Consider the following 72,089-nt stretch of genomic DNA (forward strand, 5'->3'; position numbering starts at 1 on the left):
AGACCCAGCTCGATAGAGCTGATTGTCCGCTTCTGCAATTGCAGCTACTCCGTATGGAGCATTCTACTATCCGCAAAATGTGGGTGCGTTCGGTAGCTCGCTGCTAAGCTTCTCGTGACAGCAATGAACACCACACAAATTGGAGCTCAATGTTCCAGTCTGTATGGTGCTCACAGCTATCCCGTGCTAGGGCAGTAATCGGCTTGTGTGTTCTTAGCAATAAAAAAATCATTTTAGGCACTTCATGCTATCCACATAATCCCTAATTGTCTTCAAAGTTGACTTAATTCTGGCATCATATCAACTCCCAAGTGTCGGTATCTATTAGCCTCAAAGACCAAACAATGGTTCCTTCTATATTCTATTCATGCTACCACCAGCCGCCCCTTGCTTTGCTTTAATTGGCTACGACAGAATATTTGTTCTACTAGCCAATTGTAGAATAGCGTTCCAAGCGCCTCGATCTTCTGCGCTCATTCTAAAATCTCAGATACCAAGTTTCGAGGTGTCTCCAACCACTGAACTTTCCATCGGGCTTTTGGTCTTCCCGGTTTGCGTGTACCACAAGGCAAACCCGGTGCCTTCAAAAGACTTCTTTGCTGGAGCTTCTTCATCCATTCTGATAACATGACCTAATCAGTCGGGTATAGCGCCTCGAGGCGCCACCATCCCTCCGCAGAACAGCAGAATGGTCCGAATTAGAGTAGCGCCATGTACCTGACTCCCCCAATCTAAAATTTATTTGAAATTTCCTTTTAAATGGAATTTTGAATTTTTAAATCTACAATTTTAGGAGATTTTCTAAAACCCATTAGGACACAATTGAATATAAAAATAAAATTTTCATAAAAATCGAAAAATCGACATTTGCTATAAAATCAAAAATTCTAAATTAAATTAACATAAAAATAAAAATTTTTGTTTAAAATTCCACAGAGTTTTTTTGTCTATGGAGTTTTACTAAACTTAATGTAGACTTGAAATAGGTTTATTTGACAGACTTCCTTTATAGAATTGAAAAAGGCCGAATAAGATGCCTCCCTCAAATAATATTGATAGAGAGCATTATTGTTTGTTTTTTTTATCGTCCTACACCTTCAAAACCTCCTTCGGCATACAGCCTTCTGTAAGTCATACTTTTGGATATGGGAAGTGATGGCCTTATATTTTTAGACATGCCTTGGTAAATTTGTAAGGAGTAGAGAAGGTCTCTGGGGTGTCTTCCGTCCCTAAAATAAGGCATTATATAAGCAGCTTTTACTCCTGAACACTCCCGCTGGGTTTATATTTATATAAACTCATAAACAAGTGACTGTGTTTTACAACCAATCCCTCTTACACTGTGTAATTGCAATGAATGTCTTACTTAATTCAATAGATCTGTTTTTCTCTTTAGGAAATCGGTTGAATTTTACCAGAGATAGAGCCATGGCTTTTATTGGGTTGCCCAAAAAGTAATTGCGGATTTTTCATACAGTCGGCGTTGAAAAATTTTTTCACAGCTTGTGACTCTGTAATTGCATTCTTTCTTCTGTCAGTTATCAGCTGTTACTTTTAGCTTGCTTATTAAAAATGCATTTACTTTCTTTAAAAAATTCGCAACTACTACTACTACTGGGCAACCCAATAATTTCCCTACGAAATAATTTTATTCACGCGACATGACTAATTAGAGACACGCTCACATCTCTATCATAGCTACTGTAAAATACACCCGTGCGCCAAGGTAAAACATTTGACGTTTACAAACAGATATAAGAAACAGTATGCGTAACTTGATCGTGATACAGGTGTTAAAATTTTCACAATTTCTTGAATAAAACTACATATTTCCAATAAAAAAATAGTGAAGAGCACAAAAGACAAAACAGTTTATTGAAATAATGTAAAATCTTATAAGTGGATTATGGATTTGGATTGAAATTGAGTTTTTATTAAAGTGGCAGAAATTTTCACTTTGCGAAAGAATGTATGTGTGTGCCTTTTAGTCACAGAGGTGATTAAAGTAGTAGCAGTTTCTGTTTTTTTTCTTAACCACAAATACCAATGTTTTTGTATTTGCAATCCAAAGTACCGCTATAAACAGAGAGCAAACTAAAAACATAAACAAATTTGCGAACCGACCACATTGGGTGGGAGTGGGACTTAAATTGGAATAAACAAAACGAAAATATATATAAATTGTGGCAAAATGTATGGTGAATGGGTTTCTCTATCGGCCCAAATAGCTGCAAATAGCTGTGGGGCTCAAAGTCACAGTGTTCTAAACAAATTTCCAGCCAGCTCAGCTCGTGAGGTGACTGCGTCAGTGGTCAAACAGTTGGCCACAAACTTAGGAATTACTCAGAATGCAGAGCCGAGTCATTTGGTCAAAGATGAAGAGGTAAGTTGAAATATTGAATCATTTTTATGTTGCGAAAATATTTATACCCTACAACACCACTGTGGTTTGATTTAGCTGTGTCCGTCTGTCTGTCTATGTATTCTTGTAATCAAGGCACAGGTCGCATGTGTAGTCCGATTTTTATAAAATTCACTTTCCTGGTCCAAGGACAAACGCTATTGATTTAAAAAAAATCGGTTCAGATTAAGTTATAGCTCCCATATAGGTCTTTCATCCCATATGCCCTTTTAAAATTTTTGTTCGACCTTTTCCAAATTTGGCATGAAGTGCCTTTTTTGACTTCCCAATTAATGCGCAAAATTTCAACAATATCATTGGCAAAATTTGCATTTGTATGGTTAGGTTAGATGAGAAGCAGACTATCTGGCCCCTCATCTGGCCAATATTTTGACAGCGTGCCTAGGACTTGTATATACTCCGAATGCCTGGCAGGAGGCAAGGGTGGTGTTTATACCCAAGCCCGGCAAGGCAAGTTATGCGACACCAAAGGCCTACAGACCCATAAGCCTTACGCCCTTTCTACTCAAAACCATGGAATGTATTGTGGAAACCATGATAAAGAGTGGGACATCCAACGAACTGCCAAATACAAACAGCATGCCTATGTCGAGGGAAGGTCGGCGGAGACTGCCCTGTACGAGGTTGTGCATAAAATAGAAGAATTCTTCGATGCGAAAACGTGCACCCTGGCGGTATGCATTGACATCGAGAGGGCTTTTAACAATGTGCGGACCGACACACTGATCCAATCCTTAGACCAGGGAGAAAGTGGCACAGGGCACGCCACAGGGGAGCATTTTATCGCCACTCCTATGGGTGACCACCATAAATGACCTATTACGAATGCTGTCTGAGAAGGGATGTTATAATAATTCTATGAGGTAGAGATCCGAACGAGCTATGCAGAAGGGCCGAAAGGGTCTTGCATATGGCATATGACTGTGCTAGACCCAGAGGTCTCAATGTTAACCCAGAAAAGACTGAAATATGCCTGTTCACGAGGAAGACGAAGGTGGGCCAATTTAATGCACCACGTTTCCTCAATAAGACGATTTTGATATCCGACAAGGTCAAATACTTATGTGTGATCATGGACAGGAAACTGAATTGGAAATGCCCATTCAGGAGCGTACTGAGAAGGCTCACAGATGTTGGACACTATGTAGACGGGCCGTAGGCTCAAAATGGGGCATGAATTCGAGGATAGTCCACTGGCTTTACAGGAGCGTGATTAGACCAATACTTATTTACGCCTCAGTAGTTTAGTGGACTACTGTGGAGAAAAAGTGCAACATAAGGACCATACAACAGGTTCAGAGAATATGTTGTCTTGGCACAGGCGGATCGATGAGGACAACGCTCACTGGGGTTCTGGAGACTATTCTAGATATCCGACCCATTGACATACATATTCTGTTTGTGGCAGCCGCTGCGGCTATGAGACTTAAGGGGTTGGGAGAATGGATTGTGGATGGGAGCAGCTCATACCATCGCGATATAATCGAGTCGACGATAGGAAACCTGGAAGGAAGGGAAGAGGTTTCCCATCGTATACCTGGGATGAACCTTGAGGTTGAGTGCGAGACACTGCTGCCATCGGCTCAGTCTTGGATTGACGGAACCCTAGTATTACCATCTGGAAGATCATGTTAAACGGATGGATCAAAGCTAGAGGACAGAGTGGGCCTGGGGGTCTACATTGAGAACCCAGGGTCTGAGATCTGATTTAGACTGCCTGACCATAATACGGTCCTGCAGGCGGAGATCCCAGCGATCACGGAATGCGTTAAGTGGTGTGGTGCTAACGCGAGGACGTCGAGTGTGAATATCTTTACGCGACAGCTAAATTGAAAAAAGGGCAATAACAACCAGGACGGTATGGTCAGTGTAGAAGGAGATTAAGAAGGAGATTAACGCCTTCTCTGAGGGTGACAAAATCCGCATAGTTTGGGTGCCGGGCCATAACGGAGTAAGGTGGAATGAAAGGACAGACGATTTGGCTGTGAAGGCCAGAGAACTGCCGTCAATAAACTTAGTTAACTGGAAACCTTCCGACGCAGTCCGAGTTAAGGGAGTGGGTGACGAATGCGCATGCAACATTGTGGAACATCGAAACGGTCGGTAGGAGAACAAAAATCCTGTGGGGGATCCAGATCGTGAGAAGGCGAGGCTATTACCGAAAGGAACCAAGAAGGAGGAGGAGAGAGTATAGCTCTTGGTATCATAACGAGACACATAGTACTACGAGCTCACCTATGTAAAATCGGTGCGGCAATTGATAGCATGTGTATGGCATGCGGGTAAGAGGATAAGACGTTGGAGCATGTCCTTTGTCATTGCCCGGCTTTCCCATCCCGGTACTTAGGTGGAGACACAATATCAGACATGAACCAACTTAGGGGATTGGTATTGAAAAAAATTAAGGATTTTGTAAGTAGCACGGAATATCTAACTTAAATTTTTCTTTTTGGAGGCTACTTTATAGTTTTTAGAGCGTAGAACAAGCCGATTACTGGCTTAGGTGTATGTCCATTGTGGCATGGGGCGGATTAATATCTGCACCCTCTTTTCAACCTAACCTAACCTAGGTTATGAGAGTGATAGTCCTTTACAGGTCCTTGAACCAACTTAGGGGATTGGTATTGAAAACAATTAAGGATTTTGTAAGTAGCACGGAATATCTAACTTAAAATTTTCTTTTTGGAGGCTACTTTATAGTTTTTAGAGCGTAGAACAAGCCGATTACTGGCTTAGGTGTATGTCCATTGTGGCATGGGGCGTATTAATATCTGCACCCTCAACCTAACCTAACCCAGGTTATGAGAGTGATAGTCCTTTACAGGCTCACTTAGACAATTTTAAGTCTAATGTGAAACCATAGACCAAGGTCTCTGGTAGGAATCGAAACCACGACCACCACTCTGGCAATCCGAGCAGGCCTCCAACTCGGCTACGGAGTGTTTAGATGAGTATGTAGCTCTCATATATATTTTTTAGCCGATATTTGCCTTTAAAAATGCGGTAGCCGGAATATAAGTCCTATTGCAAAAATCTTGCTTTTCTATTCGATATTTCAGCAAGAATACGCAATTAAAGTCTGACAAAATTTAGACATAGGTTCTATTTATTACAAGTAATAGGTAGACTCGATGGTGTCGTGTATAGTCGGCTGCGTATGACTTTAGCCTTTCCCAACTTGTTTTAAGATACTACACATAAGTATAAACCACGGTGGGATAGGAAAGAGAGCGAAGTAAATTGGGCAGTTAGCTAGTCTTATATCCCATAGCCACATTTGTTGTTGTTATTGTAACCACATTTTCATGTGGGGGTGGCAATCCTCGTCAAGCTCCTGTAGGTGAGAAAAATCATTCCGGTCCAAAGGACCGATCGCCGCGGGAACATGGTGGCCATTGGTTATTTAATGTCGCCTATAACTCGCCTTGCCATATCGAGCATCATAGGCACTCAGTATTTGTGGAGGAGCCAGTGCCACCCGACCTCGCACTGAGACTCTCCACCCGATACCGCTGATTGTCCGCGACTGTAGTTACAGCTACTCCGTGTGTTGCTTTCCACTATCCGCCACCTGTGGATGCACCCGGTAGCTCACACCTGAGCTTTTCGTGACAGCTATGAACACCACACAGATCGGACCTCAATGTTCCAGCTTGTGTGGTGCTCACAGCTATCCCGTACCGGGAGCCACATTTGTATATGAAGGTAGCGATCTTTATCAAGTTCCATAGGTGAGCAATCTTATTCCGGTCCATAGAACCGGTCGCCGCTGAAAATTATAGCCATTGGTTATTCAAGTGTTCAAAAAACTAGCTTTATCATGTATAGCATCACAGGCCCATTTAAATCAGAGTCGGTTTTGGCCAACTATCCGCACCCTGTTGACGCGGCCGGTAGCTCTCACCTGAGGTTCTACGATGCCACAGGAAGAGCCTTTTAGTTCTGGACTTATCGTAGGATTTGATACGTTCAGTCATGACAATGCTATACTGCTGTCGAAGCAGAATTTACTGGGATGTTATAGCAGCGGCTATCGCTACAAATGACATTTTCCAGATCTTGTAGTTAATCAGGAGATTCTAAACAGCATTCTTTAGGATAAGGTAGGTGAAGCGATGAACACCTACCTACTTAATGCCGTTCTTGGAGATCTTATGCCGCCTTAAGCCATACTATGGAAGAGGTTAACCTGGGGTTATGGGTTATGCAGCCGCTTCAATTACTACGATTATAATCTTTCACGGCCTGTTTCGCCACCATGTCCATAAAATTGACAGATCAATTTTAAGGAACTTCTTTTTGTCGCCGAGTCTGAAATGCGTGTCGAGGGCCAAAAACTCTTTGAGGCAAAGTATTGGGTTGCCCAAAAAGTAATTGCGGATTTTTCATATAGTCGGCGTTGACAAATTTTTTCACAGCTTGTGACTCTGTAATTGCATTCTTTCTTCTGTCAGTTATCAGCTGTTACTTTTAGCTTGCTTTAGAAAAAAGGTGTAAAAAAAGTATATTTGATTAAAGTTCATTCTAAGTTTTATTAAAAATGCATTTACTTTCTTTTAAAAAATCCGCAATTACTTTTTGGGCAACCCAATATTAACATGGCTTAATACCTCTGAAAGTTTTTAGGATGCCCTCGCCACAATTCGAATGCAGGTGGTAAGCGGTATAGGCGGACATGCTTTTATGTGCGCCACGGTGTCGTATGGCTCGTAAGTAGTGAAATAAAACTGGAAATGCTTTGCTATGCGCCACGGTGGCCTCGTATGGCTCGTAAGGAGTGAAATAAATCTGGAAGTTCGATAGTTGCAATGTCTTAAGATTAGCAATGTTCAATTCCATGGCAGCCGGTTGAAAGTACCGGATTGACCCGATGAAGTCCTTCATAGGCAAGGGTAATGAGACTTTTTGATAATAAACTTCTTGCTTATATCTTGGTTTTTCTCAGGCGATAAAGGCATGACTCTCGCTGAAAATGCTTTTAAATTTTTTTAATTTGCCTTTAGAATTCGAAACAAGACATGTTGCTCAAAACTTTATTGAAATATTTTATTTTATTCTTGCCTGTTTTTAGGTTAACTGGTGTATGGATGTGATTTGTTTTGGTCTCTCATTGCCTCTGCAGGAGCATGAGACTATCAAGGATTGTGTCAATGTGTATTGCGAATGGATGACTGCATTGCATCCTCAAGCGAAAATAAGTGTTCCCAAGCCCATATGTGAAGATGCCAACATGTATTGCCGCAAAATCATAAACCACTTTCATAATTTGTTTGTGCCACGTAATGGAGAAAGTAAGTTGGAATCTTTTAAATTCATCCTATGTAGTGATATTTTCATTCCAGCTAATATCCATGCAATAACATAAGCTCTGCAGACAAATACAAAAACAAAATTGTACATACAAATTATCCTAAAAACTAAACAAAATTTCCAATCATTTTCCTTTCAAGTCTTACCATTTATATATCACAAAGAGCTTGGTAGGTTTTGCGAAGCTAAAAACATCCCTTGTATCATATTTGCCATAGATTTCAGTGTCCCATGGATAAATAATCTTGGTTAATCTTATTTTTCAAGGCATTGACACTATAAATCGGCAGGCGGTATTATGTCATCGTGTTCTAAGGACCCTGCAACAGACCGCACAAATATCCCAAACAATTGATAGGGAGACCTGGGAGTCTTTGTTGTTATTTCTTTTGGCTATAAATGAAATTTTACTAGCACCACCTACAATCAAAGATGATGTAGGCGATCAATTGTGTGAGAGAGTCTTACAAGTGCTTTTCGAAGTTTGGCTGCTGTCATGCGTGCGTTGTTTTCCCTCACCCTCACTATGGAAGACATTGCAAGAATCATGTGCTATGTGGAGGCATCGCGTGGCTTTGGTGGATCAATGGAATCGTGTAAGCTTGGCGCTAACAGCACGTCTATTGGAGTTTACATATGGTTCAGCTTTTCCAGAATTGAAAATTTGTAAGTAATCGGATCATCAATTTGACTTGAAAACGTCTAAAATGTTTGTACCTATACCTTATTCGTTTTAGCTGACGAAGATGCCCAACTTATACCAGCCGGCATGACAAACGATTGCGTTGCCCAGACTTGGTATAGGTTTTTGCGTACCATTGGTAATCCAACTGCTTTATGTTCACCCCATATTATAAGCAAATCATCACACTTTGTGCAATGGGCTTTGATACATGACAAAGGCACTGAAACATATCAACATCCTTGCCTTCAGGCTCTTCCTTTGATTTTCCTAAAGGCCATAAAGGGTATATCAAATCAAGTAGATGCTTTCTTGGGTAAGTTGTACGTCTTTTTTTGAATATTGTAATGTATAAGTGCCCATCAAAGTGTTAACGATATTTTCAATGAGCAATGAGATTACAAGCAGTTATTCAAAAGTTCATAGTTGATAAAAATTCTTCGTTGTTCAAATATTCATTTCGTGATACAGAATTAGTTTCATAAGGCGAATTTAATATCATAATAGGTGTTATTAGTTGTATAAATATTATATTATAAATAAGTTTATTGTTGCAGAAAAAGTTAAAAAATTTGTTTATCTGTTTCCTTTTCGTTGTCTATGTGCGTTTAAGATCATGTGTTTTTAGTTGGCATTTACCACCAGGATAACTATCAATCCAATGGTTGCCCAATTTAAGTCCCTATTACACTACATGTTTTTGTCTTGGGACATGGTACTTTTTCTATCCTTAGGTAATTCATCATGTATGTCAAAATGGTAAAATTGGGCCCTCTAAAATTGGAATTATGCCCAAACGAGTTGTTATTGTAGAAGTGTTTTGTACACTGAGGCGGCAGCCCTTGGGCCCTTAAAAATTGGAATTATGCCCAAACGAGTTGTTGTTGTAGAAGTGTTTTGTACACTGAGGCGGCAGCCCTTGCCGATGAAGGAATCCATCGGGTCAATCCGGTTCGTACAACCGACTGCCATGGGATTGTTGTTGTTGTTTTTGGTGTGTTTTTACACAAGGGCGGGATGATTTTTCCCTACTCCCTTTTCCCCTATTCTGAATAACAATTTCCTGGGAGTTTTTCTCCTGCTTCTCCTTTTCCCTTATCCCAAACAAACTTCGAAAAAGGGAAATATCCCCAGGGAAAAAGTAGGTATTCTGAATCGGAATAAAAGGGAGAATGAGACGATAAAATTTGGAAAAATTTTCTCCAAACATATGGAAGGGAGTTAGGATAAAAAAATAAGGAATTCAATTGTTTTTATAAAAAATGCCTTCAATCGGAAAACAGGGCTACGTGGTAGCTACATGCACCCAGATCTTGTCTATACTCAGATCTTGAAGGATTCATGCAACTCACTATAATGGGGAAAATGGGTAGGAAAGCACATTTCTGGGCTCAAAAACTTAAATCGGCAGGTTTGTTAATTGAAATCGGGGCAAAAATACGACTTCATGAACTCAAGATTTCTTATCGGGAGATCGGTATAATGGGTGCAAATGGAATGGCAGAATGGCTAACTCTTCGGTGGAGGGTATAAAAACATATAATGCATTTTTTAATTGTAGAACATTCGGTAGATGTTGTTCGGGTTTGGTAGGATTTTTCTTAAATTATGGTAGGAAATAATTTTCTTGAGTGGCAACACTGATTGTGACAAGCTGTAGGCCATAATTGTGCACTGTTAAAATAAAAGTCAAACAAACATTACAAAAACAAAACTAAATATGTTTGTAAACTATTTGAACAACCTTTGTATTTTCTTTTTGGTTATTATTCCATTCTACGTTCATTTTCCAAAAATTAGTAGTCAAATGTTTAGTCAAAATAAAACAGCTGATTCAAAACAGCTGTTTTCGAAAATTCCAATTTCCCTCTCCCAAATTTTTCATCTCCATATTTAATCAGAATGGGAGTATTTTCTTCGAGGGAAAAATTAATTCCCTGTGTATTTATTCCCAGGCAATTTTCAGAATTGGACTGATAGGGTAGGTGTAGGGTATTGTACAGTCTGCACCGCAGGACTTTTGCCTTTCCTTACTGGTTTTGTCTTTTAAAATTGAAATTCTTTAAGCGAAAATTTCATTGAATTTATGTCTCTTGGAATTTTTTTACTAAAAAATATCATTTTGTGTGTAGAAAACATGTCAAAAATCTCAAAAATTCCTTAAATTTTTTTTTGACGTTTTGTCTTAAGAAAACTAATTTTGAGGGTCCCGGTCCTAAGCCAAATTTTGTCTCTAGAGAGTATTTTATTGAAATTTTCCGTTTACAGGATATTTATTGAAATTTTGCAGAGGCCCGGGCTCCTCTCCTTGGCTGTAGTATAAACCGATCTCCCGATTTGATTTCTTGAGCCTCTAGAGGGCGCAATTACTTTTAATTGCCATGACAATTTCGGTCCATATCGGCCGATCACTTAATAAAGCTCCCGTATACATACAGTTGAACCTCCCATATTCATACAGTTGAACCTTATCCGGTTCGCTCGGGACCGACCTTAGCACGGAAAATCGAAAACACAGTTAAAAGAGGTTCTTTTAAAATTTCATTGTTTATGTATGTATCTGGGCTATTGCTGGGCTACTATTGTTTTCAAAATTTCCAATAGAACACTGTATGCCTCTATTGCTTGAGCTAATGCAGGGTTTCTGGGTCCTTGTTTGATTTTTCGAAATTCCCAATCACTCGTATTCTTCGCTTTTGTTAGCCGTATGAATTATGGCATCAGATTATATACAATAGCACAGGATGTGACATCAACATTGCACTCTCTCTAATTTGGGAGGTCATTACTTGAACATTCAGCGCAGAGGTTAGCATGTCCGCCTATGATGCTGCACGCTTGGGTTCGAATCCTGGCGAGACCATCAAAAAATTTTTTCAGCGGTGGTTTTCCCCTCCTAATGCTGGCAACATTTGTGAGGTACTATGTCATGTAAAACTTCTCTCCAAAGAGGTGTCGCACTGCGGCACGCCGTTCGAACTCGGCTATAAAAGGGAGGTCCCTTATCATTGAGCTTAAACTTGTATCGGACTGCACTCATTGATATTTGAGAAGTTTGCCCCTGTTCCTTAGTGGAATGTTCATAGGCAAAATCCGCAATCCAGAATTTTATATCAATCATGTGTATGGTGCACGGATAATAGAGGTAAGCACGGTTAATAGAGAGAGAGCATTATTGAAGCACGGATAATAGAGGTAAACCACGGTTAATACAGATTCAAAACCAAAAGCACAGCATGCCGGTTTACAGTGGTAATCGGTTAATAGAGGCCCGGATAATCGAGGTTCAACTGTATTTGAAAATATCATTCAAGAGCTTGTCACATGCGATCCATGGTGGAGCGTGTGTAAGATTCGGCCCAACCAAACTTTAAGCACTTTTAGTTGTTTTTTTTTTTCATTATCTGCAACAATAAACTAAAAGTGACTAGCTACTAAGTAACTATTAACTTTGTCTTTTAGTATAAATCACAATTACATTTATCATAAAACAAATAAATTATTTTTCAACAACATTTTATCACTTCATATCTTTTTATACGATTTTTACCACTTATTTAAATGTACTATAAAATTAAATTCTTAAAAATAAAAAAACCGAAAAACTAGGCATTTATGTAGCACCTCAGCGCTCAGCCGAAGATGGTATAACTAATTTGATGGATATACGATTTGCCTTAAATGAAGCTACAATGAGCAATACTGGCACGGGTAATCCATCGCATCATCATCATCATAGTTTCTTTCATCATCATGGCAGTATTAGTATACACTTAAACAGTAGTAATGCAGCAAACAGCCAACAACAGACAACATCGAATAGTTTGGCAATGGCTCAACAGCCGCATCATCAGCATCAGCAACAACAACAACAACAACATACACAATCCCATTTACATAGTTTCATAAGTGGATCAGCTAGTTCAGCCCTAAATGCTCTAATGGGTCATCATCATCATCACAATCATCATCATAATACTGTTACGGCCAGCAGCAGCAGCAGCAATGTACCACCTCTGACATTGGGAACAGCCATGGCCAATGCAATGCAAGCTAATACCTCAACGCCGGCTAGCGGCAGTCAATCGGCTGGAGTTTTGGGCTCAATATCATTTGGTTTGCCCTCTGCTAGTGCCAGTGGTGGTGGTGGTCAAGATCAACAACAGCTGCATCAGTACCAGCAGAATTTACCGCATTCACCAACGCCACCATTGCAAAGGCGTTTGGCTAAAAGTTTTAGTGTAGCCCCCAATTTGACACAACAAAAGGGTGCGATATTGGCAGTACTTTAATAGTTAACTAATTTTTGGCATATTTTTTACATTTTTTTTTTTTTGGCTACTCGAGTATTGCACCCCATAATATAATTTTATTTTTGCTCAATGTTATTTTAATATCTTACCCTTAATTTTTTCCTTTCCATTACAATAGCCTAATTGAATTTTAGTGGACTAATTTTTATGGCCCTACATTTTTTGTAAATTCTGTTTTAATTTTACTTTTAAGGTTTGTTCTGTGTTTTCGGCTTTATAAGATTTTTCTGTAATTAACTTTTGTTTAACAGCTCGATTTTAAATGAAATTAATTCCTTATACTTGTACAACTTTTTTGATTTGTAGTTTCAAATATTCCCATTGTTGCCATTTTTTTTCAACTTTATGATCAATTCGAAGCGTTGCCTTATTTATCTTAAACACAATTGACGCCCCTCAAATATGAACGTTTTTTTTTTTATCAAACAATATTTTTTTTTCTGCGTTCACACTTTGTTCCTTTGTATTTTTTTATTGTTTTAGATAAACAGCCAAACAACAGGGGGAGAAGGTAATCGTAATTAGTTCAAATGGTTTTGAATGTGATTAATTTTGGTTGCATTTTGATATCATTTGAAGCGTAACAATAATTACCCACAGAAAAATTAAAATTATTGCTTTTTACATGAATATTAATTCAATTAAAGTTTTTTCCTATTGTGCTTAAACAGAGAGGCGACATTTCAAAGCGTTAAAAACTTAAATACAACGAAAATTGAAAATTTTAAGCGAAAGTCGCAGTTTAACATTAAGATCAAAAAGTAATGGTCACCAAAGTGAAGTGAAGTGACCAGCATGGTGGAATTAAATTGTGCTTGATCAAATCATGGCGAATTTTCTGTTGAAGTGTTAGTCGTATATGTGGTATTATGATTTAACTTAGTAAATTTATTTAAATTTATTTAAATTTTTCTGTAAAAGTAGTTGCTGGCAACCTTCAGTCTGTCAGCATGTTTTCCGATTACACAGTGACTTGTCATGACGGACACAATGGCTGAGACGTCTGTTCTAGCCAATGACAGCAAACGGTAGACCTCTTCAAGTCTAGATAAGGCCAAATAGTTTTGGAATGCTCATAGCCCCCTCTCTGTGACCATCTACCATTCGTTGTCTTTTGGGACTGGCCCTGAAAACTTAGCTTACAAGTCGCTAGAGGCATACCCACAGATTCCAGTATCCCTGGAATGTGTAGGGTAGTTCCTAGCTCGCCCGTGAGCAGGTGAATTTGAACTGTTCAGCCATCTCGTTGAGAGATCTGCGACAGTCGAACAGTCGAGACGTCTGTTCTAGCCAATGACAGCAAAGCGGTAGACCTCTTCAAGTCAAGATTAGGCCACATAGTTTTGAAATGCTCACAGCCACCTCCCTGTGACCACCTATCATTCGTAGTCTTTCGGGACTGGTCCTGATAACTTATCTTACATGTCGCTAGAGGCATACCCACAAATCCTAGTATCCATGGAATGTGTAGGATAGTTCCTAGTCTCGCAAGCTCCTCCTTGAACAGGTGAATTTGAACTGTTCAGCCATCTTGTTGAGAGATTTGCGACAGTCGAACATTCGAGACGTCTGTTCTAGCCAATGACAGCAAAGCGGTAGACCTCTTCAAGTCTAGATAAGGCCACATAGTTTTGGAATGCTCATAGCCCCCTCTCTGTGACCACCTATCATTCGTAGTCTTTCGGGACTGGTCCTGATAACTTAGCTTACAAGTCGCTAGAGGCATACCCACAAATCCCAGTATCCCTGGAATGTGTAGGATAGTTCCTAGTCTCACGGAGGCCTAGTTCCTAGTCTCGCAAGCTCCTCCGTGAACAGGTGAATTTGAACTGTTCAGCCATCTCGTTGAGAGATCTGCGACAGTCGAGGGCGGTTTTTGTGTTTAGAAATACGTTTTCCAGGGATTTAATGGCTTCCTGGCTGTCTGAGAAGATCAATCGTCCAATCGTCGTAATGACATTATATCATAATCATTCCAACACCTCCTTCATACACACTGCAGTGATAAGGTGCCTCTTTTTATACCCACCACCGAAGGATGGGGGTATATTCATTTTGTCATTCCCTTTGCAACACATCGATATATCCAATTCCGACCCTATAAAGTATATATTGGGTTGCCTAAAAAGTAATTGCGGATTTTTTAAAAGAAAGTAAATGCATTTTTAATAAAACTTAATAATTTGCCATTTTGTTCGATAACCTTTTGCCATCTTCCTGGCAAATTTAGTATTCCACGCTCATAGAACTTCTGGCCTTTATCTGCAAAAAACTGAACCAAGTGTGATTTTATAGCCTCATCATTGCCGAAAGTTTTACCATTTAAGGAGTTCTGCAAAGATCGAAATAAATGGTAGTCTGATGGTGCATGGTCAGGGCTATATGGTGGATGCATCAAAAGTTCCCAGCCAAGCTCACTCAGTTTTTGGCGAGTGACCAAAGATGTGTGCGGTCTAGCGTTGTCCTGGTGGAATATGACACCTTTACGATTGACCAATTCTGGTCGCTTCTCCTTGATGGCTGTATTCAATTTGTCCAATTGTTGAGAGAAAACATCCGAATTAATCGTTTGGTTCCTTGGAAGCAGCTCAAAATATACCACACCCTTCCAATCCCAACAAACAGACAGCATAACCTTCTTTTGGTGGATATCAGCCTTTGAAGTGGTTTGAGCTGGTTTACCATGCTTGGACCATGATCGTTTTCGACTAACGTTGTTGTAAACAATCCATTTTTCATCTCCAGTTATGATTCGTTTTAAAAACGGATCGAATTCATTGCGTGCGTTTAAGGTGCATATCACAAGCGTTGATTCGGTTTGTTAAATGAATTTCTTTCAATACATGTGCTACCCAAATATCAAGCTTTTTCACCAGTCCAAGACTTTTTATGTAATAATGAACGGTTGATTTTGGTATATTTAACTTCTCTCCTATCTCACGCTCAGTTACATGACGATCCAATGCGATTAATGCTTTGATTTGGTCATCATCAACTTCATTTGGCCGACCTAAACGTGGCTCATCTTTAAGTGAAAAATCTCCAGAACGGTATTGCGAAACCAATTTTGACACTGTCTTCCTTTTTTAGGCTTTATCACCATACACATCTCGTACCTTTTTGGCAACCTGCACCGCGTTTTTTCCTTTACGGAAATAATAAAGTAAAATATGACGAAAATGCTCCTTTGTGGGCTCCATATTAAAATTGACGCCAAACAAACAAATGTAAACAAAATTTCGCGCACTTTTTTTTCTAAAGCAAGCTAAAAGTAACAGCTGATAACTGACAGAAGAAAGAATGCAATTACAGAGTCACAAGCCGTTGAAAAAATTTGTCAACGCCGACTATATGAAAAATCCGCAATTACTTTTTGGGCAACCAATAGCTGGATCTTGACTTCTTGAGCCACTATAGGACTCAATTCTTATTCGATTTGTCTGAAATATTGCATGAGGTGTTTTTTTATGGCTTCCAACAACTGTGCTAAGTATGGCTGAAATCAGTCCATAGCCTGACATAGCTGCCATATAAACCGATCTGGGGCCTTGAGTTCCTGAGTCTCTAGAGGGCGCAATTATTATCCAATTTGGCAGAAATTTTGTACAACGGCTTCTTCTATGACCTGCAATATATGTGTCAAATATGATCTGAATCGGTCTATAGCCTGATACAGCTCCCATATAAACCGATCTCCCTATTTTACTTCTTGAGCACCTAAAAGACTCAATTCTTATTCGAGTTAGCTGAAATTTTACAAAATGACTTCTACTATGGTCTCCAACATTCAATTCGATGTAGGTTCGAATCGGACCATAACTTGATAAAGCTCCAATAGCATAGCAATTATTTTCTTTTATCCTTTGTTGGCCTAAAAAGAGATTCCGGGAAAAGAACTCGACATATGCGATCCATGGTAGAGGGTATATAAGATTCGGCCCGGCCGAACTTGGCACGCTTTTACTTGTTTAACATAATTCTGTTAATTGTTTTAAAGTAATTGAAGAATCACTTTGAAGCGATTGCTGTTTCTTTACTATTTTCCATTTATCAATCGTTCTCCGGTAACCGGCTTTTTTTTATTGATGTGTTTGATATGCTTTATTTGGAAACAATTAAAAAACAAGTCCCATAGTCGTCTTTCTCGACGAGGTTCTTCATAATTTCTCTTATTGGCAATCTGTTAATTCGAATGTGCTTAATAATGACTGATATTGAATAGAGAGGTAGATCAGTGTTGACTTATCAAAATGGTTAAAAGCGTACACGCACATTTGCATATGTAGAGTAAAGGTTCTCAGAGTTGGCAGAGTTGGATTTTCAATACTTGTGATTCATTTTTATTGGAATGGTGGCTTTGGCATTCAGAAGTATTCAACTGTTTACAAGTGAAACAACATGCAGGCGGAAAAATAATTAATTAACACAAAAGGGGTTTATTAAACTCAATTGTGAGTTATAATTAAATATAGAAAAAAATTATTCGAATAAATACAACCACATAGCTTTCAATGTCTTTCTTTGCGAATACCTTCTCCTATGGCTGCATATAAAATCATTTTTCTCAATGTTTCAAAGCTTAATACAATCACTATTCTTATTGTTTGCATGTTTCGTGATTTTAATTTATTGTTGGTATTCATTTTTAGGCTTAAGCAAATCCTCTCTCATTGGCTTAACTACATCAAGATCTTCAACAAGCGCAGCACCAGCACCACTAACTCCCACCTCTGGACCACCATCCAGCAGTAGTTTAAACTGTGTGTAATTGTTTGATGTGAAAGCTTAGTGAATTTTTATTTTACTTATGATTTTGGTTTTTCATTTTTAGCCATGCCATCTTTGGGCTCAGAACACAGACCACCATTGGCAGCGGCAAGGCCCAAGTGTAATAGCATTTTACATCTGTTTGGCGAATGGTTATTTGAGGCTGCCCATATAGGGGGTGATGCCTGGCTAATGAATACAAAAAGTAAGCATGAAAACCCCTAGGAAAATTAAATTTATTTATTCAAATTCTTTTCTTCCTTTAAGAACAAGCTTCAGAGGCCAGTAAAAGGCCCTCCTCGATGATTATGGAGAATCGTAAGGGTAGCATATCCTTATCGCAGCCAAATTCTTTAAATGATCCCTCGAGTTTGCCACCCACCTTGACCATTGACAAATATGAGTCTGGTCGAGCTGAAGCCATTGGCACTTTGTGCAAAATTTTTTGTGCCAAAAAGACCGGCGAGGAAATTCTACCAGTGTATTTGGCTCGATTTTATATGGCTCTGCAGCAGTGCCTGAAAATTACCGAATCCAAAGAGTGTGATGAAACCCTGGCCAGTATTTTGCTAAATTCTGCAGATCTATTTCGTTTGGACTTGGATGGCATACATGTTTTGTTGCCCTCCTTCATTGCGGCCTTGGAAATTGTTTTACCCGCCAAAGATCTGAAGATAAAAACACAAGCTATGCAATTTAATAAAACCGAACTGAGGCGTTCGGCCATACAGATATTGCTCTCGATTTTAACTTTACCTTTGCATTTTCAAACTCTGCCCATTAGAGATTTAACCAATGAAACATCGGAAAAGTAAGTTTCTCTTAAAGTTGAATTTTTCTAAACTTAACAAAAATTCGTTTTGTCTTTAGAATTGTCACATTCATACAGTTGAAGCCACGCTTAATCAATATTCTAATGAATGCCTTGCAAGTGGAAACCGATGCCCAAAACACTCACATGTTATTGGGTGGACTCTTGTTAACCGTTCAAGATGCAGTTACTTTTGAAGATAGCGAATCACTGGCTACAGAACATCATAATATACATGGTGGTTCTCCCTCCCCAGGCCATCATGGTAATTCCGAATCGAATATATTGAGTTCAGGTAAGACATACATATATTTTTAAAATGGGTGTACATAAATAAATAGAAATGATTTTTAAAATTTCCAAAAAAGGCAAATAGAATTAGAATTAACAAAAATTTATTTTTCTTTGATCAGTCATTTTTCATTTAAATTTTTTTTTATAAATGCGCTTAATAGATGGCCTCATACAAGAAGTGTTAGATAACTTAGTTCTCGTTGTATTTAATATGCAGAATCATAAGTACAGTAAGGGTCATGTGGTTTGCAACTTTATTAACTCAGAAGCAGTATAACTTCAAGCAGAGATACATTTTCTGGCATTCAATATGAGGTAGCCACCTTAGTAGGAATTTAACTCAATAGCCTTACAATTGGCTGTATCTTCCAGCCATTTAAATTTGTTAGATCAGATGGAAATACTCCCTTACTTTTTGTCCATATCGGTTTTTTAATTTATAGTTTTGGATTAACAGACGTGCGAATATAAACCTAGGTTGCAGCCTATTTACTCTGTGGCCTTATGTCTAATATGTTCGGCCTGGAAGAGAGAGAGACAAAGAAGACAACATACTATGATGCACATCAGTAGAACGAAACAAGTATTGGGTTGCCTAAAAAGTAATTGCGGATTTTTTAAAAGAAAGTAAATGCATTTTTAATAGAACTTAGAATGAACTTTAATCAAATATATAATTGCCATTTTGTTCGATAACTTTTTGCCATCTTCCTGGCAAATTTAGTATTCCACGCTCATAAAACTTCTGGCCTTTATCTGCAAAAAACCGAACAATGGGCGATTTTATAGCCTCATCATTGCCGAAAGTTTTACCATTTAAGGAGTTCTGCAAAGATCGAAATAAATGGTAGTCTGATGGTGCAAGGTCAGGGCTATATGGTGGATGCATCAAAAGTTCCCAGCCAAGCTCACTCAGTTTTTGGCGAGTGACCAAAGATGTGTGCGGTCTAGCGTTGTCCTGGTGGAACATGACACCTTTACGATCGACCAATTCTGGTCGCTTCTCCTTGATGGCTGTATTCAATTTGTCCAATTGTTGACTGTAAACATACGAATTAATCGTTTGGTTCCTTGGAAGCAGCTCAAAATATACCACACCCTTCCAATCCCACCAAACAGACAGCATAACCTTCTTTTGGTGGATATCAGCCTTTGAAGTGGTTTGAGCTGGTTCACCATGCTTGGACCATAATCGTTTTCGACTAACGTTGTTGTAAACAATCCATTTTTCATCTCCAGTTATGATTCGTTTTAAAAACGGATCGAATTCATTGCGTTTAAGGTGCATATCACAAGCGTTGATTCGGTTTGTTAAATGAATTTCTTTCAATACATGTGGTACCCATATTAAAATTGACGCCAAACAAACAAATGTAAACAAAATTTCGCGCACTTTTTTTCTAAAGCAAGCTAAAAGTAACAGCTGATAACTGACAGAAGAAAGAATGCAATTACAGACTCACAAGCCGTTGAAAAAATTTGTCAACGCCGACTATATTACTACTATATTACCTACAATTACTTTTTGGGCAACCCAATAAAAGCGTGCTAAGTTGGACCGGGCCAAATCCTACATATCCTCGACCATGGATCGCATTTATCAATTTTTCGCCCCATATATCTTTATAGGCAAACAAAGGATATTGGATAAGAATTGCTATGCTATTGTGGTTAGAGGGAAAGTTTCCCAGCGTTCTTAAGAGATATACTTCAGGAAGCTCTACGTGCAACAGCGAAGTGAGCTACCGAAAGTGGTCTGGGTAAAAATCCGTGCAAGACAGAAATAGTTTCTTTCAGCAAGAGATACAAGTTGCCTACTGTGGAACCTCGACAGGAAATTGAACTTCAAATTCAACATTTTGGAAAGGGCAAGAAAGGCAACTCTTCCTCTGTACTCCTGCAAGAGAGCCATTGGCAAAATTGGAGGTTTAGACCGCGTGCCATGCATTGGGTATATACTGCAGTGGTTAGACCTATAATGCTATATGGTGTTGTGGTATGGTGGACGGCGCTTCAATAGTCCACCTACTGCGCAATACTTAACCGGATCCAAAGGATGGCTTGTTTGTGCATCACAGCCGCACTGAGGACTAACTACACCATCTGATGCATTGGATTTAATGCTACATCTTATGCCTCTGGTCATTGTGGCTAAACAAATTCCAGCGACCACTGCCGTAAGGTTAAGGGAGCTTTCTCATTGGTCATGTGGCGGCTACGGATACTGTAAAATCTTTGATACAATATCCGATGTTCCAGGCAGTTCCAGATAAAAAGTACTGTACCACTATTCCTGATAGAGCCGCTTGGAAATACGATATCCCTGGTCAATCCGATGGCAGCCGGCTGAAGGCATCGGATTGACCCAATGGAACTCTCATCGGCAAGGGCTGCCGCCTCAGTGTACGTGTTAGTCTTTTTTTTTCTCATGGGAAAAAGCACATCACGGAGTGCCTTCTTCGCACGCTTCTGGTCCGTGCCGGGATTGAAAAGAACAGGCCCTGGTTCTGCTCGGTTTGCCAAAACCGCTTCCATCATCGGTCGGTGTCGGTGAGTTGTAACCGGTGCATGGAGTGGGTACAATTCCGATCTAGCTCTGGCTTTACATCACTGCGGGAGTATAGTCATAGCCATATAGACAACAGTGGGTCACAAACGTCGTCGCCTTTTGCGTCCGTCCTCGTCGTCGGACTATGTGACCCATACCTCTCCTGTGCGGCAATATACGCAACAGCAGCATCCCTGCCCCAATATTTCCAGGCCAGTGCCGGGAAATGTATCATTTTTGCAATTGAATTGCAACGGTCTCCATGGCAAGATCGACGAGATTGTGGATTTTATGAGTCGGAAGAACATATTGGTTGCAGTGTCGTCAAGGAGACAAAGCTGACCAACACCTGCAGTTTGCACAGTTGTCACAGATACAACGTGCTACGTAAGGATCGCTCAATTTAATGGAGATGGGGGATTGGCCTTCGGAATACACCGTTCCGTGCAGAGTGACCTCTATATGGGGTGCATGGGGATAGCAGTCTGGTCCGGTACTGCCAAGATAGAGCTTTACAATGTGTACCTACCGCCGGTTGGTAGCTGTGTCCCAATTAATGACCCCGACATAAGTGGGTCACTATCTGGCCATAATCGTCTAGTTCTAGAGGACTTTAATGCACATCACACTTCATGGCATTCTTCCCTAGGTAACGACCATCGTGGCATAGCTTTGGCAGAGCAGATTGAAAGCTCCACTTTTTGCACGGTGAATGAGGATGCCTTCACTAGGATTACGAGGAGGTACAGCAGCTTGCCAGACATTTCAATTGCATCCCCTGATCTCCTGAGTGACGTATCCTGGCAAGCCGTAATCTCTTTAGGGTCAGACCACCTCCCCATCATTCTCACCATCGACCGACCACCCAACCTCATAACCTCTGAGCGCCGAACGTTTATCAATCAGAAGAAGGCTGATTGGGCTGGCTTCAGAGAGTATACCAATCGCCGCATCAGCGAACTGCCACCCCCCTCTCAGAAGAGCCTATGCCACCCGGCCTCTCACGGAGACTCTCCGCTCGATACCGCTGATTGTCCGCGACTGCCGTTGCATATCGGACATCATCGGTTCAGCCTGTGTGGTGCTCACAGTTATCCCGTGCCAGGTTTAGCAGAATCTATGGTGGTGGGTTCAAAAGATTCCGCCCGCTCGTACTAAGCAAGTTTTTACCTGTTTTTATATATGGCTATTGCATAGATCTGTTTATCAGGTTGCACATCAGTAGATATTGCACCTCAGTCTAACTCTGCATATAGGTTCATTCGAGTAAATATATAATATCGATCTTCCGATTTGATTTCTTGAACTCTTACGTTAAGTTGTTTTTTCTAAAAATAAGCGGATACAGTTGATTGTTTTTACTGGCATGTTGTTAGATTTCTTGTGCTTTAATTACATTTATTATAGGTTTCACTCCAAGTTTTTTCTTTAAATTTAATATTAAAACTGTTAGCCTTTTTTCTTGACAAGTCTGTTTGCTTTATTTAAAGATTATCTATTTTATTTAAAAAAAATCCAATTTATTTTTAATTTTTATTTTCTTTCTTTTATATTTTTTTATGTTTCATAATCAAATGTTTATTACATCTTATGTTCATCTTGTGTATGCCAAAAACGACAACCTACAACCCTGAGAATAGCTTGTTCGGAACGATCAGCTTCCATAGCAAGTGTTGGCAATTCTAGTCTAGGTGCCCACAGTAATGTCACCATTGGCAATTCCGTTGCGGCTGGTTCAACAGCGGCCGATTCATATCATGGTTCAGGCACACTCAATGCTCGTGATAGTGCATCTCAGCATGATTATCCCAGTTTAACGTTTTTCGACGATTTGCCATTGGAAGCATTACATGAATATGAAACAGCCACGGGTTATGGTAAATAATTTTTTTTTTTGTTATTTTCATCTTTTTATGTTGTGTTGTTGTTGGTGTGGTTTTGTTATTATTCCAATAATTTGCAGTTATTTGTGAAATGTTTTTGGCAAATTTTTCGATTTTATAAAATTTTAATAACAACTTTAATTTCAAATTTAAGATAATGCCCATGCCTTGTTCGTCCATGCCACATACTTGGTATGTCATCGCTTGATTTCTTCGTGGAGAACGGACTTGAACGTTTCCTTGGCTGCCTTGGAATTGCTTTCGGGTCTGGCTCGTCTTTTTATACGTGATACCGGTAAGTGATTCTTTATTAACTTACGTTTTTTTTTTCTTTCTGATATAGTCTACATACTATGTTTGCTAAGCATTCTATATAAAAAATTTTATTTCTTGGTTTTGGGCTTATTTGGTTTATGTTGTTTAATTCCCAGCATTTTACCTTTTTGATTTTAAGTTCATTTCATTTTGGGATTTGTTTCCCCTTCCTTCTTTCGGCGAATATTTTTTGGAAATATATTTAAGTTTTTTCTTTGTAGAGATGTGTGTGTATGTGCTATATATGGTGTAAATAATTTATTTAGCAACTTTAATCCATTTTATAAGAATATAATGCATTAACAATTCTGTATACACATCTATATATGTTAAAGATTTTCATTTACAAATGATTCAATGGAATCCCATAAAAATCCATATTTACCGTGGTGCATAGGATTCTAAACAAGTAAAACGGTGTTAAGTTCGTCCGGGCCGAACTTTGGATACCCACTATCTCGGCTATATTTGTAAACCACCTTTCGTCATAATCCGGTGAAAAATGCATAACTTATGCCCCATAGCAGCTTAATCGAAATATGGTCCGATTTGGACCAAATTCGACACGGATATTGAGAGGTCTAATTAAGTTCAAGTCTTTGTTCAATTTTGTAGAAAAAAATATTGGTCTTTTTGGTAGCCATATCCAAACATAGACCATATCCAAACATAGACCAATCAAATTGGACAATAAATACGCCTTTTATGGGTCTAAAACCTAAAATCGAGAGATAGGTCTATATGGCAGCTATATCCAAATCTAAACCGATCTGGACCAAATTGAAAAGTGCTGTCGAAGAGCCTAACACTACTCCCTGTCCGAAATCTCGGCGAAATCGCACAATAAATGCGCCTTTTATGGATCGAAAACCTTAATCGAGAGGTCGATCTATATGGCAGCTATATCCAAATCTGAACCGATCTGTTCCATATTGCAGAATGATGTCGAGGGGCTTAACTTAACTCACTGTCCCAAATTTCGGCGAAATCGGACAATAAATGCGCCTTTTGTGGGCCAAAAACCTTATATCGAGAGATCCGTCTATATGGCCGCTATATCCAAATCTTAACCGATCTGGACCAAATTGAAGAGGGCTGTCGAAGACCCTAACACTACTCCCTGTCCCAAATTTCATCGAAATCGGTCAATGAATGCGCCTTTTATGGGTCTAAAACCTTAAATCGAGAGATCGGTCTATATGGCAGCTATATCCAAATCTGGATCTATCTGGGCCAAATTGCAGAAGGTTGTTGAAGAGCCCAACGCAACTTACTGTCCCAAATTTCAGCAATATCGAATAATAAATGTGGCTTTTATGGGCCTAAGATCCTAAATCGGCGGATCGGTCTATATGGGGGCAATATCAAGATATAGTCCGATATAGTCCATCGTCGAACTTAACCTGCTTATGGACAAAAAAAGAATCTCTGCAAAGTTTCAGCTTAATACCTTTATTTTTAAAGATTGGAGCGTGATTTCAACAGACAGACGGACGGACATGGCTAGATCGTCTAAGATTTTTGTGCTGATCAAGGATATATATATACTTTATAGGGTCGGAAATGAATATTTGTGTTTCAAACGGAATGACAAAATGAATATAGCCCCTTCCATCGGTGGTGGGTATGAAAATGTACATTGTAATTTCATTAAAAAGTACATAAATTCAAAATCTTAAACAAACAAATATGTTTCACAGTTGCTAAATAATAGCAACTCTGAACCTTGGAACCTTGTGATATTACACAAAGAAGAGAAATCATATTCGTTTTAACATCGAGGTAGAAATACATGATAAGGAAAATATATTTAAGCCTGACTTGTTTCTGTGAATTTGCCATAAGGTTCATGTATCATTTTTTATACCCACCTTCTTCCGTTTGTAACACCTCGAAATATTCGTCTAACATACCATAACGCACATATATTCTTGATCGTCTCGACGTTCTGAGTTTATTTAGCCATGTCCATTCGTCTGTCGAAATCATGATAGCGGTCGAACGCCTAAAGCTAGCCGCTGATCTCGCGAAGAAAACAGGGTACTACATTTTTTGATATCTGAAGGGGGGACGGACCCTCCCCCTCACCCCAATTTTCAGAAACGCCAGATCTAGGAGATGGTTGGTGAGGTTCAAGCGAAATTTTGTGTACTCTCTTATAGTAAACTAAAATTTGGTATCCAAATTTCGTATGGGGTACCAAGGGCGGCCGCCCCATCCCATAAACCTACCAAATATACATATATATAGATCAATCACGGGGACTCAAATATGGGACTCAAATGAAAGATATTTAAGATTAGAAAACGTATCTTATATCCAATTGTCGGAACAAGTGTTTGGGGGACCACCCCCAAACACCCCTACGTCGGACAAATTTACCGACCATGGCAATATTTGACTCAAATGAAAGGTATTTGCGAGTAGAATACGAATCTGATATCCAAAGGTGGGACAAAGTTTCTGGGGGTCCACCCCATTCCCAAAACACCACCCAAACAGGACTTATTTACTGACCATGACAATATGGGGGTCAACTGAAAGGTCTTTGGAAGTAAAACACGAATCTGATTTCAATATTCTGGGGCCATCCCTTCCCCATAACACCCCTCAAATAGGATGTATTTGCTGACCATTGCAATATGGGTCTGAAATAAGAGGTATTTTGGAGCAGAACAAAAATCTAATATATATTTTCAGGGCCAAGTCACAGAGCGGCCGCTGCATCCACCAAAACACCGGACATGTTTGCCAACTATGGAAATATGGGGCTCAAATAAAAAGTATTTGGGAATAGATCACGAATCTGATCAACTTTCGGAACCAACTGTCTAGGGGCTCAAATAAAAAGTATTTGGGAATAGACCACGAATCTGATCAACTTTCGGAACCAACTGTCTAGGGGACGCCCCACCCCCAAAACAACCCCCAAATAGAACGTATTTGCTCACCATGAAAATTTGGGTCTTAAAGAGAGTGGAGCTCGATATTGATAGTTTTTAGGGCCCATACTCCAAACCAGATATATTTGCAAACTTTTGCAATACGGGGCGCAATGAAAGGTATTTGAGATTAGAAACCAAATTTGATATTCATTTTTGGGGCCAATGACAATATGGGATTCAAATAAATGATATTTCAGAGTAGAGCACGATGCTGATATATTTTGGGGGCAGCGTTGCCGTTTTGGGCTTTTTCTTACAAAATTGGTAGGATTTACTTTCAATTATAAGGGTTTGGTCGAATGGACGGCCCATTTCGATTTTGATTTTTTATCCACCGCCATAAGACAGAAGGTATATTAAATTTGGTCGTTCCGTTTAAAATTCTAAAACCATTCGACCATCCGTCCGTCTGTTGAAATCACGCTACAGCCTTCAAAAATTGAAATATTGAGCTATCTGGCACATTGAATGGTGTTAAGATCACCAATATGCGCGTGGGGTATGGTCTAGAACGGATTGTATCTTAGGTTCTATTTAGATCGATCCCCTGAATTAAGGCCCATAAAAAGCGAATTTATTGCCCAATTTCTCTGAAATTTGACACAGTGAGCTGTGTTTTGTGTCTATATAGTGAAACAAATTATTCGCTGTAATATATTTAAATCGTATCTCGAAAATTTAAATATGTAAATACGAACAACAAATAGAGATGACTTTTGAAATGAATGTTGAAATGAATGTTGAAAATATCCCATCTAAACCATATTTGCAAGGGGATTTTTGGGGTTTTCCCCACATATACCGAACTTCCGATTGAAAGTAGATTATATCTGGATATAGCTGCCATAAATATCGATCCCCCGATTTACGGTCCCGAACATATATAAGACCAATTTAAAACCCGATTTCACAGGAATTTGGAACAGTGACTTGCGGCAAGTTTGGTCTAGAACAGGTCATACTTCGATATAGCTATTATGGATTAAAAATGGTGCATATTTCACCGGAATGTTGTTAATATATACTCGAAATTGTGGATATCCAAAGTTCGGCCCGGACAAGTTAATATTTCTTTACTTGTTTTATGTTATACTAGCTGGCCCGTTGTGATTCGCTAAATCTATAAGTGTTTGCGGCCCTGTTTTGACATGGTTCAAGTTTGAAAATTATTTATATTTGTATTTCACTCTCATATAACTTTTATTATTGGGTTGCCCAAAAAGTAATTGCGGATTTTTCATATAGTCGGCGTTGACAAATTTTTTCACAGCTTGTGACTCTGTAATTGCATTTTTTCTTCTGTCAGTTATCAGCTGTTACTTTTAGCTTGCTTTAGAAAAATAGTGTAAAAAAAGTATATTTGATTAAAGTTCATTCTAAGTTTTATTAAAAATGCATTTACTTTCTTTTAAAAAATCCGCAATTACTTTTTGGGCAACCCAATAGAATCCCACATTGTTCCGCTTGGTAAACATGCCAATTTGGGGCATAATTTTGGGGTGGGATGACTCCTCGGGAGTTGACCTAAATTTGTATATAATTTTCGTGTTCTACTCTCAAATGCCTATCGTTCGAGTCTCATCTTGTCCAGTTACTATTATCTAGCTAGCTATTATCTTTTTGGCAACACTGGTTTAAACAGCTCACGCACGTTTTGTGTTTTATTTTACTTTCAAACATCTTCAGATTGGTCTATAATTTAACCATGAGGCCCCTCGGACACAAACGAATACATTTTCATGCCAGATTTGTACTCTACTTTTAAATACATTTCATTTGATACCCATATTGCCCAAAGCGGTGAAAGAGTCCTGTTGGGGGTTTTTGGGACCACTCCGAACACTTTGGGTGAAATTTGTATACTATTGGGTTGCCCAAAAAGTAATTGCGGATTTTTCATCTAGTTGGCGTTGACAAATTTTTTCACAGCTTGTGACTCTGTAATTGCATTCTTTCTTCTGTCAATTATCAGCTGTTACTTTTAGCTTGCTTTAGAAAAAAAGTGTAAAAAAAGTATATTTGATTAAAGTTCATTCTAAGTTTTATTAAAAATGCATTTACTTTCTTTTAAAAAATCCGCAATTACTTTTTGGGCAACCCAATAAGTTCGTACTCTACTCTTAAATACCTTTCGTTTGATACCCATATTGTCCCAATCGGTAAACATGTCAGTGCGGGGGGGTTTTGCGGGGTGGGGAGGCTCCTCGGACACCAAGGAATAAATTTTTATGTCTGATTTGTACTCTACTTTTAAATACCTTTCATTTGATAGCCATATTGCCCAAAGCGGTGAAAAAGTCCTGTTGGGGGGTTTTGGGGGTGGCGGACCCCCGAACCCTTTGGACGTACTCTACTCTTAAATACCTTTCATTTGATACCCATATTGTCACAATCTGTAAACATGTCCGTCCGGGTGCGTATCCTCAGGTTTTTTGACCCAAAAATTTAATACCAATTTCGTGTTTTTGTGGTACCATAAGGAGACATACAAAATTTCGCTTAAATCGGTGCACGCATCTCCGAAATCTATCGTTTTTGAAAATTGTGGTATGAGGGAAGGCCCGCCCCTTCCTTCGGATATCAAAAAATGTAGTACCCTATTTTCATCGGGGGCCCAAACTCTACCATCTGTAAAAATTTATGAAAATCGGTTCAGCCGTTTTTCAGTCTATACGGAACAGACAAACAAAGCGTAAAAATTTAATTTTTTATTATATAATATATTATATACGCTCTTTACCGCTGGTAGTAAGTATCGGTTTCTTGTAGAGCAAACAAACTCCATCCAAAGAAACATCTATTGAGCATCTATATTATTCTATACCGAATTTCGAAACTACTGTCATGTGTATTGGTTATGGCGATAAATAGCATCGCTGAGTATTTTAAATTTATAATTGTCAACATTCAGTGTTGTTTTGGCTCGTCCTAAATCATTTGCTTGGGTTCAGATTGATTTTAAAGAATCTAGTATTGTTAAAGCACATCAACATTGATATATGACATCATAGATTAAAGAATAGAATAAAATTGAAACTAATCCTCTTAAAAGAAATTGTGGAGTTTGTATAATTTTACATATTTCTAAATGTCCCGTTTCATATTAAACTATTATAAAATGGATTTTAGTCATATTTTAATCATTTTTTGACTACAAATTTATTAAAAATTCTTAAAACCCCTAACAAAAGTTTTCTTGTTGTTTTTTATTCTCTTCTTTTCAAAACTACTAATCCTGGGAATATGTATCGTATCTAAATATTGATTTTCATTTAAATTTGTATGTACATTGGTTTTGTAACATCATTGGCATACTACTTAACAAACGAATGTCCCATTAAAATTTCATTTTTTGAAAATTGCGTTTGTTTCATATGAAATCATATCAAATGATTCTTGTAATATATTCATATTTAACTTGAACATTTTTGTACTTTGTCCATTTGTCTCATTTAAATTGCATACAACCATCCACATCAACAACGATATTACCATTACCATTACTCATTCTCATTCAACTATGCCTTTGTTTAACGAAAAATTACCAAATAAAAACAATTCCTTATGTAAAACCAAATTCATTAATTGCTGCAGCTCGGAAATTTACTAACGGTAATTAATAATATTGATAAGACTAACACAGGTTGTTTCTCTTTCTTCTTTTGTTTTCTTTCTTTCTCTTTTCATCTTGGATTTAATTTAAACCATGCCAACATACATGCATACACCACAACTCGATTTAACTTTTAAAACAACACCATAACTGGAAAACAATTATTCACCACATTCTTCTTCCTAATCTATTACTTCTCTATTTATATGAAATTCCAACTAAATAACACTTCAATATATATATATATATATAAAATATATGTATATTTAATATACATATCTATATATTATCATGGGTCCATTATGTGGGTTAAATTATCACCAAACATTTTTCCATGTTTTTTTTTTTCTTTGTACATTCTAAACGTTTTAAAAATCTATGTACCACCTACAATACCATACACCACACATTTCAAAACCTAACTACTGAACTCACAAAACCATAAACAAAATGTTGTATATAATACCATAACCATGTTGGTGGATACAATCTCAATCAATCAATGATTCCAATGAATGCCCAAAACAATCAACAACCAAAATATCACATAAATCACATTTAAAACGAAAACGAAAACCAAACCAAACCAATCCAAAACAATTTGAATAAAATACCATTCACACTACCTAGAAACTTTAGTTAAAATTGAAGAACCAAGTCAAAATCTTACGATAATTTCCACAGACGCCTTGGAATGCAAGCGAGCCGTTAAATGGATTTGCGATTATATATGCTATCAGTGTTCGAGACCGCCACAGGCCCATAGCAAGGATCTGCACAGCACTATTGTGGCCGCATTCCAATGCACATCGGCCTGGTTGATGCAACATCCCTACTTGTTGCAGGATAAGGATTGCTTGCAAACCGTATTAGAGGTGGTTGAATTGGGTATATCCGGCACCAAGAGTATTGGCAAATCCGGTGATATACCAAAGTTTAAAGATGAAAAGGAATTGAAACCAGCTTCTATGCGTGTTCGTGATGCTGCTGAGGCTTTGTTGACAATCATTCTGGAACAAGTTGGTTATTTTCCCAGTGAATGCGGTCCCGAGTCAATATCATCGCTATTGGATGAGGTCGCTTTGATGAAGCATTGCAATTCATTGGACGCCACAAATGGTTCTTCAATTTCAACTGAACATGCCATATCGAAGTTTAAATATTTCGTTACGGAAAACTCAACGATATTGGCTTTGTTGGAGGAGCCCTTGGGCAATGATCAGGATCCGCAGCCAACTGTAACATGTAAGTACTATACATTATTCAATACTATTTTCCATGTCCATGTATGAAAAAAAAACTTTCAGTGAGATTTTCTATAACAATAAAACCCTAAATGCAGGGTATGCCTGAGAAACTTACCTATTTGGGTTGCCCAAAAAGTAATTGCAGATTTTTCATATAGTCGGCGTTGACAAATTTTTTCACAGCTTGTGACTCTGTTATTACATTCTTTCTTCTGTCTGTTATCAGCTGTTACTTTTAGCTTGCTTTAGAATAAAAGTGTAAAAAAAGTATATTTGATTAAAGTTCATTCTAAGTTTTATTAAAAATGCATTTACTTCCTTTTAAAAAATCCGCAATTACTTTTTGGGCAACCCAATATTTGAGAAAACTCCCGAGCGGTGAGTTCCCCCAGATTGTTTTACTTTCCAGTCATTTGTCATCATGCTCTGGTCTAGGGATCAGCAGGCCTTCGTCGTCTAGATCTTCTTTTCTAAAGGTCGCTCACTTGTTGCTATGCATCGTGCCTTCCGTCTCGCTTTGAAACTCCTCCTCATAGACTTGTTTCTGGCCTTAGTTCGATTCTGTCGTGGTTTAACTCATTTCGGGGATGTGAAAGTGTTGCTAAACGCAGAAATGGACGTCAACGGAGCATCAGAACTCCGGAAAATATCGAAAGAGTGAGGCAGTTAGTTGTGCATTATTCCCGGCGTTCGGCATGCAAACATGCAGCTGCTATGGGAATTTCTGACACCACTGTTCGACGAATTCTTCTTCAAGATCTTAAATTTCATATCAATAAATTGGCTGTTTCGCAAGAATTAATTTTAACAAGCAAAAAGGTGTTAAGTTCGGCCAGGCCGAACTTTAGATACCCACCACCTCGAGTATATATGTAAATCACCTTTCGTCAAAATTCGGCAAAAAATGTATACCTTATACCCCATATCAGCTATATCGGAATATGTTCCGATTTGGATCAAATACGAATAAGTACAAGTCATTGTTCAATTGTGTATAACAAAATATTGGTCTTTTTAGTAGCCATATCTAAAAATAAACCGATTTGAGCCATATACGACACGGATGTCGAAAAGTCTAATACAAGTAATTGTGTCAAATTTCAGTGAAATCGGACTATAAATGTGCCTTTTATGGGGTCAAGACTTTTAATCGAGATATCGGTCTATATGGCAGCTATATCCAAATCTGGACCGATTTGGGCCAAGTTGCAGAAAAAAAAGAGCCTAACACTACTCACTGTCCCAAATTGCGGCGAAATTCGACAATAAATGCGCCTTTTATGGTCCCAAAACCTTAAATCGAGAGATCGGTCTATAAGGCAGATATATCCAAATCTGGACCGAAATTAAAGAAGAATGTCGAAGGGCCTAATTTAACTCATTGTCCCAAATTTTGGCGAAATCGGGCAATAAATACACCTTTAATGGCCCCAAAACTTTAAATCGAGAGATCGGTCCATATGGCAGCTATATCCAAATCTGGACCGATCTTGGGCAAGTTGAAGAAGGATGTCGAGTAGCCTAACACAACAACACAACCTTTTATGGGCGCAAGATCTTAAATCGAGAGATCGGTCTATATGACAGCTATATTCAAATCTGGACCGATCTGCGCCAAATTGAAGAAATAAGTCGAAGGGCCTAACACAACTCACTATCCCAAATTTCAGGAAAATCGGATAATAATATGGCTTTTATGGGTATAAGACCCTAAATCGACGGAGCGGTCTATATGGGGGCTATATCAAGACATAGTCCGATATAGCCCATCTTCAAACTTGGGAGGGGAGCAGCTCATATCATCGCGGTATAATCGAGGTGACTATATTAAACCTGGAAGGAGGGGAAGAGGTTTCCGATCGGATACCGGAGATGAACCTTGAGGTCGAGTGCGAGGCACTGCTGCCATCGGCGCAGTCTTGGATTGACGGGACCCAAGTATTGCCATCTGGAAGATTATGTTACACGGATGGATCAAAGCTAGGGGACAGAGTGGGCCTGAGGGTCTACATTGAGAACCCAGCGACTGAGATCTGTTTTAGACTGCCTGACCATAACACTGTCCTGCAGGCGGAGTTTCGGGCATTCGATTACGGAATGCGTGAGGTGGTGTGGTGCTAACGCGAGCACATCGAGGGTGAAGTAAAATTGCTATAAAGGAAATTTCCCCTCCTAATGCTGGTAATATTTGTGAGGTACTATGCCATGTAAAACTTCTCTGCAAAGAGGTGTTGCACTGTGGCACACCGTTCGGACTCGGCTATAAAAAGAAAGCCCCTTATCATTGAGCTTAAACTTGAATCGGACTGCACTCATTTATATGTGAGAAATTTGCCCCTATTCCTTAGTGGCATGTTCATGAGCAAAATTTGCATTTGCAATAACAACCAGGACGGTGAGGTCACGAACAGGCTTGCAGTGTGAGAAGGAGATTAACGCCTTCTCTGAAGATGGCAAAATCCGCATCGTTTGGGTGCTGGACCATAACGGAGTAAGGGGGAATGCAATCGTTTGGCGGCGAAGGCCAGAGGAACCAAAGGTGACCACCAGCTTTCTTTGTACAACACTGATGCCATTTTATTGTATCAAGATATCTCTTCATACACATCTGAGGGAGGCGGTTGCGGGTAAAAGGAGATATTGAGCTGAAACTTTGCACAGATTCTTTTTTTTTTGTCCATAAGCAGGTTAAGTGGGAAGATGGGCAATATCGGACTATATCTTGATATAGCCCCCATATAGACCGATCAGCCGATTTGGGGTCTTAGGCCCATAAAAGCCAAATTTATTACCAGATTTTGCTGAAATTAGGGACACTGAGTTGTGTTAGACCCTTCGACATCCTTTTTCAATTTAGCCCAGTTCGGTCTAGATTTGGATATGGCTGCCATATCGACCGATCTCTCGATTTATGGTTTTGGGCCCATAACAGGCGCATTTATTGTCCGATATCTCCGAAGTTTGGGACAGTGTGTTGTGTTAGGTCCTTCGAGATCTTATTAGACCACTCAATGTCCATGACGAAGTTGGTAGTTGGTTCACCGGACTATGATGAAAGTTGGTTTACATATACACGAGGTGGTGGGTATCCAAAGTTTGGCCCTGCCGAACTAAACACCTTTTGACTTGTTAAATATAATTTCATGTAAATGTTTCCCGAAACTCCGATTTTTTTTAATGCCTTTGAATAAAAATGGACCGATGGTGCCATCAGCTCATAAATTACTCCAAATTGTTGTTATTGGGGTTGCATTGGTAATTGGTAAGATGTGACAGTTTAGCTTTTTTATGTATCCAGAAATGAGCCATCGAATATAAAGACCACAGAGTATGAATTTTGTTATTAATTTCAATGATTTGCAGTGGTTGCTTATTTGTGAGTTTCTCCATGATGAAATGGCAGGGTATACTGAACACCTTTCACTTTCACAGTTCACATTTGGACACAGTTAACAACCAGTGCTGCCACCCTGAGGCCACCGTAGCGCAAAGGTTAGCATGTCCGCCTATGACGCTGAACGCCTTGGTTCGAATCCGGGCAAAGCTATCAGAAAAAATTTTCAACGGTGGTTTTCCACTCATGTAAAACTTCTTTCCAAAGAGGTGTCGCATTGCGGCACGCCGTTTGGACTCGGCTATAAAAAGGAGGCCCCTTATCATAGAGCTTAAAACTTGAATTGGACAGCACTCTTTGCTATGTGAGAAGTTTGCCCCCGTTTCTTAGTGGAATGTTCATGGGCAAAATTTGCAATTTTGCTGCCACCCTGAAAAACTTAGTTCATAAAAATCATTCTTTATGTCAGGTCAGAAACTATGTTCTTTCCTATACTCTTGGCCATTAAGAGAAGAAAAATCCAATTATCGTCTATATTGTTTAATGCTTCCTTCCAATCATATGCTTCTTTACCTATCCCCAGTGTTAATACGCGGTCCATTTGGTCGTCATGCTTGGACCATGCAATTGAGGCATTTACCACGAAGTAAGTCTGGCACAAAATATCACGCTGTCAACCCTGGACGTCCCATACCAATGAACGAGGTACCCCAGCGTATAGAGTTCGATCAGAAACATTTCCCCGAAGGTGTTGAAAAGGTTACACCATGTGTTGCTGATTTCTCCATACCGACATTCGAACAGATACGCGAACAATATGGCACGGAAAGTATTAAACAATTGGAGACCATGTTGGAAAATCAAACTATACACGAAAAGTTAGCATGGGCTGAGACTGATAATAGTTCGGATTCTCTATCACATGCCCAGGAGAGTGTACCACCCACAGTGTGTCATGAATTTCAAGCGGCACGTTTATTTTTATCACATTTTGGTTTTCTCACATTCGAAGAGAGAAATCCCAACAGTCCTGCTGAGAGTTTAGGTTCTCCCCCCCAGAGGCCTTTGATTGTCTTGGATACCAAGAGAACGAATTTTGCCGCAGAACTGAACTCTTTGGATAAGTTAAGTGCCCGTACCTATGATACTGTGCATGTTTTTTATGTTAAAGCTGGACAATCTACGGCTGAGGAGATTGTGGGCAATATGAATGAGGAGAATTTGCGCACATTGGATCCACATTTTGGCAATATGTTGATGACTTTGGGTAAGTGGAGGTCAATGAAATTGTATTCCAAACGAAAAGCCAATTCAATTTTCTCTCCACAGGCTGGCCTGTTAACATAAAGGAACATTCTGGTTGGTCCGGTCTGGTTAGTACTTCTTGGTTCTTAAAATCCAACACAACGAAAACGGAAGACAAAACTCATAATCACCAATTACCGAGCGATATGAGATTTAATGGAGAAAGCAAAGTTTTGTATTGGGCTGATGTTTCATCGGAAATTGCCTTTGTGGTGCCAACTGAATGGAATTTACATTCGGACATTGATGGTTGCTGTCATTCCTCCAGCGGTGATTCGGCAAATGTTTGGTCTAGGACATCTGTGGATGTCACCAACTTAAATGAGGCAAATAAAAACTCTACACAACGCTCGCGAAATCTTTCTTTGGAATTGGATAAAAACAAGGATCCCATACCTCCCACCCGGCGTAAGGCAAATGCCATGAAACCGGCATTGCTGTCGCAGCCACCAGCTAAAATTTTCTTGGTGTGGTTAGAATCATTTGAGGATCTATTGAGTTTCCCTATAGGTGAGTGAGGATTGGAGACGCCATTGTAAATGGCATAACTTCCAGATGTTTTTCTTTGCAGAGGAATTGCTACCCTATACTAAGACAGGAGAGGAGGCCAATATATTACAACTTCCCAGAGCTGCAGATGTTCATGTGATTTTCATACACGCTCTGCAATCAGGCTTGCTTAGGGTTAAATTGCAGGGTCCACCAGGACGCATGAGCTTCGCCACACCCCTGGTCGATGGCATGGTGCTGAGTAGAAGGGTCGTTGGCAATCTTGTGCGACAAACCGCTCATAATATGGCCAAGAGAAGGCGTCTGGACAATGATAAGTATGTGTAAGAGGTTTTTGTTTTAAGTCATATCATTAATATGAACTTTTTCCCCTGCTAGCTTCCAACCTCCTCATGTAAGACGCCGCTTAAAGGTCCAAGATATTGTTCAAAAATACAAAATGGATTTATCAGAGCCCGAATTGTTGGCTCATTTATTTAAGTCTTCATTTTGAATGCAGTATTCACACTTTATACATCCCCTTATATAATCCTAATATTAACTATTTATTTATTTTTTTTTTAATTAACAACATATACACAAGCATATACTTTTAAAGTATACTTACATAGAGATAATTTTATTAATATATATTTTCCTTGGTTTTGTGGATCATTGTTGTCTCTCTACTATGATAGTCTGATAAGTACATTTGTTATAAATACTCCAATACTAATTTTAGTATTAATTCCTTTTTTTTGATTTATAACAAATCTTTTATATAAAGCACACAAAGTTATTTTACTTTAAAAATCATGTAAAAATGAATATTTTTTTGTAAGTCAACGCGTTTTATTGACTGTTCGTTATGGTTTGTTATCATGGTCTAAGATGTGCTTAAAATTTGAGTGTTGGTCTCATGGCGCTTGCCAAAATATTTCTCGAGCCAATTGTAGCCTATTGCGATGGAACAAACAATGGTAAGTTGATCACTCTATAAATCCTTGCTACAAAGGCGCTTCACTTAAATATGTTCCGAATCAGCACGGTTCTTGACTCTTTTTATATCCACCACCATAGGAGTCATTCCGTTTGTAACACCTCGACATATTCTTCTTAGACACCATAAAGTATATCAGCCCTATTCTGAATAATAATTCCCTGGGAGTTTATTCCCTACTCCCTTTTCCCCTATTCTGAATAACAATTTACTGGGAGTTTGTTCCCTAATCCCCTTTTCCTTATTCTAAACAAACTTCGAAAAAGGGAAATCTCTCCCAGGAAAAAAGTTGCTATTCTGAATCGATATAAAAGGGAGAATGAGGCGATAAAATTTGGGCAAATTCCCCCAAACAAATGAAAGGAAGTTAGGATAAAAAATTGTAAATTTTATGTTTTTATAAAAAAAAAAATGGTACCACTTCTTATTACTTACGAACAATTGAAATTATTTTTCACTTTTTCATCAAAAACAAGTACACATTTTGTTAGGTTCTCCCGGTTTAAATATGTCGTGTACACACCATAGAAGATTTTCCTAAGTTTTTCAATTTCATTGGCACTCCGTTCCGAGTCGGATACTTAAAGGAGGTCGCTTATTATTGAGCTTAAAGTGGAATCGGGCGGCAATCAATGCTGTGCAAGAAGTCTTCTGCCTGTTCCTTAATGGAATGTTAGTGGTCAATTATTCAAAGATACTTGGCACCACATTTGGCAGCATTTACTTCACAGGAGTAAGAATAAGTCGGTAGCACTATGTCCAGCAGCCGTCCCAACCACCAAGAAAAGTGGGCGCCGTCCGGAAATGTCGATTAGATTTTCAAGTGCTAGTTCCATAAAAGTGGGCCTTTAGATAAAACGGTGTATCAGGCAGACCACCACAGCATTTATACGATTCAGCCACATTAACTCCTTTTGGCAAGGGAAAATGCCAACATGCAGGATGTGTGCCCCGCATGCAACCAGGGACAACACGCCACAATTAATCTGTCTATTAGACCACTCTGGAAGCATCTAATTTAGCCAACGATTGTTGGATGAAGACGGAAAGTTGTTATCACTGCACATAAATATGGTGACAAGCTGTAGGCCATAATTGTGCACTATTAAAATACAAAAACTAAAACAAACATTACAAAAGCAATAGTAAACATGTTTGTAAACTTTTTTTATCCACCTTTATAACTTATTTTTGCTAATTTTTCCATTTTATGTCCTTTTCCCAAAAAATAATAGTAAAATGTTTAGCCAAAATAAAACAGCTGAAGCAAAACAACTGTTTTCGAGAATTCGAAATTCCCTCTCCCAAAAATTTCCTCTCCCCAATTCAATCAGAATAGGAGGATAGAGGGAGAAATTTTCAGAATTGGTCTCGACGTTCTGAGTCGATTTAGCCATGTTCGTCCGTCCGTCTGTGGAAATCACGATAGCGGTCGAACCCGTAAAGCTAGTCATTTGAAATTTTGCACTGATACTGAACATTGATGTAGGTCGTTGGAGATTGCAAATGGACCTTACCGGTACAGATTTAGATATTGGTCCCATAAACCCAATCTTCCATTTTGACTTCTTGAGTCCCTGGAAGCCGTAATTTTTGTACGATTTGGCCGAAATTTTGCATGTAGTGTGGTTTGTTATGACTTCCAATAACTGTGCCGGGTACAGTTCAAATCGGTGTATAACCTGATATGGATAGGTTAGGTTGAAAAGGGGGTGCAGTTATTAATCCGCCCCATGCCACTATGGACATACACCTAAGCGACTTGTTGTGCGCTCTAAAAACTATAAAGTAACCTCTAAAAACAAAATTTTAAGTTAGGAATTCCATGCTACTTACAAAATTCTTAATTGTTTTCAATACCACTCCCCTAAGTTGGTTCATGTCTGGTATTGTGATCCATCTAAGACGCGAAAGCCGGGCAAAGACAAAGGAAATGCTTCAACGTCTCATCATCTTCCCCGCAAGCCCTATTTTACATAAGTGAGCTCGTAATGCTATGTGTCCCGTTATGATACCAATAGCTATACTGACCTCCTGCTTCCTTTCCTTCCTTTCAGTAATAGCTTCGTCTTCTCACGATCTGGATCCCCCCATAGGATTTTCACCGTCCTACCGACCGTTTCGCCGTTCCACAGGGCTGCATGCGCATTCGTTGCCCACTCCCTTAACTCGGACTGCGTCGACCCGAAAGGCTTCGGGTTAACCAAGTTTATTTACCGCAGTCATCTGGCCTTCACCGTCAAATCGTCTGCCCTTGCATTCCACCTTACTTCGATGTGGATTTTGCCACACTCAGAGAAGGCGTCAATCTCCTTCTTACACTGCAAGACTGTACGTGACCTTACCGTCCTGGTTGTTATTGCCCGTATAGCAATTTTACTGTCCGTAAAGATGATCACACTCGATGTCGGTGCGTTAGCACCACACAACTTCCGTGATCGCCCGGGTCTCCGGCTGCAGGACCATATTATGGTCAGGCAGTCTAAAGCAGATCTCAGTCCCTGGGTTCTCAATGTAGACCCTAGGCCCAATCTGTCCTCTAGCTTTGATCCATTCGTGTAACATGATCTTCCAGATGGCAATACTAGGGTTCAGTCAATCCAAGACTGTGCCGATGGCAGCAGTGCCTCGCACTCGACTTCAAGGTTCATCTAAGGTATCCGATCGGAGACCTCTTCCCTTCCTTCCAGGTTTCCTATAGTCGCCTCGATTATACCGCGATGGCATGAGCTGCTCTCATCCTCAATCCATTCTCCCTTTGCCTTAAGTCTGATAGCCGTAGTGGTTGCCTCACACTTAATCTGTATGTCAATGGGTCAGATATCTAGAATAGTCTCCAGTGCTCTAGTGGTCGTGGTCCCCATCGCTCCGTCTATGCCAAGACAACTTGTTCTATGAATCTGTTGTATGGTCCTTATGTTGCACTTTTTCTCCATAGCAGTCCACCAAACGACTGAGGCGTAAGTAAGTATTGGTCTAATCACGCTCCTGTAGAGCCAGTGTACTATCCTCGGATTCATTCCCCATTTCGAGCCTACGGCCCGTCTACATAGTGGAAGCCAAGATTTTTGTCGTATTTGGCTAAAGCTTTGCCAATGGTGTTGAGTTATGACTCCCAACAACTGTGCCGGGTACGGTCCAAATCGGACTATAACCTGATATAGCTCCCATATAAACCGATCTCACGATTTGACTTCTTGAGGCCGTGGAAGCCGCAATTTATGTCCGATTTGGCTGCATGTAGTATTCTGTTATGACTTCCAACAACTGTGCCTGGTATGGTCCAAATTGGTCTATAACCTGATATAGCTCCCATATAAACCTGCCATTTTTGTCCGATTTGGCTGAAATTTTGCATGTGGTGTTCTGTTATGACATCCAACAACTTTGCCATGCACGGTCCGAATCGGTCTATAATCTGATAAATCTCTCATATAAACCGATCTTCCCATTTGACTTCTTGAGCCCTAACAAGCCGCAATTTTTGTCCAATTTGTCTGAAATTTTGCATGTGGTATTTGTTATGACTTCCAACAATTGTGCTAAGTACGGTCCAAATCGGTATATAACCTGATATAGCTTCGATATAAACCGATCTCCCATTTTGACTTCCTGATCCCCTGGAAGCCGCAATTTTCGTCCGATTTGGCTGACATTTTTCACATAGTGTTCTGTTATGACTTCGGTGCGAATCGGTCTTTAACTTGATATAGCTCCCATATAAACCGATCTCCCGATCATCCTTGTTCGGTTCCTAGAAGCTTTAATTTTTGCTGGTTTGACAGATGTTTGGTATGTAGAATTATGCCCTTCACCTAAATTCATTTTGTATAAATTTTTAGCAGAATCCATGGTGGTGGGTTCCCAAGATTCGGGCCGGCCGAACTTAGCACACTTTTACTTGTTTTTTTATACCCTACACCACTACTGTGGTACAGGGTATTATTTATACCTTAGTGAATTTGTTTGTAACACCCAGAAGGAAGAGAGATTGACTCATCGATAAGTACACCGATCGATTCAGAATCTCTTTCTGATTCGATTTAGCTATGTCCGTCTGTCTGTCCATGTTATTTTGTGTACAAAGTACAGGACCCAATTTTCGCCCGATCGTCTTAAAATTTGGTACAGGCAAGTTGTTCGGCATAGAGACAAAGCCTATTGAAATTGGAAAAATCGGTTCAGATTAGGATATAGCTCCCATATAAATGTTCGTTCGATTTGGACTAATTTTGCAATAACGTGGTCACTTGTTAGCCGATTTTGTCGGAATTCGGCAGGAAGGGGTTTCTCTTGACTCTCGGTTTAGACAAAAATATAGCTCTCATATATTTATCGCCCGCTTTTCAGTTCTAGAGCCACTGCAAGCTCATTTATTGACCAATCTTTGTACAACGTTTTCTTCGACGACTACCACAATATCTAAGAAGTTTGGTCGAAATCGGTTCAGATTTAGATATAACTCCCCATATTTGATCGTCAGATTTTGGCTAATTTGCAAAAATTTTATCATTTGTCAATTGTATTTATTACAGTTTGAACATATTCACCTCTATTATGTATGTCGTAGTCACAACGAATTCCTGTCGTTTATTGTGAATGGTATTACATATGTCGTTTTTCGCCTGAAATGCGACTATGTTTAAAATCTATTACATTTTTTGGTATTATGTATGCCGTTTTTTAGCGAGAAATTCGACAGAAACAGTCGTAGAGAATTTTTCAAGTGACAAGATTAAAAATTACAAAAACTGAATAAAAATAATTAGAAAAATGAATAACAGCAAAACGTAAGTCTTAGTATCAAACATTTGTGCATTGTTTACCTAAAATTATTCAATTATACATATTTAAAGGATAAAGAAAACGACACCAAAACAATTTGAAGCTCTTGTGGATTTTATGTGTCAAAACCCAAATATAGCTAAAGGATACCATAAAAACACAGACAAGTTGTCCATTAAAGAGCAGTGGAATAATTTGCAAAGAAAGCTGAATAGTTTAGGCCCTCCCACACGTGAGGCTGAAGGTTGGATGAAGGTATGGGCAGATATGAAGAGCAGCGTCATCACATCATCACATTTAAGCTATAAAATTCCTTTCTATTATAGTATTTCCAACGTTCTGATAGAGTTGGAGCCAAAATCTTTATATGGGTGCCATCAATACAGCCAATTACGCCCGGAAACCTCGTTTGGCCATAGAAATGTTCCTTTATTTCCATCTTTTCCCTTTCGCTCATTTTGAATGTAATCCATTTGGAGCAAAGTTCGCTATACATCGCATCTATGCACTCGTGAAAGACACAACTCATTGTGGGTTGTGCCAGGCCCACGTTGAAATCGTTTCCTGCTCCTTTTTGGTAGCTACCTTCCGCGAGTATTCTTAGTGTTGCTGCCAGCCGCAAAGTTTTAGGCACACATGTTGATCTGGAGGGATCACGAAGTTTTTGTGAAATTGTCCTTAGAACGTACCGAAAAGACGCTTTGTTCAGTCTAAAATTGCTTACAAATCTGCAAAAAAATATTGATAATTTGGGAGAAACGTGAAAGGAAACATACTTACTTTGAACTTGGAAGGGAAAATATGTTTGACTGAATTCTTATCTGCCTGCGATAACAAATAAGATTATAAGCATTGGTTTCGTCTTCTTCGTCAGAAGATGAAAAATTTGCAACACTTAGCATTTTTATTTTACTTTTTTACTTTTTATTACGAAACGTTTAAAAAGCCGGCAATTGTAACTCAAATATTTTCAATCAGCTGATGTTTTTATCACTGGGTAGTTCAGAATTTATTAAAATATGTAGGATACGTCTATTACAAAAACACTCACGTCATTTTATTTACATAATACCAACGAAATGTAAATTCGAGTTCGACTACGACTGCTCTCGAAATTCGACTACGACATACATAATAAGGGTGATTAATACCAAGTTAATAACTGTAAAAGTCGTTGGGAATGACTCAAAATTAATTCGCTTCGTGTCATTTCTGTGTATTCGTAAAGAGTTCAGAATTAAGCCAAGGATAGCAAGGGGCCAGGGGGTTATAAAGGGTCTCATTGCTTCAAATGTCAAGAAAAACGGTAACTGCTGGTACGAGTTTTAAGAGATATCTTCCAAACTTTGTAAATTTTGGATAGAAAATGCGGTTTTTGTGCGTTCAATGCCGGAAAACCGGCCTACACTCAAAAGTTGAGGGGTACATGCAACTCGCTGTAACGGTGAAAAAAGGAAGTAAAAGACCATTTCTGGACTCAAACACTTAAATCGGTAGATTGCTTTATCCAAACTCGGCACGGTTGTTCATCGAAATCGGGGCAAAAATACGACTTTATGAACTCAAGATTTCTTATCGGGAGATTGGTATAAAGGGGGGTGCTATATCAAGATATAGGCCATCTTTGAACTTCAGGCTGTAGAGTGATTTCAACCAATATAGAGACGGAAATGTCTAGATCCTATACGAATAACGACGATCTAATACTTTGTGGCCTTGACAATTAAAAGCGTGCTAAGTTTGGCTGGGCCGAATCCATGGATACCGCTGAAAATGTAGCCTTATTAACTGAGTTTATATTTTAATTATTTTGGTCTCCAGTAGTGAAATCGGGATATCGGTACTTAGGGGACCGTTATCACCTTATTGACTGATTCGTATAAAACTTGGCATGGATGTTCTAAGTCATAATATAGGATTTTGGACCAAATTTCAGCCAAATCAGGAGAAAATTTAGGCTTCTAAAGGCTGAAGAAGTCACATCCGGGAATCGGTTTATATGGGGGCTATATCGGTTTAAAGACCGATTTGGATCGTACTTGGCATGGATGTTGAAAATCATAACTGAAGTCTTTGATCCAAATTTCAGCCAAATCGTATGAAAATTGAGGCTTCTAGGGGCTGAAGAAGTCAAATCCGGGGATCGGTTTATATGGGGGCTATATCTGTTTATTGACCGATTCGGATCATACTGGACATGGATGTTGAAAGTCATAACTGAAGTCTTTGATCCAAATTTCAGAGAAATCGGATGAAAATTAAGGCTCAAGAAGTCAAATCGGGGTTTCGGTTTACATGGGGGCTATATTTGTTTAAAGATCGATTCGGATCATACTGGACATGGATGTTGAAAGTCATAACTCAAGTCTTTGTACCAAATTTTAGCCAAATGGGATGAAAATTGAGGCTTCTAGGGGCTCAAGAAGTCAAATCGGGGGATTGGTTTATATGGGGGCTATATCTGTTTATAGACCGATTCGGATCATACTGGACATGGATGTTGGAAGTCATAACTGAAGTATTTGATCCAAATTTCAGACAAATCGGATGAAAACTGAGGCTTCAAGAAGTCAAATCGGGGGATCGTTTTATACGGGGGCTATATCCAAATCTGAACCTATATGGTCCATTTGCAATCCCCAAAGACCTACATCGGAAAGAATTATCTTTGCAAAATTTCATGCTGCTAGCTTTACGCGTTCGACTGCCATCGTGATTTAGACAGACGGACGGACATGGCTAGTTCGACTCAGAATGTCGAGACGATCCAGAATATATTGAGATGCCCAAAAAGTAATTGCGGATTTTTCATATAGTCGGCGTTGACAAATTTTTTCACAGCTTGTGACTCTGTAATTGCATTCTTTCTTCTGTCAGTTATCAGCTGTTACTTTTAGCTTGCTTCAGAAAAAAAGTGTAAAAAAAGTATATTTGATTAAAGTTCTTTCTAAGCTTTATTAAAAATGCATTTACTTTCTTTTAAAAAATCCGCAATTACTTTTTGGGCAACCCAATATATACTTTTTGGGGTCGCAGATAAATATTTCGAGGTGTTACAAACGGAATGACTAGGTTATACCCCCATCCTATGGTGAAGGGTACAAAAATGTATAGTTTGATGTGTACCAAATGGCCAACTCTTCGGCTTGTAGAACATTTGGTAGGTTTTGGTCGGGTTTGGTAGGATTTTTCTTCATTATTAACAGGACATAATTTTCTTGAATGGCAACACTGTTAAGAATGGAATGTCAGTGTTGATGTACTATGGTAAAGAGTATATTTTTATAGTGGAGGGTAGATTAGATAATTTGAACTCTCGGTTGATTTTTCACTTTAATGTCCATTGTTTATACCGTTGGTTATGCTTCGTATGTGGCATATCCATAAATATGTAGGTGTCAATTTAGTTCTAGCCATGTACTGACTGTACGCATATGCCAATTAAGCTTCCAATTCCGCGATGAACAAAACCTCAGCTGGTAACCTAGTTAATCGACTGCAAAAGGAGATTCTTTTAAATGGTTCACTAAATCGTCCACCAATGAACCAAAAGTGAAGTAAAGCAAAGAAGAGGTACGTGTTATTGAATTTATGAGCCATATATTGGAACATTTATCAAAGTGATAAATGGCACTGGACATGGTCAAGTCAAGTAGTATCACATACATCTTCACTCCGAGCTCAATGCCAGCCAACATTCACAAGCAATGGGAGGAAGAAGCTTCATGCTCTCGTACTTGCTCTTTCTGCTCCAACACAGCTAGATTTCTAGCTCTGTTGCTGTGACTGGTGTGGTGTGGTATGTGTCCACCTTGGATGCGGGGAAATTTTATACTTGCGTTTTAATTAAAATCATTTACACAGAAGTATTATTTACTTGATTTTCGTCCGCATTGCCGGGGTGGTGTTGTTCAGCTAAAATCTGGAATTGTCGTCGTGGTTTTCTGTTGGTCGGCGGTTTCTTCATGCCATTGGCGGGCGTTGTTGTTGTATGGTATGAAGTTGCTGGTGCGAATTCTCTTGATGTGTGACCATGACTTTGTAGTTCAAGTTCCCATTTAACTGCAATTGTTGGGTGGTCAATAAAATGGCCAAGCGGCACCAGCCGACACCATTGGCCAAAAACCAATATAAACACACACACACACATGCCATTAAAAAAAAAAAAAAGATTCCTAACATTGTAAGTGTTCTGCTGGCCAAGCATCGTTTGGCATTGCATCTATGGTCGTTTTTAAAGATTTGTTGCGTAGATTCAGAGTTCCGGTAATGAGAAGTAATAAATTGTTCTTGTGCTTCACCAATGGGTAATCTAAATACAAAGTTTAGTCACAACTATTTGCAGGAGCCAATTTAAACATTTAGAATGTAATGGATGCAATGACATATGCTGGTGTAAAGTTTGCATTTATGGGTATGACCTTTTTAGCAAAAAAAAAAAAAAACAAAGAAAAAGGCATTAAGTTCGACAGGGAACTCACCACCCCGAATATATTTGGTTGCCCAAAAAGTAATTGCGGATTTTTTAAAAGAAAGTAAATGCATTTTTAATAAAACTTAGAATGAACTTTAACCAAATGTACTTTTTTTACACTTTTTTTCTAAAGCAAGCAAAAAGTGACAGCTGATAACTGACAGAAGAAAGAATCCAATTACAGAGTCACAAGCTGTGAAAAAATTTGTCAACGCCGACTATATGAAAAATCCGCAATTACTTTTTGGGCAACCCAATATATGCGAATATTAACCACTTTGTCATAATGCGATGAAAAATGCTCCATAGCTGCCCTATCTAAATATAGCCCGATCTCCACCATATTCAGAAAGCCTATGTAAGAGTCTCACACAACTCGTTGTACCAAATTCATCGGTTAAAAGACTAAATTGAACACGAATGTCGAAGACTCTAACACAGCCCACCTGCTTGTATTAACCCAAGAACTTAAATCGGTAGAATCGGTATTTATGGCAGCTATGGTTGCCACCGTAGCGCAGAGGTTAGCATGTCCGCCCATGACACTGAACGCCTGGGTTCAAACCCCGGCATGAACATCAGAAAAATTCCCAGCATTGGTCATCCCCTTACTAATGGTAGCTACATTTGTAAGATACTTTGCCATGTAAAAACTTCTCCCCAAAAGGGTGCCGCACTGCGGCACGCCGTTCGGACAGGGCTATAAAAAGGAGGCCCCTTATCATTGAGCTTAAATTTGAATCAGACAACACTCATTGATATGTGAGAAGTTCGCCCCTGTTCCTTAGTGGAATATTCATGGGCAAATTTGCCTTTGCATACCCAAAGGGAGGCCACCGTAGCGCAGAGGTTAGCATGTCCGCCTATGACGCTGAACGCCTGGGTTCGAATCCTGGCGAGACCATCAGAAAAATTTTTCAACGGTGGTTTTTCCCTCCTAATGCTGGCAACATTTGTGAGGTACTATGCCATGTATTGGGTTGCCCAAAAAGTAATTGCGGATTTTTTAAAAGAAAGTAAATGCATTAATCAAATATACTTTTTTTACACTTTTTTTCTAAAGCACGCTAAAAGTAACAGCTGATAACTGACAGAAGAAAGAATGCAATTACAGAGTCACAAGCTGTGAAAAAATTTGTCAACGCCGACTGTATGAAAAATCCGCAATTACTTTTTGGGCAACCCAATAAAATTTCTCTCCAAAGAGGTGTCGCACTGCGGCACGCCGTTCGGACTCGGCTATAAAAAGAAGGCCCCTTGTCATTGAGCTAAAAACTTGAATCGGACTGCACTCATTGATATGAGAGAAGTTTGCCCCTGTTCCTTAGTGGAATGTTCATGGGCAAAATTTTCATATCCAAATATAGCCCGATCTTGGACATAATCGGTACGAATGTCGAAGGGCGTAAGAGAACTCATTGTGCTAAACTTCAATTAATAAATTCACCACCAGTCGAACCGGGCCCTCACCGGATGGAACAAAATTATCCTTTGAATATTTATTTTCGACAATTAAAGAGCTTTTAGCGAAAAACCAAGCAACGAATATGGTATGTGTATATCGCTTGACTAACAGCTTTACAATATAAATACCTTTATTTGCATACCAAATGACCTTTATTGGTCTATGAATTCGCTCGATGGGTTAAGGGTCATCTAAGTTTGAATGTTTGATTTACTCCACTTTTAATAAAAAAACTTTAAAACCCGATACTCGCATGGGTTTTGGGAGTGGGAAGTCCCCAAGGTGTTGGTTTGTGGTATAGGGGGTGATATTGACCCCCATAAACTTGGTTCCGAAAGTGGGTATCAATTTCGTGCTCTTCTCCCAAATATCTTTGATTTGAGTCCCATATTGCCATGGCCGCGCGGTGAGGTGGTCTCCCACATACTTAGCCCTGAAAAACTATCAGCATCGCGGTCTATTCTCAAATACCACTGATTTAAACCCCATATTGCCATTGGTTTATAGGACGAGGCGTCCCCCAAACACTTGGTCCCACTTTTGGATATCAGATTCGTATTCTACTCCCAAATACCTTTTATTTGAGCCCCATATTGCCATGGTCGGTAAATATGCCCGATTTAGGGGTGTTTTGGGGGGTAGGGTGGCCCCCCAAACACTGGACTCCATATTTGTATATCAAATTCGCTTTCCACTCTCTAATACCTTTCATTTGAGTCCCATATTGCCGTGATTGGTCCATAAATATATTTGGTGGGTTTGGGGATGGGGCGACCCCCCTAGATACCCCATCCGAAATTTGGATATCAAATTTTTGGTTTTAGGTTATTAAAAAAAAAAATCACACAACATTTCGCTTCAATTGCACCACCCATCTCCGGCATTTCTGAAAATTATGGTAGGGGGAATCAAATCAAATCAAAATTGGTTAACTACTTTCAAATACCCATAGTAGGCAAACTTGGCCGGTTTGAAGGGAATTTCGGGGGAGGATCCTGAAATATAATCAGCATCGTGCTAGATCACGATTTTGTTTGAGCCCTATAATGTAACGCCTTTTGTAGGTGGCGATGAAGATATATATAGAGCTACGGGTCTCGTTCAGATCCGCAGTAATAAATTTGTTTTGTATTGATTATTTTCATTCAAGATCATATTTTAAAGCTACCACTTGGGATACCACATTTCTAAACATCCGCAGATCCTACTGTGTCTATCTCCGTTTGAGGGCTGTCCTATTCTATTCGGTTTGGATTGTAAATGGGCCAAATAGGTCCATGTATTTAAATATAGCTGTCATATAAACCGATCTTGGGTCTTGACTTCTTGAGCCTCTAAAGAATGAAATTTTGCACGTGGTCGCATATCACTTCCAACAACTGCGCTAAGTGTGGTTCAAATCGGTCCACGTTTTGATATATCTGCCATATAAACCGATCTGGAATCTTGACTTCTTGAGCCTCTAGAGCGCGCAATTCTCATCCGATTGGAATGAAATTTTGCACGAAGTGTTTTGTTATAAAATCCAACAACTGTTTCAAGTATGATTCAAATCGGTCTATAACCTGATATAGCTGCCATATAAACCGATCTTGGGTCTTGACTTCTTGAGCCTCTAGAGGGCGCAATTCTCGTCCGACTTGGCTGAAATTTTGCACGTGGTGTTTTGGTATCACTTCCTGTGCTAAGTATGGTTCAAATCGGTCTATAACCTGATATAGCTGCCATATAAACCGATCTTGGGTCTTGACTTCTTGAGCCTCTAGAGGGCGCAAACTTGTCCGATTTGATTGAAATTTTGCACGTGGTGTTTTGTTATAACTTCCACCAACTGTGCTAAGTATGGTTCAAATCGGTCTATAACCTGATATAGCTGCAATATAAACCGATCTTGGGTCTTGACTTCTTGAGCCTCTAGAGGGCGCAATTCTCGTCCGATTTGATTGAAATTTTGCACGTGGTGTTTTGTTATGACTTTCAATAACTGTGCTAAGTATTTCGTAAATCGGTACATAACCTGATATAGCTGCCATATAAACCGATCTGGGATCTTGACTTCTTGAGCCTCTAGAAGGTGCAATTCTCGTCCGATTTGACTGAAATTTTGCACGATGTGTTTTGTTATGATATTCAACAACTGTTCCAAGTATGGTTCAAATCGGTCTATAACCTGATATAGCTGTCATATAAACCGATCTGGGATCTTGACTTTTTGAGCCTCTAGAGGGCGCAATTCTTATCCGATTGGAATGAAATTTTGCAAGAAGTGTTTTGTTATGATATTCAACAACTGTTCCAAGTATGGTTCAAATCGGTTTATAACCTGATATAGCTGCCATATAAACCGATCTGGGATCTTGAGAATGCCCTCTGACACGTCCTTTCATTTGAGTACAATATATTCTCGTTCGTCCTACATAACAGTTTGATGTTGTTAGGAGTAGAGGGTTGGGGGGCACCGCCCAACGCTAAGACCTCAATTGTAGCGATATACATTTCACTATTAGATTCGAACTGTACTGTCGTAGACCTTTCTTTTAATTCCCATATTTCTCGATCGAACTACACGTCCTATTTAAGGGTTATTTAATGGGTTGGCCGGTCCCGGACTTTGTCTCAAAAGTGTATACCAGATTCGTAGTCAACTCTGAAAGACCTTTCATTTTATACCCATTATGTGACGTTGGACATTCATTCCCGTTTTGGGGGTTTTGGGGTTAGAGAGGCCTCGTAGACACCTTGAATATAATTCTTATAACAGATGTGTACTCAACTTTCAAACACCATTTATTTGATACCCATATTGTCCCAATCGGTAAATATGTCCTGTTGAGGGGTTTTTGAACGGGTTGGGGACGCCAAGGAATAAATTTTTGTATCATCTATTTATTATACTTCCAAATACCTTTCATTTAGAATCCAAATTGTCCCAATCGGTAAATATGTCATACCGGGGGGTTTTGGGGGTGGGAAGACCCCTCAGACACCAATGAATACATTTTTACGTCAGACTTGTTTTCCACTTTTAAATACCTTTCATTTGATGCCCATATTGCCCAAAGCGGTGTTTTTGAGGGTGGGGAATCCCTCCAACACTAGGGGTGTTATTTTTATGCCAAGTTCGTACTCTACTCTTAAATACCTTTCATTTGATACACATATTACCCACAGCGGTTAAAGTGTTCTGTTGGGCTGTGTTTTAGGGGGTGGGAGACCCCCGACACTAAGCGTGACATATTTATGCCAAGTTCGTACTCTACTCTTAAATGCCTTTCATTTGATACCCATATTGTCGCAGTCTGTAAACATGTCCGTTCGGGTGGGTTTTGAGAGGGGGAGTCCCCCCCAAAATTGTATATCAATTTTGGGGTCAAACAAACCTGTTTTTGAGGTATCATGAGGTGGCATACAAAACTTCGCTTAAGATCATGCGTTTTTGGAAATTAGGGTAAGGGGAAGGTCCCCTTGAATCATGATCTCTTTTGGTTTTATAACCTTCTCGCAAAGTTATTTACTTAAAAAGTTAATTTATTGCAATGAGTCTAAAATTACATATTTTTAAATTTCCTTGGCATTTGAAAAGTTTGCTTATTTTTAATAGAGCAGTGTCAATGAAAAAAGTAAATTTAGTGTCCCAACACTGTAATAGTTTAAAAGTAATTAAAATTTCTAATCTAAGCTTAAAAATGTTAAGACAAGAACAAAGAATTATCCAAGTTTAAGCTTTTCTCCATGAGTGGTTCGGTATTGCATGATGAACTAAACCTGAAATGGGTTTTCTTGTGTAGCTTCATTAAAAAGTTGGCAACAAAAAAAAAAATCATAAAATCGAACATGAACCCGACATTTGCACTTTTGTTACAGACTTTCCTTCTCCCTTAAACATTCGTTTATGGGCCACGAAAATCGTTTTCCAGACAATGGGAATAAAAAACCAAAATATTCTTAGCAAGCAAAGCAAAATGCCATTGTTTGCGGTCAGTTTCGCAGTTTTCGCAAATCTACCAAAAAGCGATCATAAATTCTAAGATTTCACTACAAACATAAAGGCATTATTGCCGTTTAATTGAGGGCATTGGAAATGCAGGTTTCTGGTGGATAAGAAGATGTTAAAGTCATTCTATGTGAAGGGATATTGTGAGGGGAAAATTTTTTGCTATAGATTTGCAAGCAAATTAAAACTAAATAAATTTTTTTTTTTAATTCTTTTTTTGAAAATATTTTTGAAAATTTATTTTCAAAACAAGTAAAAGCGTGCTAAGTTCGGCCGGGCCGAATCTTATATACCCTCCACCATGGATTGCATTTGTCGAGTTCTTTTCCCGGCATCTCTTCTTAGGCAAAAAAGGATATAAGAAAAGAGTTGCTCTGCTATTAAAACGATATCAAGATATGGTCCGGTTCGGACCACAATCAAATTATATGTTGGAGACCTGTGTAAAATTTCAGCCAATTCGTATAAGAATTGCGCCCATTGGGGCTCACGAATTAAAAAAGAGAGAACGATTTATATAGGATCTGTATCGGGCTATAGACCATAATAAACACGTTTGTTGATGGTCATGAGAGGATCCGTCATACAAAATTTCAGGCATATCGGATAATAATTGCGACCTCTAGAGGCTCAAGAAGTCAAGATCCCAGATCGGTTTATTTGACAGCTATATCAGGTTATGAACCGATTTGAACCATACCTGGCACAGTTGGTTGGATATCATAACAAAATACTTCGTGCAAAAATTCATTCAAATCGGATAATAGTTGCGACCTCTAGAGGCTCAAGAAGTCAAGATCCCAGATCGGTTTATATGACAGCTATATCAGGTTATGGACCGATTTCAACCATACTTGCCACAGTTGTTGGATATCATAGCAAAACACGTCGTGCAAAATTTCATTCCAATCGGATAAGAACTGCGCACTCTAGAGGCTCAAGAAGTCAAGACCCAAGATCGGTTTATATGAAAGCTATATCAGGTTATGGACCGATTTGAAGCATACTTGGCACAGTTGTTGGATATCATAGCAAAACACGTCGTGCGAAATTTCATTCCAATCGGATAAGAATTGCGCCCTCTAGAGGCTCAAGAAGTCAAGACCCAACATCGGTTTATATGAAAGCTATATCAGGTTATGGACCGATTTGAACCATACTTGGCACAGTTGTTGGATATTATAGCAAAACACGTCGTGCGAAATTTCATTCCAATCGGATAAGAATTGCGCACTCTAGAGGCTCAAGAAGTCAAGACCCAACATCGGTTTATTTGGCAGCTATATCAGGTTATGAACCGATTTGAACCATACCTGGCACATTTTGTTGGATATCATAACAAAACACGTCGTGCAAAATTTCATTCCAATCGGATAAGAATTGCGCCCTCTAGAGGCTCAAGAAGTCAAGACCCAACATCGGTTTATTTGGCAGCTATATAAGGTTATGTATCAATTTGAACCATTCCTGGCACAGTTTGTTGGACATCATAACAAAATACTTCGTGCAAAAATTCATTCAAATCGGATAAGAATTGCGCCCTCTAGAGGCTCAAGAAGTCAAGACCCAACATCGGTTTATATGAAAGCTATATCAGGTTATGAACCGAATTAAACCATACTTGGCACAGTTGTTGGATATCATAGCAAAACACGTCGTGCAAAATTTCATTCCAATCGGATAAGGATTGCGCACTCTAGAGGCTCAAGAAGTCAAGACCCCAGATCGGTTTATATGGCAGCTATATCAAAACATGGACCGATGTGGCCCATTTACAATACCAACTGACCTACGCTAATAAGAAGTATTTGTGCAAAATTTCAAGCGGCTAGCTTTACTCCTTCGGAAGTTAGCGTGCTTTCGACGGACGGGGCGGAGCGATGAGGACCACTCCCACTAGGGCACTGGAGACTATTCTAGATATCCGACCCATTGACATATAGATTAAGTGTGAGGCAGCCACTGCGGCTATGAGACTTAAGGCGATGGGAGAATGGATTGAGGATGGGAGCAGCTCATCGCGGTATAATCGAGGCGACGATAGGAAACCTGAAAGAAAGGAAAGAGGTTTCCCATCGGATACTTGAGATGAACCTTGAAGTCGAGTGCGAGGCACTGCTGCCATCGGCACAGTCTTGGATTGACGGAATCTTAGTATTGCCATCTGGAAGATAATGTTACATGGATGGATCAAAGCTAGAGGACATAGTGGGCCTGGGGGTCTACATTGGGAACCCAAGGACTGAGATCTGTTTTAGACTGCCTGATGATCCCGCAGGCGAAGTTCCGGACTATCGGGGAATGCGTTGGGTGGTGTGATACTAACGCGAGAACGTCGAGTGTGAACATCTTTACGGACAGTAAACAGGCCATAAGGGTAATAACAACCCGGAAGGTAAGGTCACGAATGGTCTTGCAGTGTGACAAGGAGATTAACGCCTTCTATGAGTATGACACAATCCGCATCGTTTGGGTGCCGGGCCATAACGGAGTAAGGAGCAAATGATTTGGCAGTGAAGGCCAGAAAACTGCCGTCAATAAACTTGGTTAATCCGAAGCCTTTCGGGTCGACGCAGTGCGAGTTAAGGGCTTGGGCGACGAACGCGTATGTGACACTGTGGAACAGCGAAACAGTCGATAGAACGGCGAAAATCCTATGGGGAGATCCAGATCGTGAGAGGACGAGGCTATTACTGGACCCATAAAAGGCGCTTTTAGTGTCGGATGTCGCCGAAATTTTGGACAGTGAGTTGTGTCAGGCCTGTCGTTATGTTTCTATAATTTGGCCCAGATCGGTCCAGATTTGGATATAGCTGCTTATAGTCCGAACTCTCGTTTTAAGGTTTTGGGGCCCATAAGGCGCATTTATGGTCCGGTATCGTCGAAATTAAGGACAGTGAGTTGTGTTAGGCCCTTCTACATCCCTTTTAAATTTGGCCCAGATCGGTGCAGATTTGGATATAGCTGCCATATTGACCGATTTCACGATTTAAAGTCTTGGTGCCATAAAAGGCGATTTTATTGTCCGATGTCGCCGAAATTTAGGACAGTGGGTTGTGATAGGGCCTTCGACATTCTTATTCATTTTGGCCCAAATCGGTTTAGATTTGAATATAGCTGCCATGTAGACTGATTTCTCGATTTAAGGTTTTAAGCGCATTTATTGTCCGGTATCGCCGAAATTTGGAACAGTGAGTTGTGTTAGGGTCTTCGACATTCTTGTTTAATTTGGCCCAGATCGGTTCAGATTTGAATATAGCTGCCTTGTAGACTGATTTTTCGATTTAAGGTTTAGGGTCCAGTGAGTTGTAAATTTGGAACAGTGAGTTGTGTTAGGGCCTTCGACATTCTTCTTAATATGGCCCATATCAGTCCAGATTTGAATATAGCTGCCATGTAGACCGATCTCTCGATTTAATGTCTTGGGCCCATAAATTTACTTTCCGATTTCGCAAAATTCTACAAAATCGAACAATGACTTGTACTTACTTGACCACAAAATGTCCGCGCCGAATTTCATCCTAATCCGACCATATTTCAATATAGCTGCTATGGGGGCATAAATTATGCATTGTTTACCAGATTATGACGAAAAGCCGTTTACATATATACCTGAGGTGGTGGGTATCCAAAGTTTGTCCCGGCCGAACTTAATGCCTTGTTACTTGTTTTATCTTTAAATTTTTCTTAAAATAATCAACCACATCGAAGCATTATATTTAACATCTAAACTCCAAAGCTCATCTCTCTTTTGAGGTATAATCAGAAATGCTCATTTTTAATTGTAGATATATCAATAGTTTATGTTTGCAACATTCAACTCGTTTGTTGCATACGAGTACACATGTGTGGATGTGTTTTCTCAGTTAGACCATCCATGATCACTAAATTATCCTCTGTGCATAGGCCCCAGCTAGAATATCCGTTTCCGCCATTTGACTTTGCCCCAATAGACACTTATCAGAGGCAAAGTAAAACGTTCTCAAATCCTCTGGAATAATGTGATACGTAATCTCACATCGAAGAAATAATGAAAAATCGCCAGCGATATTTCCCACAATTCATACAAGTTATAAATCAAGAACACAGAGAGAACAGTCGAAGGCACAAAAACCAAAACGTCTAAAAAGGAGACCAAGCAGAAAAATAATATAAACTGAACACCACCAGCGAAACCAAATAAATATTCACTCATGCAATCGTAAACAAATCTATGCGAAGAAAAATTAGATTTCAACGATTGCCAATGACTTTTCCAGACGCCTTCCTATTTCGTATCTCACTCCAGGACACCTCACCCCTCCACGATGTCTGCAGTGGCGATCGGTGACCAATACATACAATAATGCAATGGCTTTTGGTATGGAGTTTGGTTCTTGCACTGCAATTGACGGGCGGTTATCGTGAACTTGTCGTTGCTGCACAGTAGGCTTGGGTGGATGAATTGTGGAAAATGCAAAACTCTTTGGCTAGGACTTCTTTTCATATGCAGGGACAACAATGCGCTGACAAGGGCACTGGAAGTGAAAATCGAGTGACACCTATATATGGGAGCCATATCTAAATCTGAAACGATTTCCATGACATTCATCAGTTATGTCTTGAGTCCTAAGACAGTCGGTTGATCAATGTCCACATTATTGCAAAGTTAGTTCAAAGCTGATGAACACATGGTAGCTATATTTAATTCCTAACCGGTTTCTTCCAATGTCATTATGCTTCGTCTCTAGCCCAAAAAAAAAAAATGTCTGTGGTAAGTTTGACGATGATTGGATGAGAACTTCGAACTGTACTTTGTATACAAATTAAGATGGACCGACGGACAAACGGACATAGCTAACTTGAATCCAAAATTCGGTGTTACAAACAAATGGAAGCGCTATAATGTACTGTGCCACAACAATGGGTCGATTGGGCCATTCAACAATCATATTCAATTTATTTTCAAATAGAAGAGATCAAGCAAAGGGGAAAAGAGTCGTTTGCCCCAATCATCTTTGCTTGTTGTTGTAGCAGTGGGTTGTGTTCTATCTTTCGTCTGCTTGATTCTGTTGAGTGCCCAGATCCAGGAACTCTGCGACTTAAATGGAGTTCGTCCAGAGGGATATGGGTCTGAGACGAGTGGGTCTGGCTGGGCAGTTAAACAGGTGACGTATTTCGTGGAGTCCCAGGCCATTGGCACCGTTGAGTGGCAGGAACTTTATGGCATGTCTTGTGTAGATGAACAGAAGCGTTTTAGAACACCTGAACTCTTTAATGATTACAAGCGTGCGAGGAATCAGACCACTTCTTGTATAAAGACGAAGAAAATAGCTTATTTTAGTCGTAAATTTCAAGAGGCATTGAACACGAAAGATACTTGGAGACATATTAAGTCAATTGGAATAGGAAGTAATAATGCATCAATTGATAGACATGTTGATTTAGATGAGATTAATAGGAGTTTCTTGAACATATCTTTCCCTGAGCCAAACGTACATTTCTACGACAGTGCATTTAGTAACGTAAACCATAGCAGTAACAACACCTCAACAAAACGATATCGTTAGCGCCGTAGAATCGATTAAGTCTAATGCCATTGGTTCTGATGGTATTGACCCAAGATTTTTTAGGATAATTCAACCCTTTATTCTTCCGTATATGTACCATCTTTTTAACAATATTATTTTAAGGAGTAGCTATCCACAGTCTTGGAAACGGGCAAGGATAGTCCCAATTCCTAAGAATAACCAGGAATTTAGGCCAATAGCAATACTTCCATACGTCTCTAAGATATTTGAGACTCTAGTCAACCGGAAAATATCTGAATATATTGCGAATAATTCGCTGCTAACAGATTTTCAATCTGGTTTCCGGCCAAAGTACAGTTGCACTACTGCACTTTTGAAAGTAATTGGAGATGTAAGGAGTGATATTGACAGCGATAAAGTAACCTTTCTTGTTCTTTTAGATCATTCGAAAGCATTTGATTCCGTTGATCCCAATATACTTTGCCTTAAACTAAAACATTTATTTAAATTTTCTGAAAGAACAACGGATCTTATACATTCCTATCTTACGAATAGAAGCCAATCGGTATGTGTTGATAGCCGCTGTTTAAGCTATCTTCCTGTCTCAAGAGGTGTTCCACAGGGGTCTGTATTGGGCCCACTCCTTTTTTTCCTTATATAGCAATGACCTTCCTGGACAGTTGCGCAACTGTGGTATTCATATGTATGCCGACGACGTACAGCTGTATATGAGGACCTCGCCGGAGAGGCTGATCGATGGCGTACTTCGACTAAATAATGACTTGGATAGGATAAACACATGGTCAAACGCCAACGGACTACTTTTAAATCCAACAAAGTCAAAGTGCCTTGTAATTGGTAGGAATCGGGTGACAATGCCGCCCAATCTTGATGTGGCAATTGCTGGAGCCCCAATTGAGATTGTTTCATCCGCAAGAAACCTTGGTTTGGAGTTTGATGATAGACTTTCATGGAAGAATCATGTCAGTATGACAGTGGGCAGGACCTACGGCGTTTTACGAAACTTATATATGAGTCGTCAGTATACCCCTTTGTCAATGAGAATGCTTTTGGTTATGACATTTATTCTGCCGAAACTATTATACTCTTGCGAGGTTTTTTACGATTGTGATGTAACTCATAGGAATAAATTGCACGTGGCCTTTAACGATGTCGTTAGATAAATTTTTGGTTTGCGTAGAAGAGACCGGGTATCTGACTTTGCCAGACACAAGTATATGGTGTCTCTTTTAACTCGTTCCTTAAGATACACTCGTTGCAAATGATCCACAAGATAATTTATACCAATGAACCGTCATATCTGGCTTCTGTATTGTGTTTTGCCAACTCTACAAGAGGTAAACAAGTAATACAAATACGTCATCAATATCGTGTATCTGAGCAACAGTTCTTTGTTAATGCTATATGTCTCTGGAATAATCTTCTCAATAGTATTCAAATTATAAGTAATGAACGACAGTCAAAATCTTTAATTTATTTTATTAGTAACTTTGATTAAATTGTTAAATTTTCTTTAAAGTTTCTTTTTCTCCTTTTTTTTTGATTTTGTTTTAACCTTTTTTTTACTTAAATATTGTATCAGTAACATTGCTTAAATTGTTAAAAATTTTGTACCAATTATTGTTCTATTTAAATGACAACTTGTTGAACTCAATGTATTTATCAATTTACTAACCCAGGCTTTATATAAGACACTGTCTTTTGTATGGGTTTTATCATAATAAAATACAAATACAACACAAATACAATACAATCGGGACATTCGTCCTGCACATTGGCATCAATCCTTGCTCTGTAGGAGTTGAGGCGGCTGCATCTGCCGGAATGTAATTGAGCCAGAACTACTCTGGTTTGCCGGGGGAGGTCCATTTCTTCAGATGCTATGGGTGGCGGTCGTTCTCCAAGGACCACATTCACCCAGTAGCTATTCACCGCATCTGCTTGATCTAGAGGTTCTCTCTTGAAGCGCTGGACCTCACGCTCTAGATATTGTAGATCTACCTTAAGGCTTCTGGACGGTTAATACCTATCCACAAGGTGATGATTTGGATGATCTCTGCGATAACATCCCGGAAGGTATCGCTTAGATAGCATGTAGTTATGTCTTCCCAAGGGTTGGATCATTGTCTCCTAATGGAGATGGTCCACATGAGAGAGACAGTTCGTCGCAGTCCGAAGGGCGGTATTCTGACAGATCTGAATATTATTCCACGGCGTGTCACAGAGCTGACAAGACCACACTGGGGCTGCATAACTTACCACAGACCGGCCAATCGCTTTGTATGTGGTCAACAAGGTCTCTTTGTCAGCAACCCAAGTGCTGCCGACAAATGACTTGAGGACCTTGTTTCGATTTTTTACTTTATCGCAAATTGCTGTGGCATGCGAAGATAAAGTGCAAGAGCTGTCAAATGTGACACCAAGTAATTTGAGACGCTTGATGGTTGGAATCTTTTTTCCATCGATCAGCACACTCAGCTCAGTATTCACCTCACTCGTATCTGTAGTGAACAATGTGGCTGAAGATTCGGTAGCAGATATCTTCAGATCTCTTGCAGTGAAATAAGAGGCAAGTTCGTTGCGGTAGACATTCAACCTATCGCAGATGTCCACAATGGGTGGGGGGCCTGTTACCATGATCGTACAATCGTCCGCATATGGTACGATCTCTATGCCGTCTGGAGGGGGTAGAATGGAGAATATGTAGAAGTAAAACAGTGCCAGAAATATCACCCCGCCTTGGGGTGATAGCCACACAATTTGCTAATTTTATTGTTATTCAAAGCCCCCCAGAAAGCTGGATTGGTTTCGCTAATGTTTGCATCAAGCGATAGAAATCTATTTGCCGTATTCATCACTTGAAGACACTGTACACTCCTTCTCTGACCCGGCAAAAGTAAAGCAAAAATCCAAAAGCAATGAAAAATATTGAAGTGATGCTGGAGATGAGATAAAATAGTAATAGAAATCGATACGACAAGATATAATGTTGTAAATTTTCAAACTTAAGACTTAATATTTAACCAATGGCAAAGAAGCTCCACCAACAGCCGCCAAGTAAACTTGAGTTTTCTTAGAGTTCTTGGGCATTTTTCTATCTTTATATAAAGCTTAACCATTAAATTGAGCAGAAGGTGTTTAGTTAGAGTTGCCATGTAGTGGAAACTCTAAACAAGGAAAATCTCTGTTAATAAACTATGAATGACTAGAAACAAGTAAAAGCGGGTTAAGTACGGCCGGGCCGAATCTTGGAAACTCACCACCATGGATTCTGCTAAAAATGTATAAAAAATAAATTAAGTTGAAGGGCATAATTTGAATCTACATATTAAACTTCTGTCAAATCAGCAAACATTAAAGCTTTTAGGAACCGAACAAGGATGGTCAAGAGACCGGTTTACACGGGAGCAATATCGTATTTGGTACAGTTGTTGAAAGTCACAACAAAACACTACATGCTCAATTTTTAGCCAAATCGGACACAAATTGCGGCTTGTAAGGGCTCAAGAAGTCATATCGGGAGATCGGCTTATATGGGAGCTATTTCAGGTTATAGACCAATTCGGACCGTATTTGGCAGAGTTGTTGAAAGTCATAACAGAACACTACATGCACAATTTCAGCTAAATAGGACAAAAATTGCGGCTCGTTAGGCTCAAGAAGTCAAATCGGGGGATCGGTTTATGTGGGAATTATATCATGTTATGGACCGATTCGGACCGTACTTGGAACAGATGTTGAAAGTAAAAAAAGAACACCGCATGCAAAATTTCAGCTAAATCGGACAAAAATTGTTGCTTCTAGAGGTTCAAGAAGTCAAATCGGAAGATCGGTTTATATGGGAGCTACATCAGGTTATTGACCAATTCGGACCGTATTTGGCACACTTGTTCAAAAACTTAACAGAACACCGCATGCAAAATTTCAGTCAAATCGAACAAAAATGTTCGGCTTGTAGCGGCTCAAGAAGTCAAATCGCGAGATCGGTTTATATGGGAGCTATATCAGGTTATTGACCGACTTGGACCTTGGTAGGCACAGTTGTTGGAAGTCACAACAAAACACTACATGCTAAATTTTTAGCCAAATCGGACACAAATTGCGGCTTGTAAGGGCTCAAGAAGTCAAATCGGGAGATCGGTTTATATGGGACCTACATCAGGTTATAGACCGATTCGGAACGTACTTGAAACAGATGTTGAAAGTTAAAACAGAAAACCGCATGCAAAATTTCAGCCAAATCGGACAAAAATTCTTGCTTCCAGAGGTTCAAGAAGTCAAATCGGAAGATCGGCTTGTAAGGGAGCTATATCAGGTTATGGACCAATTCGTACTGTAAATGGTACATTTGTTGGAAGTCATGGCAAAACACCACGTGCAAAATTTCAGCCAAATCGGACAATAATTAGGGCTTGTAAGGGCTCAAAAAGTCAAATCAGAGGATCGGTTTATATGGGAGCCAAAGGGTGATTTTTTTGAGGTTAGGATTTTCAGGCATTAGTATTTGACAGATCACGTGGGATTTCAGACATGGTGTCAAAGAGAAAGATGCTCAGTATGCTTTGACATTTCATCATGAATAGACTTACTAACGAGCAACGCTTGCAAATCATTGAATTTTATTACCAAAATCAGTGTTCGGTTCGAAATGTGTTTATGTGGTCTACATAATCGACCAAGTGAGCAAACAATTAATGCGATTGTGACCAAGTTTCGCACTCAGTTTACTTTATTGGACATTAAACCAACCACACGAATGCGTACAGTGCGTACAGAAGAGAATATTGCGTCTGTTTCTGAGAGTGTTGCTGAAGACCGTGAAATGTCGATTCGTCGCCGTTCGCAGCAATTGGGTTTGTGTTATTCGACCACATGGAAGATTTTACGCAAAGATCTTGGTGTAAAACCGTATAAAATACAGCTCGTGCAAGAACTGAAGCCGAACGATCTGCCACAACGTCGAATTTTCAGTGAATGGGCCCCAGAAAAGTTGGCAGAAAATCCGCTTTTTTATCGACAAATTTTGTTCAGCGATGAGGCTCATTTCTGGTTGAATGGCTACGTAAATAAGCAAAATTGCCGCATTTGGAGTGAAGAGCAACCAGAAGCCGTTCAAGAACTGCCCATGCATCCCGAAAATGCACTGTTTGGTGTGGTTTGTACGCTGGTGGAATCATTGGACCGTATTTTTTCAAAGATTCTGTTGGACGCAACGTTACGGTGAATGGCGATCGCTATCGTTCGATGCTAACAAACTTTTTGTTGCCAAAAATGGAAGAACTGAACTTGGTTGACATGTGGTTTCAACAAGATGGCGCTACATGCCATACAGCTCGCGATTCTATGGCCATTTTGAGGGAAAACTTCGGAGAACAATTCATCTCAAGAAATGGACCGGTAAGTTGGCCACCAAGATCATGCGATTTGACGCCTTTAGACTATTTTTTGTGGGGCTACGTCAAGTCTAAAGTCTACAGAAATAAGCCAGCAACTATTCCAGCTTTGGAAGACAACATTTCCGAAGAAATTCGGGCTATTCCGGCCGAAATGCTCGAAAAAGTTGCCCAAAATTGGACTTTCCGAATGGACCACCTAAGACGCAGCCGCGGTCAACATTTAAATGAAATTATCTTCAAAAAGTAAATGTCATGGACCAATCTAACGTTTCAAATAAAGAACCGATGAGATTTTGCAAATTTTATGCGTTTTTTTTTAAAAAAAGTTATCAAGCTCTTAACAAATCACTCTTTATATCAGGTTTATATAAGAGCTATATCAGGTTATAGACCGATTTGAACCGTACTCGGCACATTTGTTTGAGGTTACAATAGAACACTATGTGCAAAATTTCAGCCAAATCGGACAAAAATTGCTGCTTGTTAGGGCTCAAGAAGTCAAATCGAGGATCGGTTTATATGGGATCTATATCTAAATGTGAACCGATATGGTCCATTTGCAATTCCCAACGGCCTACATCGATTTTAAGTATCTGTGTAACATTTCAAGTGGCTCGCTTTACGCGTTCGACCACTATCGTGATTTCGACCGACGGAGGGACTTGGCTAGATCAACTCAGAATGTCGTGACGATCAAGTAGTCAATAGGGGTCGCAGATCTCCCTTCTATGGTGGTGGGTATAAAAAATTGTTTATGATATTTTTGGGAAGCATAAAGTTGAATTACTCTTGGCAACACTCACCATGACTGACTGCCATTCAGCGTTTGAAGAAGTAACTAAAGACAGAAATCTCGCAAAGCCGACTTTTTTATACGCTATAACATGCATGTCATTAAGCGTTGCCACTTAGCCCTTTACCAGGGATATTAAAAGAAAGTCATATAAAAAATATGATCTGTTTTTGAACTATCTAGTGGTCTTTCTATTCAATGCCCTTTGAGGATTACTTTTGTTGGATCCCTTCTTCTTCTTCCTCTTTTCTTTTTAATGTCACACGCAGTTGCACCAAGATTATAACCTGTATCCCATTGGTCGTGTAGGGTATAAAAATAGCAAATAGCTAAAATGGACAGACATTAAAAGTTTGAATATCAAACAACATAATAAACATATCTCCTCGTACTTTGGTACTTGTTGTCGTCGTTGTCGACGTAGTCGCCCCGCCATCATCTTCATTGTCGTATACCAAGCCAATAGCCAAGTTCATTGTTGTTGCCATGGCTACAGCTATACTGTGGAATAACAAAAACATTCAAAATGATCCTGGTATGATAGTAAGCATATGAAGGAGCCAACAGCAAGAACTGAGCCCAGGGAAATGGCATCGTTTTTTCTTTATTAAGTACAAACCAATGATGGTGAATGCGATGCAAACAACAACAACAAAAAAAAAAACGACCGGCAAAATAAGGAACCAACCATACGAACTGAATTGAATGCGATCATAATCTATTTTATCATTAATAATTGAAATTTTTACCCTAAGATATAGTCAAAGCAATGACTTTGACTAAATCAAACAGAAGTTGTAACGACAACAAATAAACAAACAACCGTGGGCAAAAAGAAAAAGCGATTCTTGTAGGTTTTTTTTTTCAATATATGCGCTGTATAACAGTAAAATGATAAGATAATTTTTTATATACGAGGAAAATTGAAAATAACATGAGGGTACTGATTGTATTTGTATGCTAAACCTAGTGGTTTGGTTGACACCTTTTCGTTAGCTCCTTGAAAACCCTAGGCATTTTTAAAGTAATTTTGTGATTTGGCCCAAACTCTTCTTTAGCTCGTTATAGTCAAATTTAATTTCCGATTTTGCTGACATTTATGAGAATGAGTTGCATCATACCCATCACCATGCACTCCAAAAGCGGCCCATATGTAGATACAGCTCCGATATTAAGCAATCTTCAGCCTAGCAAAATAGTAGTTATACCCTACACTACTACTGTGGTACAGTGAAGAAGAGAAGTACACCCATTAAAAAGTATACCGATAAACTCAGAATCACTTTGTGATGCGATTTAGCTATGTCTGTCCGTCTGTCTGTCTGTCCCTATGTAAATGCAAATGTTGCCCTTGAACATTCCACTATGGAACAGGGGCAAACTTCTCACATATCAATGAGTGTAGTCCGATTCAAGTTTAAGCTCAATGATATGGGAGGTGGTTTTATAGCCGAGTCCGAATGGCGTGCCGCATAATACCTCACAAATGTTGCCAGCATTAGGAGGGGAAAACCACCGTAGAAAATTTTTTCTGATGGTCTCGCCAGGATTCGAACCCAGGCGTTCAGCGTCATAGGCGGACATGCTAACCTCTGAGCTACGGAGGCCTCTATGTCCATGTTAATTTGTGTACAAAGTACAGGTCGCAATTTTTATCCGATAGTCTTAAAATTTGGCACAGATTTTTTGTGGCCTAGAAATTAGAAATTGGAAGAAATCGGTTGAGATTTGGATATTGCTCCCTTATATATGTTCGTCCGATTTGGACTAATATTGCAATAATGTGGTCATTTGTAAACCGATTCACTCGAAATGTGGAAGGAAAGATTTTCTTATGACTCTCGACATTACTGATGAATTTCATAGAAATCGGTTCAGATATACATATAGCCTCCATATATTTCGCCCGATTTTCTCTTCTATTTCGCCCGATTTTCCCTTCTAGAGCTGCAAGCACATTTATTCACCAATCTTTCCAAAATTTTGCACAATGCTTTACTCGACGACCACCGCAATTTCTAAAGAGTTCTGACGAAATCGGTTGAAATTTAGATATAGCTTCCACATATATATCGCCGGAATTTCACTTCTAGAGCCACTGTAAGCACAATTACTCACTAACCTTCACAAAATTTAGCATAACGTTTACCTTTACCACTGCCACAATATCTAAGGAGTAAAGGTCGAAATCGGTTCAGTTTTGGATATAGCTCCCATATGTATGTTCGGCCGATTTTGAGTAATGTCCATGTTAATTTTGTGTATAAAGTACAGATCGCAATTTGTATCCGATAGTCTTCAATTTTGGCACAGTCATTATTTTTTTTTTCGTAACCAACACTCAGGGAATGTCCCCTATAAATGCAGTACATTGTGTTGGCGATTAGGAAGGTTAAGAATGGGAGGGGGAAAAGAGGGAGTAGTGTTTATTGATAATCCTTTAAAATTTTCGATCGCCAATGTTGGTGGGAAAGACATTAGCCGGAAGTCGATTCCACATCGAATGATCCGGGAGAAAAAAGAATTTGCTCGATAATGAACAATACTTAGTTACGCCTCAGTAGTTTGGTGGACTGCTATGGAGAAAAAGTGCAACATAAGGACCATACAACAGGTGCAGAGAATATGTTGTCTTGGCATAGGCGGAGCGATGAGGATCACGCCCACTAGGCCACTGGAGACTATTCTAGATATCCGACCCATTGACATACAGATTAAGTGTGAGGCAGGCACTGCGGCTATGAGACTTAAGGCGATGGGAGAATGGATTGAGGATGGGGGCAGCTCATGCCATCGCGGTTTAATCGAGGCGACGTTAGGAAACCTGGAAGTAAGGGAAGAAGTTTCTGATCGGATACCTGAGATTAACCTTGAACCTCGAGTGCGAGGCACTGCTGCCATCGGCACAGTCTTGGATTGACGGAACCCTAGTATTGCCATCTCGATGATCATGTTACACGAATGGATCAAAGCTAGAGGACAGAGTGGGCCTGGGGTCTACGTTGAGAACCTATGGACTGACATCTGTTTTAGTCTGCCTGACCATAATACGGTCCTGCAGCCGGAGATCCGGACGATCCCGAGGTGGTGTGGTGTTAACGCGAGGACGTCGAGTATAAACATCTTTACGGACAGTAAAATTGCCATAAGGGCAATAACAACCAGGACGTTAAGATCATGACCAGTGTTGGAATGTGAGAAGGAGATTAACGCCTTCTCTGAGGATGGCAGAATCCGCATCGTTTGGGTGCCGGGCCATAGCGGAGTAACTGGGAATGAGAAAGCAGACGATTTGGCAGCGAAGGCCAGAGAACTGCCGTCAAAAAACTTGGTTAACCCGAAGCCTTTCGGGTAGAAATAGTCCGAGTTAAGAGAGTGGGCGACGAAAGCGCAAGCAATCCTGTGGAACAGTGAAATTGTCATTAGGACGGCAAAAATTTTATGGGTAGATCCAGATCGTGAGAAGACGAGGCTATTACTGAAAAAAAGTAGGAATGAGGTAGGACTTCGAACCCACTTATGCAAAATCGGTGCGGCAAGTGATGGCATGTGGGGAAGATGATGAAACCTAGGAGCATTTCCTACGTCATTGCCCGGTTTTCGCGGCTAAAAGACACTGATACTGGTGGAGACACATTACCAGACATGAACCAACTTGGGGAAGTGATATGGAAAACAATAAAGGATTTTGTAGGTTAGGTTAGGTTGATGGTCCAAGAGCACCAGCTCCGTCCAGGGAGGACGGAGCTGGTGCTCTTCACGCGTAGATATAAGATATCGGAGTTCAGACTACCGTCCTTCGATAGGGTCACCCTGCGGCTCTCGAAGGCGGCGAAGTACCTAGAGACAGTCCTTGATTCGAAACTGTCCTGCAAAAGGAACACCGAGGTAAGAAGCCGTAAACCACTTTGCGCTTTTTACTCCTTTGGAGGATGTTCGGTAGAAAGTGGGGGGTAACTTCCAAGATGACTGACGTAAGACTGACCTTTTGAGCACTGGTATGGTGGAATGCCCTAGAGAAGAGAAAGCGTGCGAGGAGCTTTGAGAAGGTCCATAGACTGGTCTGTGTCGGGGTCACAGGGGTACTGCATATTCAGCATCGCTTCCAGGCCTGCCTGCGGCGGAGTAACTGGATATGCAGCCTTTTGGGGCCTATATTCGGAACTACGCCGCCAGGGTCGCGCATCGGCATGCTGAAGGAGGATGGTTGCGGCAACAGTTCGATTCTCCGACTACCTGGCACCAGTGCGAGTGAAGTGAGGGCATTTGCGATTCCTGAGAGGGACGAATGGAGCTCCGAGATGGAGTGAGCGACTGGATTATGGTCCTTCCCTCTCAATATCAGTATATCTCCGAGACTGCCGGACGAGTGTTCGGTATTTCAGGCAGAGGTCTGTGCAGTGGCCGCAAGAGAAATTCTGGATTTATTTGTACAATATGGCGGCGTTCAAGGCCTCAGGGTCGTTGATGGCAGGCTCTCCTTTCTAGCGAGCCATTTCTTCTGTGATCTGGGTGAACTTGCGAACGTACCTCTCGTAGGTCTCCTAAGATTTGTTTTAGGAACAGGACGGTTCCGACGGCGGGTGCCATAAACTCCGGCGTAGGTACATCCGTGCTTGCGTGGGGATGGGCGTTTCTTTACCCCCCGCTCGGGTTCTCCATTCCTCCTGTCTTTCTTTTATTCGTGTATAACCTCTAGTCCGAGGTCTCACATCTTCTTGCTCTTCCCTTTCTTTGGCCACCGAGTGTACTCACCTTTGGTGAGGAGGTTAGGTAGATTTTCTTTTTTGAGGTTACTTTTTTAGTATTTAGAGAGCACAACAAACCGATTACTGGCTTAGGTATATGTCCGTGGCAAGGACATGGTATCTGCAGCATTTATATCTGAAGTCAAATCGGAGGAGCTATATCAAAATCTGATAAGACAAACGAAGAGACAGATGGAAAAGACAAGATAGCCTTAGAGCATCAAGACGATCAAGAATATACATATACTTAATAGAAACGTAGATCAATATTTTGAGGTGTTGCAAACGGAATGAGCAGATGAGATTAGTGGTGGTGGGCATATCAATGCCAACACTGATTAATTTTAGTGTTCATTCCTTTAAATGTCAACTTGTGATGTAAGAATAATATTTCAAATAAAACTATTGAAAATAAAATTACTGTTTTCTTTTCCCAGATTAGTTTCAAAAATGTCACATACACCCTCCAATACTAATCATCATCATAGGAGTCATTCGAGAAAACTGTAAGTACGTTAAAATCTATTGGGTTGCCCAAAAAGTAATTGCGGATTTGTCATATAACAGGTCTCAACTAAACAGCCAATTGTTTAGGGAAACAGCCCACTCTGGTTTGCAGAGTTTAATAGAGGACAACGTTGCAGAGGAAGATAAAATCCACAGAAAAGGGGAAAAAGAATCAGCTATATTTGAAATAGTTCCTAGTTTGGAACTTTTCCTACCACGTTTGATGTTTAGAATTGGAATCATTGCAAAGTCCATCAAGGAAAAGGTCCTTACAATTTTACATCATTTGATAATGTGTATATGTCATTTCTTCTGGATTGTAAACACAAAACTCGCCTATGTGTCAGAGTGGAAAACTGACATCCGTATTGCAAGCTGCCGTCATCGGCATTGGATGGCTTTCTCAACTTCTGGAGATTTGACCTACTTTAGTCGAAGTGTATTCGATGCAATATGGCTTGTATTTTTGGCAATGTTGGGCATTATTCTAACGTTGTATGAGTTGGTTATTAACATTATGCTTACATTAAATAGATTTGTATATTTGGGTCTACGTGCTAGCCTTCTAAACATTTTTATAATTTTTTAATTTTATTGAATTTATCAATAAATTTTGTTAAGTTTCGCTGCTATGTACTTATGTATTGTCCTGGGAACGGTGTACCTCTCTAGTGTACTATTTCGTATGCTTTTGTATTGTCTTTTTGCAGAAGCTTTCACAGAGTACTTACATACATACGGAAGAGGTTTTTCATATGGCAAGAACAAAAATTAGGAATTTCATATAATGCATCATCATCTTCTTTGTAGTCGCCACCATTGTCTTCATCATAATCATGATGATCAACATCGCTGCGGCCGATGTCGCAGCCATCACTGGTAGTCGGGTGCATAAATGCATGCATGCATACATGCAAGCATTATGCCTTAAGGGTGCTTTGCAACATTTTTAGTTCAGTGGATTTCACTTATTGCAATCAACTCTAGTTGGTGGTAGGTATTTCGAGGTTAGTGTAATGTGTTGGAATATTTTACGCATTTTTATAACCATCACCATGGTATGGTTACGTATATTAATCAAGTCATTCCGTTTGCAACACTGCGGAATGTGGCTCTATAAAGTTGTGCATCATTTTGAGAAGATACGTTGATAAATGCCTTACCAAAATCCCTGAAGAGTGAAAATTGGAAGATTTCTATGAAATTTACCATTGATCATCCTTTATGCTGAAGATTCTTGAGAGGTCGATAGAAGCAAATCTTAAGGCAAAGATCCCTGGAGATCGTCTGGGAGATGCTGTTTGTGGGGTATTTTGGAAAAGGGTAGACCCCCAGAAAATGGTCCCGATAGTGGGTATCAATTCTTGCTCTACTTCCCAATACCTTTCATTTAAGCTTCATATTAACATGGTCGGTAAATATGCCCGATTTAGGGGTATTTTGAGGATTGGAGTGGTCCCCCAAATACTTTGCCCTGAAAAAATATCAGCAACGTGCTCTATTATCATATATTGGGTTGCCCAAAAAGTAATTGCGGATTTTTTATATAGTCGTTGAAGTTGATGATGACCAAATCAAAGCATTAATCGAATTGGATCGTCATGTAACTGAGCGTGAGATAGGAGAGAAGTTAAATATACCAAAATCAACCGTTCATTATCACATAAAAAGTCTTGGACTCGTGAAAAAGCTTGATATTTGAATACCAAATGTATTGAAAGAAATTCATTTAACAAACCGAATCAACGCTTGTGATATGCACCTTAAACGCAATTAATTCGATCCGTTTTTAAAACGAATCATAACTGGAGATGAAAAATGGATTGTTTACAACAACGTTAGTCGAAAACGATTATGGTCCAAGCATGGTGAACCAGCTCAAACCACTTCAAAGGCTGATATCCACCAAAAGAAGGTTATGCTGTCTGTTTGGTGGGATTGGAAGGGTGTGGTATATTTTGAGCTGCTTCCAAGGAACCAAACGATTAATTCGGATGTTTACTGTCAACAATTGGACGAATTGAATACAGGCCATCAAGGAGAAGCGACCAGAATTGGTCAATCGTAAAGGTGTCATATTCCACCAGGACAACGCTAGACCGCACACATCTTTGGTCACTCGCCAAAAACTGAGTGAGCTTGGCTGGGAACTTTTGATGCATCCACCATATAGCCCTGACCTTGCACCATCAGACTACCATTTATTTCGATCTTTGCAGAACTCCTTAAATGATAAAACTTTCGGCAATGATGAGGCTATAAAATCGCACTTGGTTCAGTTTTTTGCAGATAAAGGCCAGAAGTTCTATGAGCGTGGAATACTAAATTTGCCAGGAAGATGGCAAAAGGTTATCGAACAAAATGGCAATTATATATTTGATTAAAGTTCATTCTAAGTTTTATTAAAAATGCATTTACTTTCTTTTAAAAAATCCGCAATTACTTTTTAGGCAACCCAATACAATGGTAGCATATCATGACATTGAAGGTGCTTTCAATAATGCAAAACCGACGTCAATCATGAAGGAGTTGGAGTATCTAGGCATCAACTCTACCGTAAGAAAGTTTATTAATAACTTACTTACAAAAAAAAAGATGTATTACTGCAGGCTTGGGATGTGTGAATCCAAAAAGATGGATCAGGAGAGGAACACCTGTCTCCTCTACTTTGGAATATAGCCATCAACAATACATTATTGTCTCTGGAAGACAAAGATATAAAAGTGGTCGCGTATACTGATGATGTGGCAATTGCGGTTAGGGGAAAGTTTCCCAGCACTCTAAGAGATATACTTCAGGAAGCTATACGTGCAACAGCCAAGTGGGCTACCGAAAGTGGTCTAGGCGTTAATCCGTGCAAGACAAAAGTAGATCTTTTCAGCAGGAGATACAAGTTGCCTGCAATGGCACCTGCCTCCTTGGGAGGAGAGAATGTTCCAATTACAGAAAGCGCAAAATACCTGGGTGATTTGCTGGACGGGAAATTAAACTTCAAATACAACATTTTGGAAAAGGTAAGAAAGGCAACTCTTGCCCTATACTCCTGCAAGAGAGCCATTGGCAAAAGTTGGAGGTTTAGACCGCGCGTCAAGCATTGGGTATAGAATGCTGTTGTCAG

General features: G+C 39.6%; 2 protein-coding genes across 17 annotated transcripts; both read left to right on the forward strand.

The window, feature by feature from the left end:
- Window positions 1-1,759: 1,759 nt before the first annotated feature.
- LOC106091622 (ral GTPase-activating protein subunit beta) lies at window positions 1,760-37,028 on the forward strand. 16 transcript variants are annotated; one of them, XM_013258183.2, is made up of 18 exons: window positions 1,760-2,383; window positions 7,494-7,713; window positions 7,873-7,902; window positions 8,000-8,398; window positions 8,470-8,730; window positions 12,024-12,683; window positions 17,377-17,487; window positions 17,559-17,699; window positions 17,762-18,305; window positions 18,365-18,600; window positions 22,788-23,024; window positions 23,185-23,325; window positions 29,885-29,902; window positions 30,534-31,148; window positions 35,068-35,751; window positions 35,814-36,299; window positions 36,361-36,616; window positions 36,678-37,027. In XM_013258183.2, exons 1-18 carry the CDS (start codon window positions 2,192-2,194, stop codon window positions 36,790-36,792), a joined length of 5,346 nt encoding a protein of 1,781 aa, XP_013113637.2. In that variant the 5' UTR covers window positions 1,760-2,191; the 3' UTR covers window positions 36,793-37,027. The 16 variants fall into 16 exon arrangements, with proteins under 16 accessions (XP_013113637.2, XP_013113641.2, XP_013113645.2 ...); XM_013258187.2 differs by having other exon boundaries at window positions 30,588-31,148; window positions 36,678-37,026; XM_013258191.2 differs by lacking the exon at window positions 22,788-23,024 and having other exon boundaries at window positions 36,678-37,028.
- Window positions 37,029-68,874: 31,846 nt separating this feature from the next.
- On the forward strand, window positions 68,875-69,603 carry LOC106085378 (uncharacterized). The gene is made up of 2 exons (XM_059364789.1): window positions 68,875-68,970; window positions 69,032-69,603. Exons 1-2 carry the CDS (start codon window positions 68,915-68,917, stop codon window positions 69,558-69,560), a joined length of 585 nt encoding a protein of 194 aa, XP_059220772.1. The 5' UTR covers window positions 68,875-68,914; the 3' UTR covers window positions 69,561-69,603.
- Window positions 69,604-72,089: the final 2,486 nt, after the last annotated feature.

This window comes from Stomoxys calcitrans, chromosome 3 (assembly GCF_963082655.1).
Source record: "Stomoxys calcitrans chromosome 3, idStoCalc2.1, whole genome shotgun sequence".
Lineage (NCBI taxonomy): Eukaryota > Metazoa > Arthropoda > Insecta > Diptera > Muscidae > Stomoxys > Stomoxys calcitrans.

Coding starts and splice junctions, on each gene's coding strand:
- LOC106091622 (XM_013258183.2), top strand. CDS start 2,192: ATGTATGGTGAATGGGTTTCTCTATCGGCCCAAATAGCTGCAAATAGC. Junction 8,731..12,023: donor TCAAGTAGATGCTTTCTTGG/GTAAGTTGTACG, acceptor CCGAAAAACTAG/GCATTTATGTAGCACCTCAG. Junction 18,601..22,787: donor ATCGAATATATTGAGTTCAG/GTAAGACATACA, acceptor CCCTGAGAATAG/CTTGTTCGGAACGATCAGCT.
- LOC106085378 (XM_059364789.1), top strand. CDS start 68,915: ATGTCACATACACCCTCCAATACTAATCATCATCATAGGAGTCATTCG. Junction 68,971..69,031: donor AGGAGTCATTCGAGAAAACT/GTAAGTACGTTA, acceptor GTCATATAACAG/GTCTCAACTAAACAGCCAAT.